The sequence below is a fragment of the Sciurus vulgaris genome (genome assembly GCF_902686455.1).
Source record: "Sciurus vulgaris genome assembly, contig: HiC_scaffold_317_arrow_ctg1, whole genome shotgun sequence".
NCBI classification, from domain to species: Eukaryota; Metazoa; Chordata; class Mammalia; order Rodentia; family Sciuridae; genus Sciurus; species Sciurus vulgaris.
In genome coordinates, this window is record NW_027632732.1 from 1 (window position 1) to 50,853 (window position 50,853).

At 34.9% G+C, this 50,853-nt stretch overlaps 1 protein-coding gene, 1 long non-coding RNA gene and 1 pseudogene across 3 annotated transcripts; 1 reads left to right on the forward strand and 2 right to left on the reverse strand.

Moving 5' to 3' along the window:
• Nucleotides 1-2,909: 2,909 nt before the first annotated feature.
• LOC306652589 (RNA-binding protein 3-like) lies at nt 2,910-3,373 on the forward strand (annotated as a pseudogene). Its single transcript has one exon. The product of its transcript is annotated as an RNA-binding protein 3-like (transcript).
• A 27,757-nt stretch (nt 3,374-31,130) lies between these two features.
• On the reverse strand, nt 31,131-34,511 carry LOC306652590. Its single transcript, XR_013761483.1, has 4 exons — nt 34,301-34,511; nt 34,134-34,215; nt 31,282-31,310; nt 31,131-31,197 (listed from the first exon to the last, which is right to left on the reverse strand). It is a non-coding gene; the product is annotated as an uncharacterized lncRNA (long non-coding RNA).
• A 3,720-nt stretch (nt 34,512-38,231) lies between these two features.
• LOC306652591 (UPF0561 protein C2orf68 homolog) lies at nt 38,232-42,605 on the reverse strand (the record flags this gene model as incomplete). The annotated part of the gene is given in 6 exon segments (XM_079125402.1): nt 38,232-41,507; nt 41,872-42,038; nt 42,301-42,416; nt 42,501-42,508; nt 42,512-42,590; nt 42,592-42,605. Coding segments are annotated over 6 exon segments (516 nt in total). The 3' UTR covers nt 38,232-41,375.
• Nucleotides 42,606-50,853: the final 8,248 nt, after the last annotated feature.

The window sequence follows — 50,853 nt, forward strand, 5'->3', positions numbered from 1 at the left end:
GGCAAAGAAATCAACTTATACTTATATTTAGTCCATTCTATTTTATTTAATTGCAGATGCAATCTTATTCTTATTCTCAAAGAATTAGACAAAACATAGGAAAAGCACAAATTATATTATAACTAACCTAAAATTTTTATTATAAAATATCTCTAGAATCAACTTTTAAAACTAGGAAAGCAACAAAGGGTAAACACTGCATCCAAACTCAGAGGAATGCCTCTTTATCATCTATTATTACACTAAAGCAATCACAGGCACATGTAAACTCAAGCACAGGTATGATAGTTATTTTCATATATTTTAGGTGTGTATTACTGCTAAATTTTCATTGTGCACTATTTTGTGTCCCAATAAAGTAAACCCTCCAGTAAGTAATGTTCTTTCAGTAAGTTTCTAATGATATATTGATTATTAATATTAAAAATAATTACACATGGAGACATGCCATGCCTATGGCCCCAAAAGGGGGGATGATCAACAGAACCTTGTCAAGTGTTGAGTTCTCTATTACAACAGAACTGTGTCAAGTGTCGGATCCTCTACTCCAACAGAGCCATGTCAAATCTCAGAGAGGCAGGATATAGATGCAGCAAAAAAAAAAAAAAAAAATCCAAAATGAATAAAATGGCAATTGCAAAAATATTCATGCTATAAAATTTCAGGCAGACAGATTTAATAAAGAGAACTCCACATGTTAACTAAAAAAAAAAAAAAAAGTTAAAGCAATAGAAAAAATCCAGATGAGATGACAAGTTCAATTATTATAAAAGAATTTGGGGTATTGGATCTCTGAAAATTAGAGATACTAAACACATTTACAACAGAATAACCTAATAAATATCTGAAAGATATAGAAGGCAACATAAAATTTCATATTTGGTAAAGAAATTTTGATAAAGTAGGGCAAAGAAAAGCAATAGAATTATCCCAAATAAAACTTATTCTTTTTTTGAAGTGTCTTTTTTATTCTTCTATTCAGTTTCTTAATCCATTTATTGTTTATTTTATTTTGTTTACCTGGTATTAATTTTTTTGAATCTTTCTATACCTGGAGATTAATGCTCTATCTGAGGTGAATGTGATAAAGTTTTTCTCCCACTTAGTAGACTCTCTCTTGTTTTATCCAGTGTTTCATTTGATGAGAAGAAGCTTTTTAGTTTGAATCCATTTTATGTATTGAGTCCTGATTTTACTTCTTGTACTTTAGGAGTCTTGTTAAAGAAATCAGGTACTAAGTCAACATGGTGAAGATTTGGGCCTTTTTTTTTTATTCTATTAGGTCTCTGGTCTAGTGCGTAAGTCTGTGTTCCACATAGAGTTGAGTGTTGTGCAGGGTGAGAGATAAGGTTTTAAATTAATTTTGCTACATGTGGATTTCCAATTTTCCCAGCACCAGTTACTGAATAGGATATCCTTTGTCCAGTGAATGTTTTTGACACCTTTGTCAACATCTTCAGCAATTATATTATTAGAAATCAAAACTGCTCAAAGATTTCATCTCACCCCATTCAGAATGGCTGTTATCAAGAATAGAAACATCAATAACTGTATTGATTTAAGGAAAAAAGTAAACTCATACATTGCTGGTGGGAATGCAAATTGCTGCAACCATTATGGAAAGAAGTATGGAGATTCCTCAGTAAACTTGTAATGGAAACACCATTTGACCCAGCTGTCCCAATGTTCAGTTTATACCCAAAGGACTTAAAATCAGTATATTAAAGTGACACAGCCACATCAATGTTCATAGCAGCTCAATTCCCAACAGCTAAACTATGGAACCTAACTATGTACCTTTCAACAGTTGAATGGATCAATGGTATATATGATATATATATATACCATTTATACCATCATATATATATGATGGTATATTACTTACCCTTAAAGTAGAATGAAATCATGACATTTGCCAGTGAATCAGTGGAGAATATCATAATAATTGAAATAAACCAATCCCCAAAACAGAAAAGTTGAATTCTTTTTCTCTGTTATACTGATGTTAATTCACAATGTGGGGGACTAGGGAAGAATAGAGTTACTTTAGATTAGATAGAGGAGATTGAAGGGAGGGGAGAGGTTTTGGGACAGAAATGATAGTAGAATGAAAGAGACATTATTATTTTGTGTACATATATAGCTATACAGCTGGAGAGATTCTCCATCATGTATTACCAGAAGAATGAGATATTATACTCCATTATATATTTTGTATCAAAGTGCATTCTGCTGTCATGTAATACTAATTGAGACAAATAAACAAATTGAAAATAAAACTTATTTAAAAAGAGAATTGAAATGATGCAACAAAGAAATAACAATCTATTTCTGACAGAAATAGATTAACAATTTAAGTGTGTAATGTAGCGAACACAAAAATAAATGGAAATGTCATTAAAGAAGGTGCCCAACTTTCAGTGCTTATAAGACAGAAGAACCTTGAACAGAATCAAATTGGAAAACGGATTGATGTGGTATAGGGTGGAAACTGGTTCATCCGATTACATTATAAAATGTTCTATGAATAATGTTCTTCCTCCAGGTCATTGCCTACTCTTGAACTTGTTGGAAAAAAATGAGCCAGGTCTATCCCTGTGGCCAGGGACTGCAGCTACAGTCTCTTCTATCCTTTTCTGTCTCACCAGGGCCTCCAGCTCTGTTTCAACCACTGTGTTTTATCCAGTGATGTCTCTCAAATCTATGTTTTTGCCTTATCTGTTCTTCCTGTCTTAACAGTGCATATAACATCCCAGGATGAATTATTTTTGTGTTGAGTTCATTGCATTTGATTATTCAATTTAAAACTATTTCTGGATTCTTCCCATGGAGCAGCCTCCCTATTCTCCTTGCTCTTCAGAGCCTCCTGTCTGTCTACTTTTTAATTTCTAGGATTTAAATTCACTGCCATGTCTTCTGAAGAATAGATGCTCTTGGTGGGAGGGCTCAACTTCAATACTGATAAGCAGGTCTTGGAAGATCACTTCAGCAGCTTTGGGCCTATTTCTGAAGTGGTTGTGTCAAGGACCAGGAGACTCATCAACCCCGGGGTTTTTGTTTCACTAACTTCACCAACACAGATCATGCCTCAGATGCCATGAAAGCCAAGAAAGGAGAGTCCCTGGATGGTTGTCAGATCCATGTGGAGCATGCAGACAAGTCTGGCCAGGCACCAGAGGGGATGCCTTTGGGACCCATGGACATGGTCACAGATAGAGTTGATGGGAACCAGGGCTATGGGAGTGGCCGGTATGACAGTTGACCTGGAGGATATGGATATGGATATGGATGATCCCAAGACTATAGTGGCAGAAGTCAGGGTGGCTCTGACTGTTACTCAGGTGGAGATTACGGAGACAATTATGACAACTAACTTGAGGCATGCACACATAAAGTACAAACACAAGAAATAGCACTTCTGATCCAGGATCGTCCCTCCAAATCACTGTATTTATAAAGACTTTTGGAGCTGCTGAAACATCTGTTTTAGTACATCAACTTCTATTTTTGAAATGAGTTCTCAAGATTGCTTGTTAAAAGACCTTTTAAAAAAGCTCCATGTACATTTTTTTTTCTCATTTAAAGACAAATTCTCAGACATTTGTTGATTCATAGGTATTTTTCCTTTTAACAGGTTTTTAGTTTGGTCTCTCAGGATTATTGCTTCTGGCAAAAGAAAAGTTTGGCCAGACTTAATTTTATTAGCATTAAAGTTGGGGATATTCTTTAAAACCTATACACAATGTTTATCATCATTAGAGAAAAATTTCCAAATGTACCTTTAACAAACTGTGTCAATAACATGATACTTTTTCTTAAAATTCAAGATCACCAACCCAATTATACAGACAAGGTTCTTAAAAATGTTTGTGAATGTCATTTTTTTAATGGTGTATGAAAAAATATTATGTTATGTCTCTTGTAGTGTTTAGGATATCCTTCACAGAACTGATTAAAATATGAAACCTGTACACACACACACACACACAAAAAGTATTTCTGATCAGAAACTTAGAGAATACAGGTCTGTTTAATTGATCTTATAGGTAATATTTTCCCATTATCCTTTTTCAATCAAAAGGACTTACATAAATTATCATAAAATATTAAGAGTTAATGCAGTAGTGAATGATTTTTATTGTCCATGGAACTCGTTTGAAAATGTAAAAATAATCAGCTTTGCCATGAAATCTAGGAAACTAAGAAATGACTTAAAATTTTTATATGTTCATGGTAAATGACTTGTATGAACACTGAATCCATTTATATACAAAAATGAGGAGGCAAAATATAGAAATTGTGATTTGAGAAGAGAATTCAAATTTCAAAGTTTTTTAAAATAAAAATAACCACAATTTCCAGGGAAGGTTCACAGAGGAAGAGGGTAAAATGTAATAATATATTTATTTCTACACTAGTATTACACATATACTTCTCTGGGTGATTTACTTCCACACCCTTGTCAATATTTTAAATCTTTTTTCCTTAACTGCAGAGTGGATCTTAAATATTAATACACTACAATTTATAAAACAGTGTAAGTTCAACACCCCTTTAGATTATGATCAATTTCATTTTTTCCAACAAATTCAAGAGTTAGTTATTTAATATGTAATTTAAAATAGTATGATTCAGTATTTGGAGAATAACTTGTTTCACTTTATATCATTTCTTCACACATACTTATATTTGAAGAGCTTTATTGATATAAGATTCATATAAATTAAAGCAGCATATATAGGTATGAAATTATAAGTCTAATTCAGTTACCAATTTTGTCTTCTATTTGAAGACAGAGATAGATATGATATTCCTTTAGGATAATATCTAACTCATAAGAGATTTTCTATGTTTCAGTAGGAAACATTGAATGAATTTTTAATTTTATAATTTGTAATAAGTTTGAATTTCACTCAATATATATCACTCATAAATAATTAGAGTTCATAATAACAGCAAAATAAAATAATATAAATCAGAAAAAATATTTAGACAATTTTGTTTAGCTTACCACTTCATGCTATCACCATTTTAAGTAAATTGCTTGATGATAGGGTATCATACTGGAAGTGTTTCCAATGTTTCAAGGCAATAAAACAGTGCTTCTGAACACATTTATCTTTTTTCCTCTTATTAACACAAGATAAAATGTAAGTGATAATTAACTAGGTTATGATTGTGTGAAAAACATGAAATTATTAACAAATATATAGAAACACATTTAATAATATTGCTGAACATTGTGGTTTGGATACAGGATTGTCCTCTGGAAAGCTAATATGTTGAGCATTTTAGCAACACTCAGAGGTGAGGACTCTGGATTAAGAGAACTGTATTCTCATCAGAGGTTGAATCCATTGCAAGATTGATAATCTGAAGGGAGTACATTATTGTAATAGTATCCAGGTAGGGCGAGGGTAGGGGGAGTAGTTTGCTGGGGGTAGGGACTTAGAATCTATGTCATCCATGGATTCCTCCCTTACCTGCTTTCTGGATGCCATGATGTAAGCAAGTTTTCTCTATCTCTTCATTCCACCATGAGGTTATTCCCACCTGAAACCCAAAATAATGGAGCCAGGTGATCATGTGCTATGACATTTCAAAAGATCAATGAAGATTCAATTTATTTTTCCATTTTGTTTTTGATAGGTATTATATGTGTGAATAAATGGAGAAAGCTAGATAATGCTTACATGGATTTTTTCTTTCAAATATTGATTTTGTTTACAAAATTAATATTTTTGAAAGCTAAAGGGATCTCAAACAAGATTTACTTTAAAAAAGAAAATTACTTTCAAACTTATCAAAATTAAAATACATAAAATCAAATGTAAAATGTATCAAGGTAAAAATACATTATCCTAATTAAAATAAATTATACTTCATGCATATATAATATGTCAAAATACACTATACGTCATGTATATGTAAAATGAGCAAAAAAGAAGAAACCACTAAGACTTATACTGTATTTAGTGTATTTCTTTGTGTCTTATTATTATCAGTAATGCTTTTTATGTATTATAGACTCCATTTACAAAACAACACAACTGACTCAGGAAGAGTACAAAGACTGTTAATGGCAGTAAGAGATTTAAGCACACAGATCATGGCATCAAAACCAGTCATTTTACTTTTGACTTCAAAATTTCTTCTTTAGGGGGAGTGGGGAGGGGAAGTACATATATTTTTCCTTATAAATGTAATAAGTGAAAAAGCTTATATTATGCAAAACTGCAATCTTTGAAACAGCCCTAACAGAAATGAGTGTTAACAGCAACAAAAGTTAAGCAACTCATACACATGGTTTTTGCAACAAATGGTCTTACATGTTGACAATCACCATTGCCTATGCAGTTATCTCAAAACTCACTGACATGCATGCCTTCTGCATTTGTTACTTAAATACAAAATGAAAATTTCTACGTTTGTCCTTGTGTAACTTTTTTATATTGCTTAAGAGATTATCAACATTCAGGAAGTATTAAACTATAATAATATGGTTCCTATTTTGCCCTGATTTCTATATTCTCTTGGTTCTTTTCAGATATATATGACAAAAAGTGTATTTTTATATGTTATACATACATTAAGGACAACTAATTCCAATTAGAATCCCATTTTTTAAAAATATTTTTAGTTATAGACATGGATGCTATACATTTATTTTATTTATTTTTATGTGGTGCTGAGGATCATACCCAGTGTCTCCTACATACCAGGCAAGTGCTGTACTACTGAGCTACAGTCCCAGTCCAAGGATCCCATTCTTTTGATTTCACATAATGTGGAGATTCACTTGTGTATTCATATATGAATATAAGAAATTTATCTCTGATTTGAGCTGCTATTTTTTGTATTCCCATTCTCCATTCTTTCCCTTCATTTTCTTTTGTCTATTGAAGTGAATTTCAAACTCCCCTCCTTACTGTTACCATTCACATATCAGAGGGAAAATTCAGCCTTTGTTTTTTGGAACTGGTTTATTTCACTTAGCATTATAGTCACCAGTTCCCTCCATTTACCAGCAAATGCTATAGTTTTTTCTTCTTTATTGCAGAGGTATATTCCATTATATATATATATATATATATATATATATATATATATATATATACCAATATATATATATATATATATACAAATTTTTTAATCCATTTATCTGATGAAGGGCACCTAAGTTGGTTCCATAGCTTTGCTATTGTAAATTGAGGTGCTACAAACATTGTCATGGTTGAATTAATGGAGTATGCTGGTTTTAAGTTTGATTGGTATGTCTGGAGGAGTAGCATAACTGGGTTAAATGGTGCTCTCATTCCAAGGTTTCTGAGGAATCTCCATACTGCTTTCTGTGGTGATTGCACAAATTAGTAGTGTCACCCCAATGTATAAGTAAAGCTTCTCTTTATATCCTGGCCAAGACTTATTGTTACTTGTGTTCTTGATAACTGCCATTCTGACTAGAGTGAAAGGGAATCTTAGTGCAATTTTAAATTGCATTTCTCTAATTGCCAGGGTTTTTGGACATTTTTCATACATTTCTTGGACACTTGTATATCATTTTTGTGAAATGCATGTTCTATACTTTTTCCCATTTGTTGATCGAGTATTTTTGTGGTTTGGGTGTTAAGTTTCTTGAGATCTTTATATATCCTGGAGATTAAACCTCTGAGGTACAGGTGGTAAACATTTTCTTCCATTCTGTATGTTCTATGTTTATGTTCTTGATTTCTTTGTTGTGAGAAAATTTTTTAGTTTGATACTATCCCATTTATTGATTCTTTACTTCTTGTGTTTTAAGAGACCTTTTGTGGAATTTGGCTCCTAAGTTCACTAGATGGAGATCTGAGCCTACATTTCCTTGTAGAAGGCACAGGGGCTCTAGTCTAAGGCATAGGTCCTGTTAGGGTCTCATTTTGACTAATCCCCAGAGAATCAAACTGAACACACAGTAATGCAAATCACACAATGAGGTTTTATTAAAGCAAGCTCAAGCCTGGACCGCAACCAGCCCCTTAGACTGATACAATGGCTGAGGGGAGGGAGCGGCCCCAAGGGGCGATAAAGCCTTCTATTTAAGAGATTTCCAAGCATTCACACACAAAGACCTGTACATTATTGGTTAACTTTGAACAGCTAAACATTAGTCATCCTCTGGTTGGGTCCTGCCAATCTATTTGATTCTCATTGGGTCCCACCAGAACTGAATGGTCCTAGAGGAAGAAGGGAGGAGGGAAGGGGTGAACTATGCAGGAGATGAGTCAGGGTTAGGCCCCCCTGTCCTTGATAGATAAGGTTTCTAGGCAGCTGCACATTCCTCAGACAAATATCTCTTAACAACCTGGATAAGCACAGGGACCCAGCAGTTCTGATTGTGCTGTATTGGCTCTTGAGGGTGCAGTCACAACTGCCTGCATCCTGGTGATTAAGACAGTTAGCTGCACAGATATCACCCTGTTCTCAACAGTCCATTATCCACTTTGAGTGTTGTGCAGGATGAGAGATAGAATTTAAATTTGTTTCTATTGCATATGAATTTACAGTTTTCCCAGCACCATATATTGAAGAGGCTATCTTTTCTCCAATGTACATTTATGGCATCTTTTTTCTGATATATTTTGGGTAGATTTGGATCAAATATACCTGTACAGAGATTTAAGATATTCAACATAATCTCTAGATTTTCTGATTTTCTTTACACTTGTGTTTCCAGAGTGATGGGATATATCTTTGAATTCAGTTGTGTAAAATGGCAATTGAAATGAACAATGATTTTATTTCTGAAGTTCTATTTGGTGCTCATTTTGAGACCACAGATCAACCATGAAGGAATTATTGGGTATTTTCATTCATTCAAAAAGTGAAAAATTACTTTTAGGAAAGAGGACAGTCTCAAGGGAGAGAGTGGATCTACTCAAGTAGAAGAGAAAGGGACAATGTACCTCTCCTGCACTCCAGTTTTAATGGGAACCCTAGGGAAGTTTCCAGAGAGTACAGCACAAGTCCACCTTATTTTTACTGACAGAAGGTGACACCAGACTTTTACATCTCTGCTATCATGGCAGTTCTAGGTCAACTTGGCCCATGATAATTGGATTTCCAACCACACATTCTTACAGATTTTATGGTTAGGAGGAAATGTCCTTATTGCCCAGAGTTTCAAGGTCTGGTCACAAAAATATACTCCTTAAGGGTAACTTGGGTTCTTCTTGTCAACAATATTTTGTGGCTGCAGCAAAGAGGTAGCTTTCTAGGAATTCAATATATCCTGTCCACAGAGTTCAGGCAGGGCTACTGATAAATTGCTTCTTGGGAATAAAAGCATGTGGTGGCCAGAAGAGTGGGTCAATTTGATTGAATTACTATACAGAACATTTAGCTTTTATAATGTCACAGATGTCTTCATGAGCTGTAATTAAGATATCTTTAGAGATGAAATTATCCTTTCAATTACAATTTCATAAATGTGAAGTCAATATTATTTTATATGCTTTGCAAAACTGAAAATAAATTCAGAAGAAAATAAGAGATTTTGTATATTATTTAAATCTCTGATTCCAGTATAATTAACCTAAATGGACACAAAATGTGCAAGGAAAAACAAAGCACCAAACTACTCAGAATGTGCTATTAATTTGGGTATACTCCAAGATATGCTCTGAGTGTGATGAGTGGAAATGACAAGCTTAGAATTCTGTTTGGAGGAGGGTCAATGGCTGATCTGAGACAGATGCCATCACTCACCAGGCCTTTTGATAGCTGTGTCAGTTGATAGTAGGTATGCACCTCAGAGGGGAGCTCCAATAAGTCTTGGAAGTGCCTTGTAGAGATGGTGGCAGAGATCCCAAAGATGTCTGCTACTTAAACTTAGTACATTCCACTCCTGATTAGGCTATGGTCATATAATGTTCTGGTAATCAGAGCCACAATATTAGATCTTTGGAAGAGAATGTAGTGAGAAAAATCTTTTGAATTTGTTCTTTACTGTATTTCCTGAGTCTCTGTAAACTTCATATAATGATCTGTGAATGAGAAAACAAAACACTTCACTTACATATCTATACAAAATTGTATGCACGTCTTACAAAGGGCACATAATGACTCATGCCACTTATGTGGAATCCAACCCTGCCAAGATCCATTATTACTGTAAATATGTTTGTATACCTAGGATCGAAACTATTTAACAGCATTTAGAACATAATTCTCTTGAGGAAAACTGTCATGTGTGCTATTGTTCATGTCAGGTTTGGAAGAATGTAGAAGGTCAAAAATATGGCACATTTGAGTCTCACCTTTTTATTAATCTTAGACGCAGTTTGATCCAATGGCACACACAGACAGCAGAGGACAGATTCTAAAAAGGAAATAAAAATCTCATGTGCCTCTTCATTAGACATGATTCTTTAGCAAAGTGTGGGGTAGAGAGATGTGGCCAAACACTTAACAACACCTTATGTAGTTCCAAGAGAACTCTTTGATAATCATAATTTTTAGCTATCATCTCTGCAAAGAAATGAGAATAGAAATAAAGAAAATTTTAGAAATGAATAACAGAGATAAAACATATAAAAATTTTGGATACTAGGAAAGCAGTTCTAAGAGGATAATTTGTAGCACTCAGTGCCTAAATTAAAAAATAGATTCTGGTCAGGCATCATGGTACACACCTGTGATCCCAGTGACTCAGAAGAATGAGGCAGGAAGATTCTGATTTCAAAACCAATCTCAGCAAAAGTGAGGTGCTAAGCAACTCAGCGAGACTTTATCTATAAACAAAGTACAAAATAAGACTGGGAATGTGGCTCAGTGGTCATATGCCCCTCATTTAATCCCCAGTACTTAAAAAAAAATTGCAGATGCATGAACTTATGCACCACCTCAAGGCCTTAGAACAATTAGTAAAAGATAATAATTAATTAAAATTAGAAGTGAAATCATTGAGGTGTGAGAAAAATGGAAAGTTACATGTAACAAAATTAAATTAGACCTTTATCTCTCACCATGCACAAAACTCAATTCACTGTGGATCAAAGACTTAGGCACTAGTACAGAGACCCTGTTACTACTAGAAGAAAAAATAGGACAAAATCTTCACCCTGTCAGTCTGGAATCTGACATCCTTAAGAAGACAGCTAAAGTGCAAGAAGTTAAATCAAGATTCAATAAATGGGATGGACTCAAACTGAAAACTTCTTAGCAAAAGAAACAACCATTATTGTGATGAGAGAGCCTACAGAATAGGAGAGAATCTTTACAACATGCACCTCAGATAAAGCATTAATCTCTGAGATATATAAAGAACTAAAAAATCTTAACACAAAAAAAAAAAAAAAAAAAAAAAACAACACCAAATAACCAAATCAAAATGGGATAAGAAATAGAACAGACACTTCACAGAAGAAGAAATGTTGGGACTAATGACATGTTAACTAACTCAGGCTGACTTCTTACTCCCTAGAGGGTGAGCAAGATCAAGACCTCAAAGGCAGTTTCAAAGGTTAATGAGGATAAATTGGACCACCATCAGGGATTGGTTAACAACAATTCCACGAACGTGATCAGCTCGTGCTTGCCATATAGTCCTATTGGACTCTCACCTGCGTGAACTCCCCCATGTCTTGCTGACCTTTAAGCTGATTGGTTCCCACCTAGCCTCCATCCTACATAAAAGCTGTGTGACTTCCTCAATAAGCGAGTTCCTGCTGTGACTGGTCTCCCTGATGCATCTGATTGCCCTCTGCCCGGAGGGCTGAGTGTGGGTGGTCAGTCAGCCCTACCTATCCTGGTCTGGTCTTGTTGGGGAGTGTCCCCTTCCCTTGTTGCTTGTCGAGAAGAGCAAGGGGGCTTGAGACCATGACAAAGAAATACAATCAATTAATCAATACATTAAAAAATGTTCAACATTCTAGCTATTAGAGAAATGCAAATCAAACCTACACTTAAGATTTTATTTCACTCCAATCAGAATGGCAATTATCAAGAATGTAAGCAGCAATAAATTTTGGGATGTGGAGAAAAATGTCCACTCATACATTGCTGGTGGGAAGGCAAAATGTACAACCATTATTGAAATCAGTATAGAGATTTCTCATAAAACTTGGAATGGAACCACCATTTGACCTAGTTATCCCACTCATTGGTTTATACCCAAAGTACTTAAAAAGCAGCATATTACAAGTGACACAGCCACATGAATGTTTATAGCAGCTCAATTCACAATAACTAAACTATGGAACTAACCTAGATTCCCTTCAACAGATTAATGCATAAAGAAAATCTGGCATGTGTGTGTGTGGAATATTACTCAGCTTTAAAGAAGAATAAAATTCTGACATCTCTTGGTAAATGGATGAAGTTAGGGGATATCTTGCTAAGCAAATAAGCCAAACCCAAAAAACTGTAGGCTGAATATTTTCTCTGACATGTGGATGCTAAATCACAATAAGTGCCAGTGCGGATAGTGAAGAATAGAGTTACTTCATATTAGGTAGAGGAGAGTGAAGGGATGGAAGGGGGTCTGGAATAGGAAGGACAGCAGCATAAAACAGACATTATTACCTCATATACATATATGACCTCATGACCAATGTGTTCCTACAATCTGTATAATCAGAAAAAAGATACATTACACTCCATTTATTTATGATCTCTCAGAATATATAAATGCATTCCACTGTTGTGTACAACTAACCAGAATAAATTAAAAAAAAATTTAAATGAAGTGGAATTATTGAGATAGAGAATAAGAAAACAACACACAGGATCAATGTAATGAAAAGTTTGCTCTTTTAAAAGATAAAGATTAAAAAATCCTTAGCCAAACCAATGAAAATAAATGTGAGAAGACCAAAGTCAACAAGACCAGAGATGAAAAAGGAGATATTATCACAGACCCATATGAAATCCAAATGTCTATCAAAACATAGTTTGAAAATTTATACTGCAAAAACCTGTAAAATCTGCAAGACATTGAAAATTTCTAAATATATACCACCTACACAAATTGAAACAGAAAGATATAGAAAATTTAAATAGACAAATATCAAATCAAAAAATTGAAACAGAAATTAACAGTATTCAAAAAAGAAAGTCCCAATACCAGATGGACTCTCATTCAAGTTCTACAAGATATATGAAGAAGAATTAACACCAGTTTCTCTCAAATTATCCATAAAATTCAAAGGGATTGAATACTCTCTTATACAATATATGAAGCCAGAATAACTCTCATAACAAAATCAGACAAAGACTCATCAAGAAAAGAAAAGTACAAACTAACATAACTGATGAATATAGATGCAAAAATCCTTATGGAAATATTAGTAAACTGCCTTAAAAAATACATCAGAAAGATAAAACATTGTCTAGTGAATACCATTGTATGGATGGAAAGTTGGTTCAACATACCCAAATCAATAAATGCAATTCTCCACTTAATCAGAATTAAGAATGAGAATCACACAAATGTAATAGATGTTGAAAAAGCCTTTGATAAAATCCACTATCTATCCATGTTAAAAATGATGCCAAAGCTAGGGATCAAATAACTTACCTCTACATTGTAACATTCACTTATGACAAACCCAAAGATAACATTTTATTAAATAGATAAAAACTAAAAACATGGTCTCTAAAGTCTGAGACACCCAAAAAATGTCTAATCTCACCTCTACTATTCAATGCAGTCCTCAAAACATCAGCAAGTATAACCAGGCAGGAGAAGGAAATCAAAGGGTTACATGCAGAGAAAGGATTACAAGACCCTATATCCAGAAGACCCCAAAAAATTCCACCAAATACTTCTACAGTGTATAAATGAGTTCAGCAAAGTATGAAGATACAAGATCAACACCCATAAATCAATAGATTTCCTATATGCTAACAGTTATTCAGCTTTGCATAAAAGAGAAAAAACATCATTTTCACAATAACCTAAAACAATATCTGGGTATTGATATAACATGGAGGCAAGGCAAGATCTATACAATGAAGGTTATAGAATACTGAAGAAAGAAATTGGAAAAGACCTTAGCAGATGAAAATCATCCCAAGTTCTAGGGCAAGCAGAAACAGTATTGTCAAAATGACTGTTCTTTGATGTAATGCCCATCAAAACATCAACGACATTCATCACAGAGTTAGAAAAAAAATCCATTTACTGGGAAAAATGAGACCCAGAATAGACAAATTGGTACTTGTGAAAAAAGGAAAGTAGTCAAACCTGATCTGATATTATACTACAGAATAGGAGAAAAAAACAAAAAAAAACAAATAACAAAAAACAAAACAACAGTATTGGCAAGGAAATAGATATAAAGTCCAAGGGAGTAGAATAGTAGACACAGGTAAATCCACATGCTTGTAGCTATCTAATCCTTGCCAGAGGTTCCAAAAAATATATTTTGGAGAAAACAAAGCCATTTAAATAAATTGTGCTAGGAAAAATGAATAGATATACATAGAAAAATGAAAATACATCTCTACATTTCACCCTGCACACATAGACCAGAGACATGAATTAGACCATAAACCTTGAATCTTCTAGAATAAAACCTAGGGTCAAAAGTCAAACAGGTTCCAGCACCAACTTCCTTAATAAGATGCCCAAAGTACATGAAATAAAACCAAGAAAACCAAGAATTAATAAGTGGGATATCATCAAACCATAAAATTTCTGCATGACAAAGGATACAATTAAGAATATGAGAGAGTCAACAGAATGGGAGAAAATCTTGATCAGCTAAAAACAAATAAACCAACCAGTGGGCAAAAGAACTAAAGATAATCTTATTAAAAGAAGAAAAATTCCTGGTCAAAAAATGTATGAGAAAATGTTGAAAATCTTCTGCAGATAAGAAAATGCAAATAAAAATTAAATTAAGGACTTTTCTCACTCCAGTCAAAAGGATTTTGAATACAAACATTAACAAAAGATGGTGAGGTTGTGGGAAAAAGTTACAATTGTACTTTTTTGTGAGATTGCAGACTAGTACATCCACTCTGGAGAGTAGTCAGCATATTCCTCAAAAAACTAGGAATGAAACCATAAAATGACTCAGAAACTTCCTTCCTCAGTATTAATGATCTTAAATTGGTATAGTAATATTGATAGAGTTACTTTCATGTTCATAGCAGCAATATTCATATTAATAAAATTATGGAATCAACCTAGGTGAATGCAAATAGAAAAATGGATTTATCTATGTACAATGGAGTTCTACTCAGCTACAACAAAGAATGAATTTAGGGTATTTACTGATAAATTGGTGGAAATGGAGAATATAATACTAAGTGAACTAAGCTAAACTCAGAAACTCAAAGATTGGATGTTTTCTTTCATAGGCAGAATAAGGGACAGAGGGAGGAAATACGAGAAAAACATAAGATAACACAAAGATTAGTAATGTAGAAGTACATCTAGAGAGAGAGTGAGAAGAATGAGGGGAGACAATGAAAAATGAATTTTCAAAAATAATGTACATGTCTAGATATGCCATTGGGAATTTCATATTTATACATAAGTAAAAAAGAACCAATCAAATATAAATATATGAGTAATAGGAAATCTGGTAGAGGAGAGAGAATGGGGGAGGAGAGAGAAGCTGGGAGGGAAAAGAGATGGATAGTGAACTGAAATCAAATTTCATTCATGAGTGAGTTTGTTGCAATGAACCCAACTACTATGTATAGCTATAAAGCTCTAATAAAAAAATAAATTCTAATTTTTATCATATATTAATTGTGATTACTTTGATATGCTTAGTGCAGAATGCACTCATTCTGTTGGTCTGCATTTACTAAGACTTAATGATATAGAAAGTTATAAAACCCTGATATTCCTTCAAAATTAATAATACTGCCTTTTAATTGTAATTGCCTAAGCATGAGAGGAACTACAATGATTTTCTCTAAGTGACTGAATAAACAAACTGTGGCATATGAAGAAAATAAAAGAGAAGAGTTAGATGTTAAAAAAATCAGTTACTGCTGGGTTTGTCACTAGGGGTAGAGGGCTTGCCTAGAGTGTGAGTCACTGGGTTAGATCCTCAGCACCACATAAAAGAATAAGTAAACAAATAAAATAAAGTTAAAAAGTATTTGTTAAAAACTCAGTTGCTTTAATTCCAGAATATAACACTGAACACAATTTCATGGAAAATAACAATGTCATATTGCAATAAGAAATATATTATTTCAAAAAATACTAATGATACGGTGCTCAAGAAAAATATGATTTTCAAAACATGATTAAAGTTTTCTGTATGGACCAAGAATAAATATTGTATGTAAAAATCATTTCTCATAGCCTTAATGCATAAAATATTATTTGAAATTTATTTTTAAACATAATTTTTGAAAATAACTTTAATTTAGGTCCACCAAAATAATGTAAACATTTGGTTAGTCTTAATATGTTTTTTAAAGCTTACTTATATATAATTGATTTAAAGACAGCTTTCATTCTCAAACTGTTCCTGTTTGCAGTAATTGTATGGTTTTAATAGGTTTTTGTTTTAGGATTACTCTACTATTTTTTTATTCACAATCAACATTTGGGGAATATTTGAAATTAAAATAATTGGATGCCTAACACATCTAATTGGCTACCCAGCACATGTGTTTTGTGATGGAGTCTCAGAAAATTTTAGAACTGAGAATGTTTAAAATGTATGTTACTTGAATTTCACAATTATTTTTCAGGGTGTTCAACCTAAGTGCCCCAAAACTGAGAGCTGCATGTTAGAATTCAAACATATTGTTCATCAGCAGTACAGTGGGCTTACATTTCAGACTCCAAGCATCAGCTCAACCTTCTTTCATCACACCCACCATGCTACGCTTCAGATATTGGCAAAACTCAGTCCCATAAGTTGTGGCCATTTACAGCTAGCATGATTTATGTTTTGCTAGTAATGTTTTGTTGGTTTTAATTGACAGATTTACAAGCCCAAATTATGTTTCTTCCAACTTATTTCTTCCCATGAATTTTCTCCTGTATTGTTCAATAAAACTTAATTGAGCAAAATAAAAAGTGCATAGTTTCAGTTAAAGTAAATTTATAAAATTACCACTTGTATCAAGAAAAGGGGATAGGAAGGATAGAAGAATGAATCAGACATTACTGCCCTGTGTACATATATAACTGCATGACCAGTGGGATTCTATATCATGCATAATGAAAAGAATAAGAAATTATACTCCAAAATATATGATATGTAAAAGTGCATTCTTCTGCCATGTGTAAGTAATTAAAATAGTTAAAAAATTAAAAGAGGAAGTGGTAATCATCACCCATTCTAACCAGTATCACCTCTGTCCTGAAGTAACAACCATTCTGAATTCAGTTGATATATTCATTTTTATGACTTGGCAATTTCTATTAATAGTGTCATACATTCTGTATTCTTGTGCATCTGGTTTAATTTTCTTGTCAAATGTAGCTGAAATTTCTTTTCAGTTCTATAGTGTATCTGAATATATCACAAGGTATTTATCCATTATACTTTTGATGGACAGCTAAGTTATTTCCAGATTTTGACTGTTACAAGTAGTGCTACCATGCACACTTGTGCTAAGGAGAAAAAATGTAAGAGCTAAGAGTAGCTGCTTCTGATGTGAAACTTCCATGAAAGTGGGGGTAAAATTCCCTAAAAATATTCTCCTCCTTCTGTGTGAATCTGCCAAATTAGATCACCCAGAATGGAATGCTTTCTGCCCCTTCAAATAGCAACTTACTTGAAGAAAATACCTCAAGTGGAAGGAAGCAGGAACACCTTTAGAAACAATTGAGATCTACAATGTTAGAATATGATGATCTTTTAAACATTAGAATGCAGTATTTTTGTAAGAAAGTATTATTCATGCCAAGCATAAAGCAGAGGAGGGAAGTACCTTTAAAACTAGCTTTTTATAAATATTAAGTAAAAGAATATCTGACTGGCTTCTTTCTAAGTCATGTAAACTTCTTGATGTTTGGTCTTCTCAAGTGGGAACTGTGTCCTGCAGACTGATTATTTTTCAGAACTTTTGAATTATGATATTCTACTTTATTTGTGTAGCCCTACACATTTTAAAACTTGAAAATAAGAATCTTTAATTTACCATACATCTTTGTCTTGTTCCATTCAAGACTATATTCATATATTTATAATACTTACCCATGACATAATCATATAACACATAAGTTAGAATACTGGTTTATCCCTGCTTCTCTTTCCCCATCCTCTATTCACCAAGGTGAAAATGAATCAGTACCTTATATGTATAATTTTCATGTTTTATTCACAAGGTACAAATATTTTATACTGTATACTTATGTATTCATCTAATATTTTACTATTTTGTTTTTAGCTGTTTTTAACTGAAACATTGTAGCATACCAGCTGTGATGGTACATGACCATAATCCCATCATCTTAGGTTGCTAAGGCAGGGTTCTGAGTTCAAAGCCAGCCTCAGCAACTTAGCAAGGCCTTACGTAATTTCTGTCTCTAAATGAAATATAAAAAATGGTTGGGGATGTGACTTAGTGGTTACATACCCCTGAGTTCAATCCTTGGTAAATAAAATAAATAAAAATAAATAAATAAAAACAAAATAAAAATAAATAAAAGTAAATAAAATAAATAAAAAATGACATCATATAAAGGTAAAGGATAATTCTGAAGTGTGATTGTGTTTGTAAAGTTATCATACTGAAGTACCATGGTGTATATAATCTTTGTGGACCTATGTTTTGTCTTAAAACATATTGCTAAACTCAACAAAAATGTGCACATATATTTGCCAAAGAAGACTTACTCTAGAATGTTCATAGTGAGCAGTTTATCATAATTCCTATGTGGACCTAGTTCAAAGTCCATCATCTGTTATGTGAATAAATGAATTGTAATCAGTAAACACAATTGAACCCTGTACATCAATATTCCTGAAATGTCCCATGTCACACTACAAAAATGGACATTTTCTTCACAAACTGATAAGCTTTTCCTTCTGCCCCATTTGTTGATTGTTTTGTTGTATTTGTTTATGTAGAAAGAATTTTTAAAAATATTATTTGACCACCAAGATAGTAAAATTTGACACAAGAATCATGAATGAAATATAACTCTAGTGGGTGAAATTTTAAGGAGCAACCAGATATTTACAGAGTCCAATATATCCCCACACAAAATATTTGTGCAATGCAAAGTTTAAATAATTGTTTATTTACTATTGGACCATCCTGGTAGATATTCATTAACCAAACAATGAGTCAACATTGACCAGTAATAGAATCAAGTTGTATTATATAACTGCATATCTTCTTGTGCTGTGTGATTGAGGACCTCAGATACTCACTCTTGAGTGGATGTTAACTTTATATCCTAGCAGATGTTAAACATCCCAGAGGCTTTTCCTAATTATTGGCTATATCTGTCAGTGCAGCAGGAATATACTTCTTTGTAAGAACATGGCATTGAATTTGTGATATTCCATATCAGATTGCATAACTTGAATCCACTCATGAGGAAACATTACAAGATCCTAAACTGAAGAAAAATTTACAGAATTACAGAAATACACCTTCAAAAGCGTAAATGCCAAGAAGAGTCCAGAAAGATTAAGGAAATGTCTCAGAATAAAAGAGGCAGAAGAAATAAGTACAATAATGGAACTTAAAATTTCTCAAGCTTGTATTTATTTTGGTTATAAAGAATATTGCTGAAATAATTCTGCATAAGATTTGTGGATTAGAAATTTATAATGAACAGTTTTTAGTCTGATTATTACACTGTAGATAAATAATTCTTTGTTTACAGATATACAAATATTTAGCAATAAAAAGGCATCATGTCTGCAACTTAGAAATGGTTAAAAAAAAGAAACTTTGTTATATACCTATGTTTATATTTATTAGAACAAGAGGTAGAAAATAAAGATAATGAAAATGTTAATTTTGAGGAAATGCTTCCTAAGAATTCTTTGTGTTTCATTTACAAATCTTCTATAAAGCTGCACTTGTTCAAATACAACACTTTTGAAAGAAAAATAATTTTTTATAATATTAACAAGTAACAGTAGACTCAGTAAAATAAACCATGGGTCTGTGTAGTTACAAATAAATGAATTCATTGAATATTGGCTGAATAACATTTACATAGTCTCAAATTATTTTCCCACAGAACAATAAATAATTATAAAGGGAAAAGATGACCTCACATAAGAGAAATACAGCAGATACCACCGTTAGTAATCAATGTTAAGCAGTATTGGAGAGATTAAAATTATAGGGCACCTGATGAGATTTAAAGAAAAAAAATCACAGTATCACTTTTGTGATACTCTTGTCAAAACTGTAATCTTGTTCCAATCATAAAAAAAATCTATCTTAGGCAGTGGAAAACGTCATCTTAGGCACATCCTACAAGCATAATCCTTTAAAAGAGTCACATTAATGAATGTTAAGGAAAGAATAAAGTATGTTTGAATATGAAGGTGTCTACAAAATACAAAATTATGTATATTTCATGTAGCTGAATGGAACATTTTGTTGTAAAAGACAAAATCAGGCAAGTAGCAAAATGTGAAAAGAATCTGAGGATTCACTTGTAGAAAGCATAAAGGTAGAATGTATTAGTTTTGACTTTTTCATTATGAAAGTGGTACTGTAGTTGTGTAGCATGTTCTGATTTGTTGAAAATATTAATGATATCATAAAGGATGGTGTATGCCAGTCACCTACTCTAGAATTATTCAGTGGCAAAAAAGTACTTTTTTACTAGAAGCTGCAACTTCACTATTATTTTTCAAGATTATAAAAACAAAGAAAAAAGGTAAAAAGCATTAAGAACATATTTCTCACCAGGAAAGAATGGTGCTTTTTATTAACATAAAAAATGAAATAATGCAAGTTCAATGACAGTATAATTTTAATACTTTAAAACATTAGTGAATACAGTAATTGGCATACCAATACAATGTTGTCTAAATTTCTAGGTTCATATTTGTTAACAAAAAATTTTGTAATACAATAATACATTTACATTAATACATTTAAAGTGCACTTGCATTCTAAATTATGTTATAGAGGCAAAGAAATAGCTTAATATTTTGATAATTTTGCCATACGTAAATGATACAAACATTTTTCTTTCAAAAAGTTTTAAAAATATTATGGCATTGGTCTAGCAAATGCAATATTATCTATCATATCTACTTTTGCTTCAAACCTCTGTGTATTCTTGTGATGTTTCCACAAGTATGTCTTGTCTTGATTTTTTAGTAAATCTAAAGGCAGAGTCTTCTGTTGGTAAAGATTCAAATTCTGTAGCAAGTTGAGAGAAAAAGAATTGTATTTATTATCTCAAAGATTTCATAAGCATGAATCAGAAATACATGTTGAAAAATTTTCATTGTTTGTAAGAATGAAAAACACCTATGTATGATCACATTACAAAGTTACTATGAAAGAGTTCACCCACAGAATTGCCACTGTGACTAAGTATCAGAACTTCAGAATTTTCACCCCTCCTTCATGAATACAACAATTATATGCTAAGATACTATGGCAAACATTGGGATGACAAGATGAAGATTTAAAAAAAGGCCCACTTCTCAACAATTATATTACTGGAAATTTCCATACAGAATAATGGGCAGTATAATGTGTACAGAATAAGGTACTACTGGAACACAGAGATGGGAATTCTGTGACAATTTTATGGCAGTGTAGGAGATCCTTCTCTGAAGGTGCTGTGTCAATTGACACCTGAAGGATAAAAGAAATTTTGATGGGAAGAGATACATGCAGTGAGAGATGAGACAAAACACTTGTAAGTGGTCCAGTGTAAGTAGAAGCCAGAGCAAAATTACAGTAGTGTGAATGGAAAAAGAGAAGCCTGAATAACTTGACAAGAACCCAGTTGATTTATGTATTTACTTTTCTTGCTAAGAAATTTCAAACTTTTATTGAGGGTAAACGTTAACCAGTGCCAAGGTCATGAACGGGGTGATTTAGATGATTGACTAAGTGCTACCAGGTGAGTCTGGGCTTTCTGCCATAAATCACAGAAAATGTGTGATGCCTTTTTTTTTCATGAATATTTTCAGTGTATAGGCCAACAGTTTCATAGTAGGGCAGATGTGTAAAAAGAGGCAGTTTCAAACTTAGGATTTTTACCTTGTTGACTGCCCAGATTTGAAAGAAATACATAGCTCTTTAATTGTAACTGATTTCTTTTCAGTAGTTAGAACCAACATTTTTAAACATTTGGTTCAATGGTTATATGCTTGATTAGAAATGTGTGGAAATAATTCCAAATATTTTGCTAAGTGTCACCATATACAGGTTTTATTTATTTATTTTTTGTATAAAAGCAACTCTCTCACTAATTCTCCAAGCAGGTTCTAAAGTAGATTATGGAACATAATTAGTACACCTGATAATAATGTGATGTTTAATGACTACATTTTTTAGATTTAAAAAAATTTTTGACAAATTTCCCAGTCTCATTCTTCTTGGTTAAGTGAAATTATTTTAAGCAAAATTCTTAGTGTTGCATTTAATTATACATAGTAGTGGTATTAATTATGGAAATTTCAAAGATGACCATAAAATAATTTGATCACTCTTCCTCCCCAGTGCCTTTTTTCTTCTCCTCTCCTCCCCTCACATTTGAAGGCATGCTGCAGTGATTAAAGAGACATATCTGTATCTTGATAGAAGAGTGCTTTCTGAAGATTCTCATTAAGGCTAGCAGGATTTGAAAAATAAATGCCCCACAGTGAAATCTACAACCTATTGAATTTCAAATAAATTAGCCTAAGAGGCAGTAAATAATAAACATTCCTTTCTTCCAGAAATGTTACGGGAAAATTGTTGACACCGCAAAATCTTCCTTTGCATTGTGTCTACCTTTACACACTCAATCATCATTGTCTTATAAAATGATCAATCACATGATTATTCTGGTAAGAACTAATGAGACTATCTTGTGTTTGCATTGTGATTAACGAATTACAAAAATATTAACTTTCATTTTCTTTTTACACATTCAATTTTATAACTCTGAAGCAATTCAGACCTGATTCTCCCAATTTTTCAAAAAGTATTCATGTAAGCTAATAGAGTGTTAAAATATGTATCACCAACCTATGACATTGTAATTTATGTATTAAATGTTCCTGTTCAATTAGTTCACTGCAATGGTGTTTTATGAAGCTTATATTTGCTCTTGTAAGATTTTATTAGAACACAAAGCCAAACCAAAAAAAAAAGAGTGAGGCCTCTTTTAAATTAGGCATTTGCTAATTAATGTGAATTAAAATCATCAAAACACCATCAAAGCTCTAAACCAAGGTGGAATAAAACTGATAGTTTAGCAATGACACATAATCAAAAGAAGATGCTATCTTTTATTTATATACTTTTCAAACAGATATTTCATTGCTGTAATATTCCAACCTATCAAAAATATTTGAACATTATAAAAATACCTTAAAATGTATCCAAGTGGTTGAAAATCTTTTTATTATCATCTCTTAAATAGATAGACTTCATCATTTTTAGAATAAAACTTAAACATCCCAAAGAAGCCTTAGTATGAAGGAAATCACGTGGTGCGAATGCAAGGTTCCTGTTACATCCCAAGAGAGTTGGGGACAGTGCTCAATGTACATAAGATGGGAGATAGGAAGAGTATAATAGATTTTTCTTTATGGTCATTGCTTTTCAAAGACTCTTGATATCACTGCCATCTTAGATATGAATCATCTAAGAGCTCATTGTTTTACAAAATGAAATACATGCTTAATTCAAATATTTGAAATACATTATAACAGTAGTAACAGTTCAGTAATAAACATATTATACCAAAAATATGACAAATATTATGTGAGTAAAAACAATCAAAGATATATTTGCATTGAAGAACATGTCAAAACATTTTAGCAAAAGAAGAAATTAAACAATTTTAGTGTTACTTTACTGAATTTATAAAATTACTCAATATTTCTTTACATTATAAACTTTCATATTGGTGAAATTTATGAGTACCCATCATACACTTATGATTGGGGTGAAAACGTTTCTTTCCCTGAAAATATTCTACACATAATCTGTTGTTTAAGATTTTTTTAGTTAGTTATGAGAATTGCGCACATTAATATATGAGAAAACTAGGAAGAACAGTAAGCATATCCATGTTCATCAATGAACACAATTCTGGAAAGTAGGGTGAGGCCAAAAATATAGGCAAATTGTGAGACTGTCTCTAGGTCTTCCACCTCTGCTTCTAGTGCTCACACACCAAGCCAGTTATTTCTATCCTGTGAATGTATATACACCATAGAAGGCTTGTGTTGCAAAATACTAATGGTAAACAAGGTAAAATAGGTAAAACTCTACTGCAAAAAATCCCTGTTTCTGCTCATTATATTCTATTTCTTCTTAGTGATATTTAAAATGTAATTGTGAAATATGAAAATAAACAGACCAACTTATTAGGAACAAGTACCAGTAGATTATTTCTAAGTACATTTTATGGTGCATCATTCTTTCCAAAAGTGATCTGTGTAAAACAGGAGACTGCTTGCTGCAAAGGGTTTCTTTTTCTCAAAAGTAAAAAAGTGTGCTGGCCACATTGTTCCCTGTTACTAAATAATGCAAATAATAAGCATACCACTACATTAACACATCAAGGAAGTGATATCACTTCCTCTAACTAGAAGATATATTGTTAGAACCAAGAGTTTTAAGATCCTTGAAAAATCAATTATCATGAAAGATATTAAAAACCTTTTCTCTGAATGAGGCCACTGTGAAAGCCACCACTTGATTACTGCAGATAAATGGAGTTGAATTAAAAACATTAGTTAATCCAATGGGACAAAATGCCACCACACTCCCTAAATATGCAACTTATGGTTATAATACATATATGGGTTTAAAATCCTCTATAATTCCCCATGATGGAAATAGTTAATGTTCAAACACACACACACCACACACACTTGAAAACAACAGAGGAAAATAATTCAGAAATCATTTCAGTTTTTGCCATGTCTATAGGTATTTGTTTGCAAAGATGTTTTTCTGGAATCCCGTCCTGTAACTTCTGTTCTCAAGAACCTGTTCTGATATAATATAGAGATTCTTTTTAGGAGGTTTTGGCCTCATCCCAGCAGGGAACAGAAAGTAAAAAACCTTAATTAAGAGGGAGATCTCTAAAATAAATAACCACTGAAAACAAGTAGATTTTTAAAACACATAAATCTTTATCACACATTAATTACTCAAATTTTAACTGCATAAAAGACAGGAAAAAAATTCTCAAGTAGTAAAAATATTCCTTAACCACAGGCAGAGATGCAATTGTGAAAAACAATTTTTTTAAAAAAATTATTTGTTCTAATTTGCAATTCCTGACAGTAGATTGCTTTATAAGTTTTGATAGATCATAGATAAATAAAATATAAAGTCTCATTTTTCTGAGTATATTGTAGGATCACATCAGTCATGAGTCATATATGGATATGAGGTAATAATTAAATATTTTTAACTAGTTTCAAATCTATTTGCTCTATCTTAATACAAAAAGGCCCAAGTTGGTATTTATGTCAGTGATTAAACCTAACGTTTTATTCAGGAAACAAATGTTGAACATCTACCAGATGCCAAAATTTGCAATAATTAATTTTGCCACACATGCCATCACTTAATTACAGGGTGAGATAGCATTTTGTTTTAAATCTAAATAATAATCTCACACCCATATTTTAATGCTGTGGGAAAAAATGCACTGTAGATATAATAAAGATGCTGAAAGTTTATAATACCTGGCATTGTTGGAGATATCTGAAGTTTGTGGAAGTACATACATGGAGATTTCACATTGGTAAAATTGCCAAACAGTGCATTTCTCAGGTCATATCCCCATCATGAAGTGAAACATGGCTGCATACAGAATGCTAAAGGGATATTAAAAGTAAATTCATTGAAATAAAAATAAAAAATTGAAACTTTATTGAAAACTCATTTACCTGATTAAACTTATTTCTTGTAGTACTTAATTCTGCATCAGACTTTGTAACAGATATTTCAAGTTTCTTTTTCACTTCTTTATTATATTCATTTTCTTTTCCTTTTAATTGGTCCTTATTTTGTTCAAATAACAGATAATAGTTTCTTCTCTTCTCTTTTCTAAGGTCCATCTGTAACAAAATGTTTATCTTTAAATTTTCTTTTCCAGATAAAAGTAACTTTATTCAACTTTTTGTTTCTTTTATGGTAAGACTTTTGACTTACCTTGTTGAGCACTATGTATTATAAACAACTTGAAATCCCATTTGGAACAAGACCAAACCTAATATTTAATCCAATAATAAAAGAGTGTAATTTTTTTTCAATAAAGAAGAAATTTTATTTATAAACTACAGTGAATTTCAATAAAATAATCAGTAATCACTTTCCATATCATTTTTAAATGGAAGCTAGCCTTAAAACTAGCTGAGGGTCTAGCTCAGCACTAACATATCTACTTAGTTGAACTAACCCTTGGGTTTGATCCCAAACATCAGAAGACAAACTATAAATGTTTATCAACATGTTTCTGGACAGTGAAAAATGCCCATTTTATTATCTTTGAGATATATTTAAATTAACATAAGCTTTCTTGAGAGCAATTTAGAAATCTTGATCAAATACCTTTTAAAAAGTTTCTCTATTCAAGTAATTCTACATTGAAAATATATTCAGAGTAAAAATATGTAGAAAATGATTTTTCTAAATGGCATTCCTTGAAATACTGATTGTACTATAAAAAGAAAAAGTATTCTTGGACAAATGGGCTAAGGAAATGAATAGACACTTCACAGAAGAAGATCTACAAGCAATCAACAAACATATGGAAAAATGTTCAACATCTCTAGTAATAAGAGAAATGCAAATCAAAACCACCCTAAGATTCCATCTCACCCCAATTAGAATGGCGATTATCAAGAATACGAGCAACAACAGGTGTTGGTGAGGATGTGGGGAGAAAGGTACACTCATACATTGCTGGTGGGGCTGCAAATTAGTGCAGCCACTCTGGAAAGCAGTGTGGAGATTCCTTAGAAAACTTGGAATGGGACCACCATTTGACCCAGCTATCCCACTCCTTGGCCTATACCCAAAGGACTTAAAATCAGCATACTACAGAGATACAGCCACATCAATGTTCATAGCTGCTCAATTCACAATAGCCAGACTGTGGAACCAACCTAGATGTCCTTCAATTGATGAATAGATAAAGAAACTGTGGTATATATATATACAATGGAATATTACTCAGACATAAAGAATGATAAAATTATGGCATTTGCAGGCAAATGGATGAAATTGGAGAATATCATGCTAAGTGAGATAAGCCAATCTCAAAAAGCCAAAGGATGAATGATATTGCTAATAAATGGATGATGACACATAATGGGGGGAGGGAAGGGTTAGTGTTAGGGTTAGAGTTAGGGTTAGGGAGGGGGGCAAGTATGGAGGAAGGAAGGACTGTATAGAGGGAACAGACGGGTGGGAGGGGTGGGGAGAAGGGAAAAATAACAGAATGAATCAAACAACATTACTCTATGTAAATTTATGATTGCAGAAATGGTATGCCTGGATGCCATGTACAAACAGAAAAACAACATGTATCCCATTTGTTTACAATAAAAAAATACAATATAAAAAAAACTATTTGTAAAACATGATGGAACATGGCTTTGTTGATAGTACAATAATCTACTTCATAAAGAGAAATCATTATATTCTATGCACTGTGATAAATGGGGCTGACCTAGAAAAGGAAACTCTCTATCAATAAATTATAATATGAATTGTATAATTTATTTAAAATATTCAGTTAATAAATATTTTAAAAGAAATAAATATGGGATGAGATCTATGAAAATAGTCACATGACTCTCTGTAGACTTAAATGTTTGCATGTGAAAATGAATAGCCAAAATTTACTTATATCTCAAAGAAATATATGTTTTAGACCTTAAGTACCATATTATTTCCTCCTAATGGCATATATTTTAAGAAGTTTCAAGCTAGATCAATATAATTTACCTTAAAGCAGGTAATTGTTTTGGTTAAAATTTTAAAAATAATATTTAAATTTATAGAAAGCAGATCATATTTCCAAAATTATAAAGTTTGCCAATATAAATTAGGAAATCTTATGATACAAGTAGGAGTATATCTATAAAATTTTGTGTAAAATTATCAAATATTTGAAAGTCATGAAATTTTATTTCTGGTATTCTTTGAACTATTTCATTCAATTTTCATTACAACTTGGTTATTATTTATTATAATAAAATTAGAATACAACCCTTAAAAAAAAGAAAAAGTAAAAATTTAAAAAATCCAAATTTCTAATTGTTATATTAATAGATTTCTAGTCAGGTAGGGTGACACATGCCTCTAATTTCAGCAACTAGGGAAGCTGAGGAAAGTGTATCTCAAGTTCAAAGCTATCCTCAGCAAATTAGCAAGGCCCTAAGCAACTTAGTGTCTCAAAAATTATATAAATCAATAAATTCCTATAAGATAAGTAGTCAGTACACCCATTAAACTGTGATTTGGAAGAATAGTCATTTATTTTTTAGAAGTAATGATGATTAACACTGTTATCTTATTCACTAGAATTTTATATTTCACATGAATAAAATGTTTTTTTCTCTTGAAAAATGTCAAGAAATATGTCAGAAGTTACAAATGTTCCCCCAAGGGCCAATATTATAAAGGAAAGAGTTGTAGTTTACACATACCTCAAATTTTGGAGTTCTTCTTTTAAAACTACATTTTCCTGTGCAACGTTTGATATCACTATTTTTGCTCCAGAATACTCCTTTTTAAGTTCACAAAGCTCAGTTTCCAGTTTTGCCATTTTTTCTGCATGCAGTGAACTCTGTGAGCAGTGAATATTTTTAAGTTCTGTTATTATGTGAAATGAAGAATCTGTATTCAGATGTCTCAATTGGATAATAGAATCTATATCAGGAAGGAAACAAAAAAGATATATGAGTAACTTACATATATGATTTACTATATATTTTCATAAGCATTATTCATATGCTGAAAAAATGTAGAGTGCCTAAAACATATTTGTACTGTGTTCTACAGATCAAAAGAGGGTATAAGACCCCTTCTCTTGTTCATCTTGAAGTCTTGTGGATGTGCTCAATTGTGCACAATAAATCTTGTCTTCTTTAGATAATACTTTTGATTACCCAAATCTTGAAAAATCCTCTTGTTGGGGAAAGAGGATGTCACCAGGTTCAATGCAAAGAAATGCCTCAAAGATTCATCCACAATCCTAGCCAATGTAAATGGAACAATTCTCATACACAAAATTTAAAAATACATAAAAACAGAAATTCACACTGTTCACAATTTTCTACCCCATAAAAATAACTTAAGCAACTCTGTTCATCATTAATGGTTTCCAAAGTCAGTAATAATTTTTACTCCTTTATTGTGAATACCCTGTTCCTTATCTGAAATGCTTTTATCCAAATTTTTGACAAATATTTTTCTACTCTAAAGATTCAGTGTGCTTCATGCACCTTTACTTGATTTGTGCTCTACTTCTTGCAACAAATTTTCTTTACTCAAGCCAACATTAGCACCTTATCAACTTTTCTACTGTATCCTTATGATTTAAACTGTACATTGTTCTTTACTTGTATATCCCTTTTGTTTGTGAAGAGGAAATAATCTTTTAAGTCATCTCTGTGAAATTTGTGTTTATTTATTTGACTCATTATTTTTAGACTTACTGGTAAGTGCTAAGGTAGATAATTGATGTCAGAGATAATCTTTAGTAGTAATGCCTGAACAGAGAAATAAAAACTGAGATTACCAGCCAGTGGGTACAAGAGGATAACAGCTTGAAAAGCCTTAGAAATTGAGGAAGATGTCTATTAAATTGGGTCTATATTTTTCTAAATATATATGAATCTGTGAAGAGTAATGCCAGAGGAAAGGGCACAGGGAGGAAAGGGAAAAAGATAATTAGGAAGAAATCTTGTAACAAAAGATTAATAGATAAGTGTAAAATGATTTAACATTCTTGTTCTAAAGAGTGATTTATGTGAGATTGCATTGGAAGTAGATCACCCAGAATGTGGGCAGATGAAGGTGAGGGCATAAGCATGCATCAGTGCAAAATCAAGATGAGGCCTGAACTAAGGGAATGTTTTCAGAACATTTGGGATACAAAATTTTCAGTAACCTGGTGAAGAATCAAGTTTTATTTAATGAGTAAAAAATCAATTCTGGGTCTCTAGAAAATGAGACTCTCCTCATTACTGTACCAGAAAAGGAATCAAATAAGATGCAATATTAAGCACCTGAGCTGTTTAAGTTGCTTGTTTATCTTGTGATTTTTCTTTAAACATCTTCCTATTTTGAGTGAAGTAATTTAGGTATTTTCTCTGAGCAATTTAGATAAAAGGATTTTACAAGTTCATCAAATTTAAAGAGAAGGCTGACAGCCAATCTCAGTGGTAGAGCAACTGCTCAGCATGTGAAAACGCCTGGTTTCAATCCTCTCCTCCATAGAAAAGAAAAAAAAAAACAATGTTACCTGAAGTACAACATGTATTCATTGTAATTACTCAATAGGCTGTGTCTTGTACTAGAAATGAACTAAATTATTTTAAGAGATGTCTTCTCTATATTTACCAAACTGAACCCTACATTCTGCCTCTAGTAAAATTTGTGCCTAAATCTTTTAGGAAGCTGGGAATATAATTTTCATCATTGCCTAGCTCTGCAATAAGAATTTTAAAACTATATTATTTTTAAAAGATTATGGTCTGATAATTTACCTTTGAGAATTCATAAATGGCAAAGGGATTACATTGGAGAATGAAAGACAAAGAAATCTGGGAAAAAGTTTAAATATTAAAAATCTTTCTTATGCAGGAATATATCATTGAAGAAAACATGAATACCAATATTGACTTTGGTCTTTTGGAGGATAAATCCTCTCATTAATTTGGGGGGAAAATTAGGAATAGGAAAACTGCCAGCATTTCCAAAGTTTTTAGCTAAATTTACAGAAAAATTTTACTTCAAAAATTTACCTGATTTGAGTGTCATTGTTACCTTCTTCGGTTTTGATTTATATGGAAGAGAATCTTTGATTACGATGGTAGGCTTCCTCTGCTTGGAGACAAGATATTACATAAACAGTATGTATTCACTTCAATACCAAGTTAATACATAAAATAATCATAGAAGATTAATTACCTTGCAGAAAACATGTGAGTCCTGAGTTACTGAAAAGCAAAGGAAATATACACTCAACAAAATCTGAATATATAAAAAAAAACCTCATCTTTCTCCTTAATGAATGTGGAGCTGAGTCCCAGTGGTTATGTATAATAAAGATAATATTAACTTTGGGGTTTCTGTGTTTGTTAAGGACTTTTTGTTAAATGTTCTCATGTCTAAAAAATGGTAAAAAAAAATTAGGAATATAGGTTTAGTAAAACATGCAGTTATGTTTCCAACATTAAGATCATGGTTTCTATGACCACAAACACATAGCAAAGGGTATATATAACAATGGAATGATGCAGAATGCTGGAGAGCACAGTGATTCCTATTTAGAGGAATAAAAGTTTTGAAAAGTTTAACATGATAGCTGAAGTAAAAATATAGTCACACATCTCTTCCATGAAACAGATAAGAATTATTTAATTCATTTTATTACAAGTACAGAACTTCTCTCCATTTGTCTGGCTATTTAATAAGTCCAAATTTGTGATGGGGTTTCAGAAGAAGGTATACACAATTTCTCATCAGAGAGAGTTTTTTGAACTACTTAGCTCTGAAATATGCCTTTGGAATAACATGCCCTTGTTTTTCATACCCGCCTGGGAAACTGGTTTTTTTTTTTTTTTTTTTTTTTTTTTCCTGTATCTTAAGGTATAACCAACATCAAGTCTCTTTCCACTCTTTTGCAAAGATACACACTCCACATTAAAAAAAAATAATGTATGAGAAGGCAGAAAGATTTTAGATTTAGGAATCTAAAGGAAAAATGGAACTGAAAGCTCACAGAATTATCAAACATTAATAAGCCTTTGTATTTCTGTCAGTGGTATATGCACTAATAGTAACAGTCCTGTTATTCAAGGAATATACTTCATAAAAACTTCAAGTTGAAAACTGAGTCTGCTGTGGCTTATCTTGACAGCTTATCAAGTTTTTAATAAAAGGGATGACTGATCAAAAAATTAGGTATCTATAGACAAGAATTTTGTTGGGTAATAAAGTGAATTACTTTGAAGCCAAAGAACTTGGTTTCACTCGAAAGCACCAATAAAATAATAATGGTAAACATAAAGATAATAATAATGATACTTAAGAATAACTTTTAAAAAGAAAATGATTTAAATATGATATGCTTCTCATCTGAATGACTCAAATGGATGCCATGTACATCATGGAGTCTGGTAGGTATGGGGGGAGTTTGGTTTGAGGGGTATATACTGAAAAGAGCTAAATTGCATTATCATAGTTTCCTCATGGTTCCACCCAAAATTACCTAACATCTAAGATTTCTGCCAAACTTTAACTTTCACTTAAGTTTTCCAAAGAAACATCTAGAGTTGGAGGCATGGTTCATTCCTATTTTATTTTATTTTTTTTGTATGGATTATTCCATCATTCTGTCTTGTGAAACTTCCATGATTATGCCTGTAATTCATGACATACACTGGTTTCACTTTCCCTGAGGCTACCGAAGACATTTTCCAGTATCCATTCTGGCTAATAAATAGGCGATATGTAAATTATTTCTTTTCCTGTGTAGCCATCAGTTTCTATAACCAAGGGGGCTGCTTTAACATCAAATTACTGTCAACAGGTTTATTTATTTCCACACATAAATGAGCATGTATTAAGAGCTTCAGAAAGTAACAGGTGCCAGAGATGAAGTATTTTCCAGAGACGGAGGTAAATGGAGACTGCAAAATGAGTTTATTCACCAAAGGTAGAAAATGTTGTACCTACAGACAGGGTTTAAGTGGAAATGTTATCTTATGGTGATATAGAAATTGGTAAGTAGAACTGCCGGAAGAGAGTGCAGGCAGAGAGAGGGATCAAGATAAAGGGAGGCAGAATTTTGATTAAGAGAGATTCCTACAAAATGTAAGATGTTTGAACATCCATGGTCCAGAGAGGGCCAACAGATACATAAGCAGTACATGCATAAAGAGTAGAAACAAACTTAATGTTACAAGCAGGAGAACATGAGGGGTGTGTGCATAAATGGAGATAAATAGTGAGAAGGCAGGAGTGCACTAGGAAGTTGATGCAGGCCTGATTGGAGGGGATGTTTCCAGAAATACAGGAAATAGAGTATTTTCAGTCACCTGTGTAGAATAAAGATTAATTACATGAATAAAGAAAGAATATTGGGCACACAAATATGAGACTCTGCTCCTGACTAAAACCCAAGATTTCAAATGAGATGTGTTCTAGAACACCACAAATATGAATGTTGCTTTCATTTATCATGCAAATTTTCCTATGGAAATATTTTCCTATGTTGAAAGAAATTTTTTAGGAAATTGGTGAGCAAATTTTTGAAATCTGGATGTACAAAATCCACTAGAGAATCAGAGAGGTCCATGGGAGTGGCTCAGTGAAAGATCAAATGGATATCAGGCAAAAGTTTCTCACTCAGTGTACATCATTGAGAAAAATATTAATAAACAGAACCTGGATGGAAATATGAGTAAACACTTCATTGGAATGTGCAAGTACCTTCTTGATTTATACCTCTCAGTCAAAATTTCTGGAAATACTTCTCTGGCAAATAATGGATTTATTTTACAGAAAAGGAGTAACATAAATTGCACATGATCACACATTCCATTCTTAATTGCTGCAGACTGACCACATCAGTGGTGAAGGACATAAAAAAATATGGAGCATGAAACACAACATATTTTGAAATGTACATGCAGTCATCAACACACACATGTTGGGGAAAATCCTCCCAACCCATTGTGGAAAATATTCCATGTCATATGTGAGAAGTCCAAAGTTTTCATGTAGGATTTCCAGAGAATGTGTACCTCAAGAGTTACCTGATTTGAGTGTCCATGCTTCCTTCTTCCATTTTACTCTTTTTGGAAGAGAAACTTTCTTTTCAATCATAGGCTTGATGTGCTTGGAGGCAAGATATTACACAAACATTTTACATTTCATCCAGCATGAACTTAATAGTGTAACAGAAATATAAAAGATGAATTACCTTATGGGAAGCATGTGAATCTTGAGGTACAGAAAAGAAATTGAGATATATAATCAACAAATCCTGAATATAACAAAACTACCCTCGTGTTCCTACTGAATAAATATGGGCCCTAGTGCTGGGAGTTAGCATTGGTGAAGACCACTTTACCTTTAGGTTTCTTCTTTCTATTGTGCCTTCATGTTGAGTAAAGTCAGATGACTCAAATGTACTAAATTAAAATCAAGAATACAGGCTTAGTAAAATTTTTCATAAAATTTTCTATGGTAAAATTAGTTTTACAATGATGTTTAATACTAAGACATTGGTATGTATATCCATGCCAAGATGCAGAATGCTGGAAAGCACACTGATCTGTGTGTTGAAGAGAAAAAAAGGACCCTGAGAAGTTTAATGACAAAGCTGAATTAAAAATGTGGCAGCGCATATCTGTGTGAATCCTATCAGAATCATTTAATGCATTTTTGAATGTGTTTCCTGTCCCTCATTTTTCTTACAATTAATAACTCCAAAGTTATGATGAGATTTCAGGAGAAAGTAAATTTGCTCATCTGAGAGAGTACTCTGAGCAATTAGTTCAGATACGTGTTTGAAATACTGCTAATACACATATGAGTGTTTGTCCATACTCATGTGGGAAAGTGGTTCATCTTCTTTTACTGTGTTCTCAGTTTTAACCAAAATCAATTTTGTTTTTCCTCTTTTGTGTTAAGAATGTGGTCCCACATCTATGAAAAACTGTAGGATAAGACATAAAGGGGACTAACATGGCAATCCAAAAGAAAAGGTGTTCCTAAATCTTATAGAATTATTCAGTATCATTAAAATATTTTGTTTCAAATAAATTGGTAAATATTCTAAGAGTAACAGTGTTGGTGTTTGAGGAGTAATCATCACAAAGATTTCTGGTTAAAAAATGAATTTTCTGTGGCATATCTAGACAGCTTTTACATGTATTTGCACAAAAAGCCCAGTTTAAAACATTTACTTTCTAGATTTCAGAATTTATCCTCAGTGATTCTGTGCATTCATGAAATGTCCAGAAACATGCTTTCTCAACAAAGCAACAATAAAATAATGATAAAAACATTAATATTAATGGTAATAGTAAGAATGACAAGAATTGAACTATTAGCCTTCTTTAAAACAATTATTGCTTCAAAAATGCAAGGTCACTCATTCTAATAACACTAAGAAAGCCTCACACATTATGGTGCCTACTTGATACAGAGGGGAGTAATTGGTAGCTATATGTTGCCCTGATTTTTTCAGCCCCCATGGGTTACAATCTTCTGTATACCACATTTGGATTTTAAAGCAAAGAAGAGTTGAAAAGCATTCTCTCCACTTAATATTTTCTAGTAAAATTCTTGTGTTCCTCTATCATTTTCCCTTCCCTTTAGCTTTTCCAAAAGAACTTGAAGAGGAGGGGGCTTGTTTCTTTCCATTTAACATTGTATGGATTTTTGCCATTCCTTCTTGTCTGCCAATATATCAAATTTGTTCTTGTAATATATTTTATTCTTCTTGGCATTTTGAGTCCCTTTTACTCTACAAGAGATGTTCAAAATGAAAGCAATTTTATATTTGCACTTGATCTACTTGTGTCCTAATATGTAGGAATCTATACCAGTTTTTGTATATTTCCTCAGTGGACATCTAATTCCTGACTCCCAAACATATTTTCTATGGACCCAAATCACTGTAATCTCAATAGAATATTATGGACACGTAGAAGGACCTGCTGAGTCAGAATGAGCTTTTGAACATGTTCTCCAAGAGATTATTCCTTTCAGTTTCAGAATTCCAGTGTAAACTTTGGCTAATTCCAATTTCTCTATGTTCATTTGGATGGAGTTTTAATTTCCTCCCTAGGATATCCACTCAAATTAAAGTTTAGAAGATCTGTAATATTTCCAACATTAATTACATTATATATATATATATATATATATGGATTTGTAGAATGCTCCATAAACATTCATGCTTCTTTCTAATATTCCAGTTGTTATTTCTTCCCTATAAGTGTCCTAGCATGTACAAACATGCTGCTTGTCATTAAATTGTGTGCATGCCTAACCATTTATGGTAAATGAAGATCAGGTCCTTACTCCTCATTTCATTTCCAACCGGGAATAATACAGGAAGCTTGTGAAAGTTTCTCTCATTCTACCTTGGAACTAGAAACACATTCACTCTTCTTACATTTTGAAAATGCTGCTTTTTTTTGCTTCTCATGTGTGGCTTGAATTTCCTACCCTCTCCTGAGTAACACAGATTTTTTTTTCTTTTTGACCCCATGTACTTTTTGCCTTTCTCAGTCTTTATTGCCTCTTCTTCTGTCCTTTTCCTTTTTTCAAATTTACCTGTGATAGAAACATGTTTTTAATGTAATTATTCAATTCTTTAGCAATACCCTCAATTTATCCTGTGGCTGAAACCTTACAACATTTGACATTTCTTACATTCCTTTATTCTTACTAGTTATTTAACAGGCACACTCTTTGATAATTATATTAACTAGTGCCCCTATTTTTTGGCAATATTCTCCCCAAGGTATTTTGTATCCTTTGTGGTTCTTACCTTGTACATATCCACTTATTTTCTTTTTTCACTTGGATGGAACTGACCAGATATACAAGAAGCAGACACCTCTGTATGTTGCTCAGAATCACTCTGGTAAATATAATGGCAATAATGAGTTTCATATAGTTTTGATTATCAGTCTTAGACACTTTCATATTTAAAAATGTGAAGTCATTGGAATTTGAGATTAGACCATTACATTTGGTGATACAAAAATTTGTATATGAGATAACATCCTGTGCACTCCAGCTGAAGCTAAGCTCCTCTCTTCAATGTATCCAAATAATAAGTGCAGTGGAGGATTCGGGAGAAAAGTACAATCTTACACCTTGAGAATGAAAATTAAGACTTTCTCTCTGGAAATCTCAATATGGAGATTCTTCAGGATACTAGAAATATGATTGTCATATGACACAGATTTCCCATTCCTTGACCTTCAAACCAATGTAGCAAAATCAGTTTGCATACATGACATATAAATTTTAATGTTTTAGCATTACAAGTCACAGTTATAAAGTTATGAAACTAACTCGGATTCCCATTAACAGAAGAGTGAATTTTTAAAAATGGAGATATCTGAGATTGATTTTGAGGAAATTAGTTTTTCATGATTTACCATTATATCAAAGTGAATCCACACAAAGCGTATGACATCAGTGTCCTAAAACTTTCAAAATTATAAAGGTTGTAACAGCAAAATCTCCTTATATTCATAAAGGAACTAATTTTAGTACAAGGTAGGAAACTAAGGCAGAATCCTCTCAATTCAAATACAACCTCTTCAGCAAAGGAGAGACTTGGAATTTTGCAATGATATCAAGCATAATTTGAAATACTGCCATAACTCCTGGGCAGAATTAGAATGTGCATGTTGGAGCCCTTCACTTGTTATTTTATATAGGTATTTGCCCTGGGATATCAGAAAGAACATACATTACATATTAACTTATAAGACAGATCTCTGACATAAAGAGTGGTTTTGGAGGCAAGATTAAGGTGATTATAAAAGATAAACTGAGTCAGATATCTGCTGAGAGCTCTGAGCAACTAGAGCTTGGTCCTGTGGTCTGCCTAAAGATTAAAACATCAACATCATGAGCACTTTCTTTTTTTTTTTTTTTTGCTGTAAACATAGTTTATTGGTTAAAAAAATACAGCTTTTGAAGTGTCTTCCATCTGGGACTTTCAAATAGTTTGCACACTGCTTTGCTCACCCACATCAGCGCTAACACTGAGAACCGGAAGACAGAACCACGGCTTTCTCGCACCGGGCACCGCGACCCTGCCAGTGCAGCCTGCCTTGCTCTGCCGGCTCCCAGTAGACAGGTCTCACTTCTAACCTCACTTCAACTCCTAGAGAAACCTGGGGTGAGTCCTATGGCTTCTTGGTCATGTGATTCCTGGACAGGAATTTGGGGGAGTTAAACTTTCAAATATGTGTCAGCACTCCATGATGATTCTCCCAAAAAGTTCAGAGGTAGGAGAGGAACCCGTTCTTACTCCTCTTTCCATAAGCAAAGGTCTCATTTAAATTGTGAGCCATCAGGGGACCCAGCACCCTGAGTTCATGGATCCTGCCAAATTTACAGCAAGCTGGGCACTCACCACCCCCAAAGAGCCTGCTCCCACACTGTGTGCTCATCTCCAGCTGGTGGTGTCCCTTCAGCAGTGCTGGCCCCACTGGCTGGAGAGGCTGGGGTTCCCAGCTCATGCACACATGCACACACGGCTCTCTCTTCTCTTGCGCCACATTCAAAGGCCCCTGGGCTTGCCAGGGGACTAGGACTCAAGCTTCCCTGTTCACCTCTGCACAGTACGGAGACCTTGCATGCCAGCCTCCGCCTGTTAGTAACCACCCTTTGTGGCCAGGAAACAAAAGCCTTAAAATTCAGTCTTAACCTCAGTTAAGAACAGAGGAACACCCCATACCAAATGGACAAGAGATGCCCACCACATTTTTCTTTAAGACACCAAGAACACAACTAGTCAAATGCGTACTCCTCCTGAAGTAGCCTGCCGAAGTTTGCTTCAGCCTAAGGCTACTGCCCCTGCACTGCACAGCAGAGGGTGGTCCTCTTCTGGACAGCCCAAGAACCTGCAAGAGATGTGGTGGCCATGCTCCTTGAGGGCAAAGCACCAGTGTCACACGGGCAAGCTGTCTGGAGGCAGGTCTAAGTAGGCTGGATGGCAGCATCCTGGCCCCAGATGAAGGGTGATGGCAAGCAGTGGGGCTGAACTGAGGCAGCTCTGAAGGACCACCTCTCACTGCGGTACAGGCAGCACTTTATTTAGTCACACTGCGAGTCATACATGTGTTAGAACACTTTCATGGGTGGGAAATACATGCCCTTGATAGAGACAAAGTGTCTCAAGAAGAAAGGATTAAAATTAAGGAGTTTCTAAAGGCCTGAGGGGCCTTTGTGAGGATCACATGGCAAATGCGGAAAAGGACACAGCAATTACTAAACGCTGCCTCCTTTGACCTCTTCCCTCAAGAGCGGGAATGGAGGCTGAAGTTTCAGGTGCCCTGCCCCCCAAGTCCTCTTGGAACCTTCTTCCTATGTTCTATTATAAAGCCAGGAAATAGGTAATCCAGCTGTGAGCTGACCCCCCCACCTCAATTAGGAAGCCAGAGTTCCAGTGAGAGCCCATGTTTCAAGTCACATCAGCTGAAAAGTTGGAAGACTAAACAGACTGGTCCTTTTCCTGCAGGAAGAAGTGGGCAGAGTCTGGCAGGGCCCTCTTGGCCCAGGAGGAGCTGGAGGGTAGCTGACCTTCCAGGTCCAAAGACACTTTCTAGCTAGAAGCATAAGTAGAGGTCAGGGACTTCCTCCTCTAAAAGCAGAACTGAGCCTGGGACTGCAGGCTGAAGGCACTTGACCCTGGCCAGCAAAGTGGGTCTGGAGCGCAGGCTTTGCACTCGCCCCTCACTGGCTCTCAGTGCTCCTGACGCCTCCAGCTGTAGCCCAAGGGTAATGTGGTCATGGTGCAGCTGAAGGAGCTGCCTTGCCCATTTTCAAGGGGTCAGTTTCCAGGGGCAGAGGACAAAAATCAACAGTGCCCTCAGGTGTTCTTTAAGGGAAAAGCGGTTGAGATGGAAGTCAGACTGATCTTGAGACCCTGCCACACAGAAACCCCTGGGGCAGGGGGCTTCAGCTTCAGGGAGTCTCAGTGCTCACAGGCTCACACACACTCCTCATTCGGCTGATTTCAGGCTGATGTGCTGGGAAGCTGAGGTGCTTTGGAACTTGGGTGCACAGGATGTCTTGTATACTTCAGATCTTAGCCATGCCACCACACCCCCACTCCCAGTGTGGTGCTGGGGACTGATCCCTGAGCCTGTGCAGGGAGGCAGTCACCTACCACTGAGTGGCACCTCGTCCTCTCAGTCCAACCCTGGGTTAGGATGTACCTCTGCAGTAGAGTGGCTGTCTAGCTTGCAAGAGGACCTGGATTTGATTCCTGGGACCATTCTGAAAAATAAAAATTCTCTAGGTGCTATTCCTGGGATCCACAAGAATCTCAGACATACTCAGTTACATACTCTTTGGAGGTAGGAAAGGAAAAAGCATGGGGCAGGCAAGGGGGGCTCATTTACTTCTCAACTGGGGCTCCAAACTAATGCTTTCACTTTGCACATATGTTCAAAACTGTTCTGGATTTAATAGCTTGTCTAGACAATTCCCCTTTAGTCTATTGACAGCTGGGGATGGATCAAAAGCTGGGATTGCTTAGCCCACGCCAAGCAGGTTTTACTGTGAGATACCTTCAGAGTTTAACTCCAGCATTTTCTTCCTAGGTGTCCCATCTCGACAGTGCAAAGCAGTGGAGCATGGGAGGAATGTGGAAGAAGTCATGCAAGGGGAAGGAGACAGGCCTCAAAAACAAAGCAGTCTCTCCCGTATTACTCGTGCCAGAAAAACTTGGAGAACTTGATAGAAAAGCAGATACCACCTCCAAATCCTTAGCTGAGGAGGTGCACAGTCACATCAAGGGGTAGGGTGGAAGGAACTGATGGATTCCACCTAAGGCAAAAAGATGAAGAAAAGAGAAAAACCTAAAAGGGGGCAGAGAGGGGCCTAGGAAACTATGGGTGGAAACTGAGCAGAAACATGAAAGAAAAGAACTGTAAAGCAACAAACACGGCTCACGGAGTGGCTGGCCAGGCGTATGACCTCAGTGAGACAGCAGCATATTGGCAAAAGGCTTTATAAACCCTGGCTCTCCCTGAGGTCTCTGCTTCCAGAGCACCAGATTATCTAAACAAAATTCTCAAAAAATTCCAAGAGTAGGCCAGGCAAATGGGCCAAGAGACAAGAATCGCTGCAAGGGAGGTGGGCTAGGTGTAGCCCTGCAACACCCTTGTGGATGCAGCAGCTCATAAGGGTCTCAAGATCAGACAGACAAGTTCTGGCATCCCCAAACCAGGGGTGGGCTCACTAGTCGGAATTCTTCCGAGTGCAGTGATTCTGGCCTGGAGAGAATGATTTCAACCCGGACAGGGTCGGCTCTGGCGCTTTGCAATCTCCTCCTGGATATGCAACTTGAGGACCTCTCGCATGGGTAGATCCAGAGGCGTGTGTGCTGACACTTCCTCACTCACCCTTCCTGGGTCATCGTCCTATGTGGAGAAGAGTCAGGAAGCTCAGGGCCTGGTTTCTTTCAGAAAGGCAACCTTCCCTGTCCCCAGATAACACTCTCACAGAACTCCATTTGGCTCAAGGCTTCTGGGCAGTGCCTGTCATTTCTCAGGTGTCCCCTGCAGTAGTGATTCTCAACTGGGGGTCACAAGTCCTCCCTGTTCTCCCCACTGACAGTCACCGAGGCAGGACTGAGTTGTGCACTCCAGCACCGCCTGGCAGTTCTGTGCTGTCATGGGGGGCAGTCTTCACAGTGGCCCTGAGGCAAACAGTGGCGCCGGCTCTGGCAGTGATTTCTACCACAGCCCGGGACCTTCAGGCTGCTGCTGTTTCCATGAGGCGTACCTGATACACGATAACTGATGTCACCTCTCCATTGTCCGCCTTGTATTCTAAGCAGAAGAGCTGGTGGCCAGAAGGCTCCAGCTCGGAGCCACCATTACTGCTGCTTTCACCGGACTCCTCACAGTCTGGGTTGCCCGGGTGGGTAGAACCATAGGATCTAAAAGCGTCTGAAACAACGCTTAGCAAACTCAGTGCCACAGGTCAGTTACTGTGCTCTGCACGTCGCAGGGAGGCTAGGCAAAGGGCCGTTATCCTGGATCCCTCCATAATTACGTCCTTGTCGCTTGTACTTGTGCCGGGCTGTCTCCGCCAGGCAGCGGGGATGCTCGCACACCACTCGGTGGGCCCGCGGAGGGCAGACTCCTCGCCAGGTGCCCCGAGGCTCTGCGCGCAGGCGCAGGCCGGGCGGCGGGCCAGCCGGCTGCTCACCTCGGCGCTGCAGCAGGTACACTTGCAGGTCGGGCTTGTGCGGCCGCGTGGGCGGGGGCGTGTGCCGCCTCCTCGCCTTCTCCCTGGACTGCTTTACCTTCTTGTCGTAGTCGTCCCTGCGGGGAGCCGGGCGGGAGTCAGGGCCCGCGGGCCGGGCCCCGCCGGGCGTGGGGCGGCGGCGGGGCGGGGTGGGGCGGTACCCAGCGATCTAGTTCCGTCGGATGTGGTGCACGAAGCTGTGGCTCATGTCCAGCCGCCGGCAGGGCTTGTAGCAGAGCCCCGGCCCGGGCCGGTGCCGCCTCCATCTGGAGCCCGTGGTGCGGAGCCGCCGCCGCCCCGCCGCGGCCTCACGGCAGCCCTCACCCAACGGCCCCGCAGCGCCCGGAGCCCTCGCCCCTCATGGGCACTTTCATTGAAACATATTGCTTGCAGCTCTTTGACAGTAATTGCCAGGGAGAGATCAGAAGCCACAGCTTGTTTGCACTTCCAAGACATACAGCCAAATCTCTTCACAGAATGGTGGGTGTTCGCCCTGATCATATGGTCTCAGGATAGTGGTGGTCTGGAATGAGCTGAAAATTTTATCAGGAATGTGTTGTGTCTTTTGAAAAGTTATTTGAGTAGAAGTCCACAGAACACTTACTCTTTAAAAGGGTGGTTTAGAATAAGAATAGTGAGGGAGAATAGATTTTGAAAATTCAAGGGAGAGAAGGATTAAGGAGTGCTGAATCAGTGTCAGGTGATTTATTTTTCTGCAGTTTCTAGAAGAAATCACAGATTTGGCAAGCAGGCCATGACTGGCATGCTCCAACTGGCTGCATGGAAACCCTCAAACACATGGAATTTTTTCCACCTCTAGATCACTGACAGCAGGAGTCCATCAGAGGGACCTGTATTACCTGGCTCCATGGACCAGAGTGTTTTTGGGAATATCCCATCTTAGAAAGATCAATATCTCTGTGTACATGAACGATATGGAGGGTGTGTGTTTTCTTCAAATTGAAAAGATTCCTCAACATTTCCTGGGTGGGTTGTGAAACAAATAGCCGAGGAAATTAGTTTATTCATGCCACTAGCAAGATATGCCTTTTGGGACTAGAGCAAATAAATAGCTGGAAAATATCTGACTATGTCTGACTACAGGAAACCCCAAAAAGTTATGTTTGTCAAGTAGGTAATCCTGGATCTTCTTTTCTATAGTATTAGTACAAGAGAAATCTCAGTTTTTTGTTCTTTATGACATTGATTTTTTTTTTTTTTGGTCCTTTTTTGTAGGGGGTTTTGAAGTTATTTCATTTTTCTCGTTTCTTCTTTTTTTAATAAAATCTTTTTTTATTTTTACAGACTGCATTTTGATTTATTGTACACAAACAGGATACAACTTTTCATTTCTATGGTTGTACGCAATGTAGATTCACATCATTCATGTAATTTTACATATACATAGGGTAAAACTGTTTCATTCTACTATATTTCCATCCCCCACCCCATTTTCTTCTACACCATCCAAAGTTCCTTCATTCTTCTCTTCCCACATGACTCCCCCTTGTTATATATTGTCATGCACTTATCAGAGAAAACATTCAGCCTTTGGTTTTGAATTTGGCCTATTTCACTTAGCATATTTCCCAACTTCATCCATTTACTATCAAATGCCATAATTTTATTCTTCTTTATGGCTGAGTGCTATTCCATTGTGTATATATACCACAGTTTCTTTATCCATTCATCTATGGAAGGGCATCTCGGTTGATTCCACAATCTACCTATTGTGAATTGAGCTGCCATGAACATTGATGTGACCGCTTCACTGTAGTATGCTGATTTTAAGTCCTTTGGGTATAAACTGAGAAGTGGGATAGCTGGGTCAAATGGAGGGTCCATTCCAAATTTTCTCAGGAATCTCCACATGACTTTCCAGAGTGGCTCCACCAATTTGTAATTCCACAAGCAATGTATGAGTTTGCCTTTTCCCCACACCCATGCCAACACTTATTATTGCTTATGTTCTTGATAATAGGCATTCTAATTGGAGTTAGATGAAATCTTAGGGTAGTTTTAATTTGCATTTCTCTAATTACTAGGGATGATGAGCACTTTTTCATATATTTATCTATCACCTGTATATCTTCTTCTGTGAAGTGTCTGTCCAGTTCCTTAGCCTATTTATTGACTCGGTTCTTTGTATTTTTAGTGTAAAGTTTGTAAGTTCTTTATAAACTATAGAGATGAGTGCTCTGTCTGAAGTTGGTGTGGAAAAGATTTTCTCCCACTCTGTAGGCTCTCTTTTCACATTACTGATTGTTTTCTGTGCTGAGAAAAACTTTTTAGTTTGAATCTTTCCAATTTATTGATTCTTGCTTTTATTTCTTGCACTCTGGGTGTCTTGTTAAGGAAATCTTGTCCAAAGTCAACGTGATGGAGATTCGAGCCTACTGCTTCTTCTATTTGGTGAAGGCTCTCAGGTCGAATTGCTAGATCCTTGAGTCATTTTGGGTTGAATTTTGTAGAGGGTGAGAGAGAGGTGTTTAATTTCATTTTACTGTACATGGATGTTCAATTTTCCCAGCACCATTTGTTCAAGAGGCTATCTTTTCTACATTGTCTACTATGAGGTTACTGTATTTATGTGGGTATGTCTCCATGTCTTCTATCCTGTACCATTGATCTATCTGTCTATTTTGGTACCAATACCATGCCATTTTTGTTACTATTGCTCCATAGTAGAGTTTAAGGTCTGATATTGTGATACATCCTGCATCATCCTTCCTGCCCAGGGTTGTTTGGATATTATGGGTCTCTTTTTCTTCTAGATGAATTTCATGATTGCTTTTCCTGTTTCTATGAGAAATGTCACAGGGATTTTTTTTGGAATTGTATTAAATCTGTATAGCACCTTTGGAAGTATGACCATGTTAATAATATTAATTGCCGAGGTCCAGCCCTAGCAGGAGTCCATGGGTTCCACACAGGTAAACGGGGTTTGGGGAGACAGCATCAGTGATGGATGGAGAATGAAAGACACAGACTCTAGTTCTGGTGCAATCATTCCCACTTTATTCTGGGGAAGGCTAGGTTTATATACATTTTTCTTCAGGCTATAATGGCAGTCTTGTGGTTAATATTAAAGAAGTTTCCAAAGCATAGGCAGAAAACAGCAACCTCACAGATTATCCTTACCTAATCACAGTTGTTTTATAAATATCTAACTATGTTAATGAACTAATACAATGTTTATTTCCTTAATATCTAAACTCTATGTGACCTAAGACTATTCTTATTATTCTCACGGTTAAAGCAATAGACAAGTAATCTCATGCGACCATCTCTACTACGTCTATCTGGTTAATATCTAAATTGCTGAGTTAAGGGCTACAGGAGGGCAGTGATCGCAGTGGTTCTCATGGCCAAGTTTTTTACTGAATAAATTACATTGCCTTATGTAGCTCTTTTTTCAAGAACAGGGCATTGTGCACCAACGTTTATTATAGAGGTGACCTATTCTTTGTAGGAAGGAAGGAATGTTGTGAAACGTTATTCTTTTACCCCACCACCATTGTTAGAATTTAATCAGCCTGTTGGAGACAAAGGCAGATCTATAACTATTTTCTCTAGAGGCTTTCAGGGACTCATTGCATGGTTGCAAAATTATTATTAATTTTGTTAGTGGTAAAAAAAATTGTTTTTCAGATTGTAGGTAATATTTTCTGGAATTTTTATTGTATTCCACTCATCCACTTAAGCAATCTGTTCAGACTGAAATGAGTAATATATTATCAGAAAAGCACAGCAGAAAACAACACCATGCTCCGGAGCAAAACATCCCACAATTCCTTTTTGGATGAGTCTTTGCAATCATTCTCCAGAGGATATTTGTCAAGCACTGGATGGAATTCCAGATACCCCCACAATTAATTCTGACTCTCCAAAAACACAGGAGATCTTTCCATCTTCTAAGGTCTTCTTCAATTTCTTTTTTTTTATTGTAAACAAATGTGATACATGTTGTTTCTCTGTTTGCACATGGAGTAAAGGCATACCATTTGTGTAATCATAAATTTACATAGGGCAATGTTGTTTGATTCATTCTGTTATTTTTTCCCTTCCCCCCAGCCCTCCCACCCCTCTTTCCCCTCTATACAGTCCTTCCTTCCTCCATTCTTGCCCCCCTCCATAACCCTAACTTTAACCCTAACAGTAAACCCTCCCTCCCCCCTCATTCACTTATTAGCGATATCATTCGACCTTTGGTTTTTTGAGATTGGCTTATCTCACTTAGCATGATATTCTCCAATTTCATCCATTTGCCTGCAAATGCCATAATTTTATCATTCTTTATGGCTGAGTAATATTCCATTGTATATATATACACCACAGTTTCTTTATCCATTCATTAATTGAAGGACATCTAGGTTGGTTTCACAATCTGGCTATTGTGAATTAAGCAGCTATGAACATTGATGTGGCTGTATCTCTGTAGTATGCTGATTTTAAGTCCTTTGGGTATAGGCCAAGAAGTGGGATAGCTGGGTCAAATGGTGGTTCCATCTTCTTCAATTTCTTTCTTTAATGTTTTGTAGTTTTCATTGTACAGATCTATCACTTCTTCGGTTAGACCAATTCTCAAGTATTTTTTTTTATTGTGAACAGAGTTGTTTTTCTCACTTCCCTTTCAGATGTTTCATCACTTATGTATAAAAATGCTTTAGATTTATGTGTGTAGATTTTATATCCTGATATTTTTCTGAATTCATTAATGAGGTCTAGAAGTTTTCTGGAGTTTTTTAGATCCTCTAAATAGAGAATCAGCAAATAGTGACAGCTTGAATTCCTCTTTTCCTATTCATATCCCTTTAATTTCTTTAGTCTAATTCCTCTGGCTAGTATTTCAAGGATGATATTGAATAGAAGTGGTGAAAGAGGGCATCCCTGTCTTGTTCCAGTTCTTAAAGAGAATGCTTTCAGTTTTTCTTCATTAAGAATGATGTTGGCCATGGGCTTATCATAAACAGCCTTTACAATGTTGAGGTATGTTCCTACTATCTCTATTTTTCCTACTATTTCTATTTTTGAGCATGAAAGGGTGTTTTATTTTTTCAAATGCTTTTCTTCATCAATTGAAATAACAATATGATTTTTATCCTTAAGTCTATTGATAAGTTGGATTACATTCATTGATTTACAAATGTTGAACCAACCTTGCATTCCCAGGATGAACCCCACTTAGTCATGGTGCACTATCTTCTTAATATGTTTTTGGATATGGTTTGCTAGGATTTGGTTAAACATTTTTGCATCTATATTTATCAAGGATATTGGTCTAAAATTTTCTTTTCTTGATATGTCTTTGTCTGATTTGGGTATTAGGATGATATTAGCTTCATAGAATGAGTTTGGTAGGGTCCCCTCATTTTCTATTTCCTAGAATACTTTGAGAAGTATTGGAATGAGCTCTTCTTTGAATATCTTGTAGAACTCAGTTGAGAATCCATCTGATCCTTGGCTTTTCCTGCTTGGCAGGCTTTTGATGGCTTCTTCTATTTCATTGTTTGATATTGATTTGTTTAAATTGTGTATGTCCTACTACTGATCCAGTTTGGGAGGATCATTCTTTTAGATGAGAAATTTATTCCATTTTTTTGTTTACTATCCAAAAACCTTTAAAATCTCATTTTAAATCCTTTCTTTTCTTAATTTTTTTGAATTTCCTGCTCATTTCTTTTTCTGTCTCTGTTTACTCCCATGCCTTTCATTCTCATTCCTTTTTAAAATATGCCTTAAAATTTTTAACTTTAACAAAGTTCTCATTTTGCCAGGTAAAAATTATTTTTTCCTACCAAATCTCTTCATTTTGTGGTGTTCTAGAGATCATTTAAAATATACATTTTATTTACAGGTGATAAATGTTTGCTTTAAGCTGTGATCATTGTTGGATTTTATTTTATCCCCATATGGAAATGCTGGTGAGTGAAACGGCCATGTAGAACATGCTCATTTTCAGATGTGATACTTAGATATAAAATTTGCCCAGAACACATCCTCATGATAAACATACACACTACCAGGAAGCACAAGTAACAGTAGAAGATAAATCTGTGCAAAGACATGTAAATCCTCCACCCACTAACAGACCACATGAAAGAGTATACAAAAAGACACTTTCAATGTGTCATAATTTTAGGATAATTTCATTCAAGGTCTTTGATGCAACACTGAACAAATAGGTATAATAAATTTTTAGTTAATTCATTTAATTCATTCATTTCTTTCAGGAAAAGAAATTTAAATAGATAATGTTTGCAAATAACAGAAAAGTACTCATTCTTAATGATTTTGATTCTGTTAACATGCACTTATGTTTCCAATTTGACCTTGTCATCTTCCTCTAAAAAGACACTAGAATCCATGGAGAATTATACCATTAACTTTGGAAAGTATGACAGATAATGTGACATCAAATTTTGAGACTTTGAGAATGAAACTGTTTTTATATGAATGGGTTCAAGTGTCATTGCATTTATGTATGTTCCTAGTTTCAACTGCTTATCCCTAAGTCTCCAATTTATCCATAATTTAAGTATATCACAGAGAAGAAAATGCAAATATTATTTCAAAAACATCAGTGCAATTTCTTGCATATAGTATAAAATTAATCCACCTTGGTTCCTGAAACTATTTTCATGTTCATGACCAGTTAAATATTTTATTATTAAAATAAAATTGCAAAGTTTGGATGCCCAGAGAATATTCTATGAGGTCACTAAGTTTGTCCTAATTTACCTTCTGGAAGCAAAAAATGGGAAGAAATTGGGAATTTACATTGACACAAGTGAATACCAGTTGCTGGCTAAATCCAGTGCCATCAAGTAACTCCTTCTCTTCCTTTGATGGCATATCCAAGCGTGACTCTGTTGAAAAATGCACAGATATACTTAAAATAACAAAAAATATAATGTGAATGGCAATTTATTCAAATGAAAAGGAATAGTAGCTATGATCCTAAAATATTATTTTTCAAGTGATAGCTTTAAATTAAGCTTATCATGGAAAGTGAAATAAGCCAGTCACAAAAAGCAAAAGTCCAAATATTTTCCCTTAATAAGTGGATGATGATACACAATGGGGAGTTAAGAGATGAATGGAGAAATATTGGATTATATAGAGGGAAATGAGAGGTGGGAGGGGGTGGGGGCATGAAAGATGGTGGAAGAGACAGACATCATTACCCTATGTACATGTATAATTACATGAATGGTGTGAATCTCCATCATGTATAACCATAGAAATGCACCCCATTTACATACACTAAATCAGAATGCGGTCTGTAAAAATGAAAAAATATTTTAAATTAAAAGAGAAATTAAGCACAATTTTAGGAGAATATAACTATGATTTGAAATATTTTATTAGTGAATGTGTGTGGGTCTGCACATTTTATGTACTGAATGTGTATCATTGCAAGAAAAATTATTTCAATCACATATCTTCATATTTGATGACAGAGGATCTGTAAATTCCCTCATTTGCTGACAACCTGACAGGGGTTTGTCTCTGACTCTCAAGGACCTGCAATTACAGGTATGACCCTCTGAAACCAGTAGATACAGACATCATTGAGGTGTAGCTTTACTGATCCAATACTTCAGAACACCATTGGGAGACACTGCGTGTCACCATGTACAAAATCTATAATAACTCACAGGTTGATCTGCTCAAGGTGAAAGAAGATTTCAGAGAAAAATATACTCAATTTCCAGTGACACGTTAAACATCACACAGTTTACTATCTCTTCCTTCAAATATTAAATTTTAAAAATCCATTTAACCCCATCTTTAGTGTCCCAAAAAAAGGAATCACATTACATCTTTATCATGACCCTTTGGCTTTTTTATACATTTCTTTTTGGTTTCTTTACTTAAATTTTTAGAAGGTTCGTTTCTTGTAAAACTTCCATGATTAGCCTCTTATATTCCTATCAGAATCCTGCTTGTTTTTTCAATATTGCTATCTAATATTCCAGATTATCATACGGATAAATAAACATGGTTCCTGTGGAACACTCCTTTTACTTTCTACCTATCAATTCCGTACTTAATGGGGCAAATTCTACTTCATGTTGCTGTCAACAATTTTACCCTTATTTCCCCTCCAAAAAATTTGAATTTGTTATTAATATGTAGAGGAGGACAAAGGTGCCAGGAAGAGTCTTTTCTAGATGGAGATGAATGGAGCTTTCAAAATTCAGGTATCAGTCAGAGACAGGAAATTCTGAGAGAATGAAAGCCTGTGCACAGAAAAGTTCTTAAATGCAATGATTTTATCTGATGATATGGGGATTGGAAAAGAAACTTCCAGAGGATGGTGCAGGGAGAGAATGAACAAGATGCAGATGAGGCACAATTTGTATTAAATAAGATTCATAGAACATGTAAAATATTTGGACATCCAGTTCCAATGAGAGCTTATAGTCATATGTGGCAGCATATGCATGAAGAGCAGGATCAACCTAGATGCTACAAGCAGGTGGACATCAGGCCATAGCATCATGATGG